The 72,089-nt window shown below is 42.2% G+C and overlaps 3 protein-coding genes across 7 annotated transcripts; all 3 read right to left on the bottom strand.

The window, feature by feature from the left end:
* Positions 1–20,533: 20,533 nt before the first annotated feature.
* On the bottom strand, positions 20,534–24,518 carry hopx (HOP homeobox). 3 transcript variants are annotated; one of them, XM_076988539.1, is made up of 3 exons: positions 24,206–24,330; positions 23,871–24,103; positions 20,534–20,974 (listed from the first exon to the last, which is right to left on the bottom strand). In XM_076988539.1, exons 2-3 carry the CDS (start codon positions 24,033–24,035, stop codon positions 20,897–20,899), a joined length of 243 nt encoding a protein of 80 aa, XP_076844654.1. In that variant the 5' UTR covers positions 24,036–24,103; positions 24,206–24,330; the 3' UTR covers positions 20,534–20,896. The 3 variants fall into 3 exon arrangements, with proteins under 3 accessions (XP_076844654.1, XP_076844646.1, XP_076844638.1); XM_076988531.1 differs by lacking the exon at positions 24,206–24,330 and adding an exon at positions 24,410–24,518 and having other exon boundaries at positions 20,535–20,974; XM_076988523.1 differs by lacking the exon at positions 24,206–24,330 and adding an exon at positions 24,410–24,479 and having other exon boundaries at positions 20,537–20,974; positions 23,871–24,165.
* A 13,136-nt stretch (positions 24,519–37,654) lies between these two features.
* sec24b (SEC24 homolog B, COPII coat complex component) lies at positions 37,655–65,943 on the bottom strand. 3 transcript variants are annotated; one of them, XM_076988496.1, is made up of 25 exons: positions 65,668–65,943; positions 61,415–61,530; positions 59,925–60,569; positions 59,545–59,691; positions 58,168–58,287; positions 55,330–55,413; positions 54,973–55,187; positions 52,419–52,603; positions 52,234–52,336; positions 51,727–51,853; positions 49,456–49,565; positions 48,237–48,349; positions 47,973–48,091; positions 47,545–47,600; positions 47,098–47,304; positions 43,201–43,324; positions 42,903–43,061; positions 41,735–41,908; positions 41,340–41,450; positions 40,670–40,845; positions 40,255–40,392; positions 39,799–39,903; positions 39,494–39,586; positions 38,772–38,875; positions 37,655–38,597 (listed from the first exon to the last, which is right to left on the bottom strand). In XM_076988496.1, the coding sequence occupies exons 3-25, from the start codon at positions 60,544–60,546 to the stop codon at positions 38,483–38,485; spliced, it is 3,507 nt and encodes a 1,168-aa protein (XP_076844611.1). In that variant the 5' UTR covers positions 60,547–60,569; positions 61,415–61,530; positions 65,668–65,943; the 3' UTR covers positions 37,655–38,482. The 3 variants fall into 3 exon arrangements, with proteins under 3 accessions (XP_076844611.1, XP_076844596.1, XP_076844603.1); XM_076988481.1 differs by lacking the exon at positions 61,415–61,530; XM_076988488.1 differs by lacking the exons at positions 58,168–58,287; positions 61,415–61,530 and having other exon boundaries at positions 65,668–65,942.
* Positions 65,944–66,255: 312 nt separating this feature from the next.
* LOC143489456 (LRRN4 C-terminal-like protein) lies at positions 66,256–69,962 on the bottom strand. The gene is made up of 2 exons (XM_076988509.1): positions 69,819–69,962; positions 66,256–68,337 (listed from the first exon to the last, which is right to left on the bottom strand). Exon 2 carries the CDS (start codon positions 68,328–68,330, stop codon positions 67,578–67,580), a length of 753 nt encoding a protein of 250 aa, XP_076844624.1. The 5' UTR covers positions 68,331–68,337; positions 69,819–69,962; the 3' UTR covers positions 66,256–67,577.
* Positions 69,963–72,089: the final 2,127 nt, after the last annotated feature.

The following is a 72,089-nucleotide window of genomic DNA, read 5'->3' as shown; positions in this document are numbered from 1 at the left end:
TCACATTCATCAATTGTTTGTAAATAGCTCTTTAAGAACTATTCCTAGGAATTTGATCCAATGATGGCAAAAATGGCATAGGCATAATCTGTAGACACTGTAGTTAACTACATATGGAAAAAATGTTGCATTTTTATTTGTCTGATTGGTCAATTTTTCCATTATATCCTTCTGGCCATGCCATAAATGACCTTTATTGCTATAACTCATAAACCATGTAAGTGATCAACTCCCAATTTGAAAGGCTTTTATACACTGAGGTCCCTGTGAGGTATGCCAAGTTTGGTTCAAATTGGCCTGTCGGAGGCGCTACAGTACCCAAAAACCTGAGAAATCATAAAAACTCACGCAGCAATCTTGTTATGCAGAATACAGACAAGTAATGGGGCTTGTATGATTCAGATCAATGAGGTCTATAACATTGCAATTACATCTCATAACAAAAAGTGCACTGCCTGACCAGAAATGAACCTTTTAATTCACCAAAATGTCATTGCATTACTGAGATTAATGAGATATCAGTATGATAGTACTTGGGCTCCATCTAATGGCCAAACACCGGAACTGACTGAAAACTATTTCTCACATGAAACACCACACAAACACACACAAAGCTGATCTCAGCATTGTGATTTAGTTCTGTGATCTGAATAATTTTGCCAATACATATTATTTTGATCCTTTTGGGCCTTTAGTGCCCCAATTGAACCTTTTTTTGCACATTGATTTATTTGTGCATTTTTTCCACTCAAACAGCTTCTTTTCACATTTTGGGGTCTAAAGGACCTTTTGGGCCTCTGCCTATTGAGGCCAAGAAGCCTATTCGTGTGTGAACCCGCCAATTGCCGCTTGCGGCTATATTTCTTATTATTATTCTTCTTCCCATTTTGCTGTCTATAAATGATACTGCAGCCTAAACCGTAAGGCCTAGACACACCAAACTTGCCAAACTTGTTCTCTAGGTCAAAAGGACCACACACACTTATAGGGACCCACATCGGCCTGATGGTGGCGCTATAGCACACTATGTGACTTTTTGGGCCATATCTCCCATACCATAAGTCATAGAAACAAAATTCCACTTCCTATGCATTCCTTGGCTCAATTCAATAGGACATTTCATATACAACTATGAAGCTCCGCCTACTTAGATTTTTTGCTAATTTGCATAATATGCAAAACCTACTTTTGCCTACTACTCCTTGGTTTTTCATCTGATCACCACAATCTTGGTATCAAACTACTCAGAAGAATCTCATTATCAAAACTTATCGCCAACATTGTGACATTTCCATACAGCCTGGCTGTCACATGTCAATCAATAGCTCTGAGGTGTGGCCAAATTTACTTCAGCAGCTATATCTCAACAATGCTTTCACCAATCTTCATGAAAATTTATCAGTTGTTAGGGCACATGACTCGGAGGTCACAGGTCAAAGCTGGCCACGATTGTCCAATAGGGGGCGCTATAACATGGGAAAAACTGTTTCTCAGAAACCATTAGTCACATCAAGCCAAAACTTTACAGGCATCATCATGGGGTCAAGTGGTATCAAGACACACAATGATGACCTCATCACTCAAAAAACATGGCCGCCATAAGCCAATTAATTTTAATTTGAATTAATTGGCCATTTGACAGACTTACCATAGGTACATACACATGAAACTGACATGGTATGTTCATGTACACACCCTCTAAGACATACTCATGTTAGAAGGGAATTGCACTACTAGGTGGCGCTATACTAGAAAATCCAGAATTTCTCCTACATATTTTCACTTATCAAAAAATGCTTGGACTCATATGATTGTATGCAGAATTCCTAGCAACTTTGTAATTACATGTGCTTTGCAAAAATGTACCACTTTTTCACTATTATCTAATATATATAACTAGTCATTTTCATACTAGTCCTAGCATTTTAACTCCATCACCTTAAATCACACCTTGTAATACTCAGCAGACTCTGAAATGCTAAGATTAGCGAGAAAATCCTAAGTTTTTGACAAATTAATATTTTTCATATGCATCACAATGCTACCATCATAACACATCAAATTCCCAGTTCAATAACTACGCCATAGTATGTCTGATTGTTATGGAAATTGAAATCCACATTCACATGACCATTGTGGTGCGATGTGCCAATTTTGAGCCAAATCCGTCCACAAACAGCTCTACAGTGAATATTTTCATTTTCCATACTCAGCAGTGGAGGGAGGATTAGAGACACACGCAGGTGCCTTTCTCACACACTCTGCCCCCCCCTCCTCCACTCCCCTCACACTCCCCCAGGCTTCCAACAGTTTACAACCCATGGGCTCTACCTCCTCCCCCTCTCTTTCACATGCACTTACAAAAACACAGGCCTCTGTAGCTTTCACACTGCCCTTGCCATACCTACCCATTTCTCTATGAGTAACCCAGATACAAACACACAAACTGACGTTTAGCTTCTGTTTTTGAAAACACACACACTCTCTCTCTCTCTCACACACACACACACACACACACCTACTTATAGGTTTAACATACACACTGCCCTAGCCATGTATACCCATTACTCTTTGACTAAAACACACACACACACACACACACACACACACACACACACACACACACACACACACACACACACAGATATTTAACTTTTTTCTCTATACACATTCACACACATGACTACAATTATGCTTCATATGCACAGTTCTCTAGCCATTTCCAACACACTAACTGATGTTTAGCTTATTTTTGCCATCCAAAGACACACTAAGATAATCTCAGCAAGTGATTTAGATCTATTATCTGAATTGTTTTGCCATTACAATGTTTTGTGACCTTTTGGGCCTTGGTGACTCATAAGCCAGTTAAATGGACACTGATACTTCAGAGCATGCTACATGTATTCAAATCCTAGGTTAATTATTTACTCTAAACAATGCTCATATCCTATATGGCCCATGGGCCCCTGCATATCTTCTTGAGATTCAAGACATTTGACATTGGGTAACTTTGTTTGCTTAATCTGATTAATGTCAGAACATACACTACCACAAACACACACACACACACACACACACACACACACACACACACACACACACACACACACACACTTCTACCTAAATGTATGTATAGTTTGTATGCATATTTATAATATATGTATAGTATATGTCAGTCATGCCAGCAATGTCAGTCGTATCAGTCATATCAGGCATGCCATGCCAGTCATTTCAGTCCAGTCATATCAGTCATATCAGTCATGTCAGTCATATAAGTCAAATAATCAAATCATTACAGTCATGCCAGTTATGTCAGTCATATCAGTCATGTTAGTCCACATTCATACTTTGAATACATGGACAGTCATGTTAGGCATGCAAGGTGTGCAAGGAGTGAATTAACAAAGCATAGTCTCTGGCTCCCTCAATCTCTCTCTGTCGGTAATATACAGGCCCAATTATGTATAGACACATGCAGGCCTTCCTATACTGTTCACATAGATGCAGCCCTAGCCAGATGTGCTATTTCTGTGTCTCCTTTTCTGACACAAGCAGATGTCAGTCATGTCAGTCCAGTCATGTCAGACATAAGTCGTGTCAGTCATATCAGTCATGTCATGCCAGTCATGTCACTCATATCAGTCATGTCATTACAGTCATGCTAGTCATGTCACTCATTCCAGTCATGCCAGTTGTCAGTCATATCAGTCATGTTATTTTTGTTCGTCATGCCAGTGAAGTCATTCCAGTCATATCAGTTATGTCAGTCATGTCAGTCATGTTATGGCAGGCTTTGCAGACTACGTTCATACTTTGAATACACGGACAGTCATGTTAGGCGTGCAAGGTGTGCAAGGAGAGAATTAACAAAGCAAAGTCTCTGGCTCCCTGAATCTCTCTCTGTCGGTAATATACAGTCCCAATCATGTATAGACACATGCAGGCCTTCCTATATTGTTCACATAGATGCAGCCCTAGCCAGATGTGCTATTTCTGTGTCTCCCTTTCTGACACACGCAGATGTCATCACACACTTTCTGTAGAGCACACACTGGCCAAACCCAAACAGCTTCTTTTCACTTTTATTTTCCAATATCTTTCACACTGTAGGGCCTAGAAACAAAATTCTACTTCTGTTGCATTCCTTGGATCAAGCCAAGATGTACTGCTTAAATCAAAAAACACACATACACACAAAGCTAATCACAGCATGTGATTTACTTCTGATCTGAATCATTTTGCCAATTTTTTGGGCTTTTTTGCCTTTTTCGTGTGTGAACCCGCAATTGCCGCTTGCGGCTATATTTAGGATTTTTCTTTTTAGGGTTCACACACACATAGTGTGGGAACCCTATTGTAATTGTTAGCGTTTTTCTTATTATTATTATTCTTTTGCCCATTTTGCTGTCTATAAATGATACTGCAGCCTAAACCGTAAGGCCTAGACACACCAAACTTGCCAAACTTGTTCTCTAGGTCAAAAGGACCACACACACTTATAGGGACCCACATCGGCCTGATGGTGGCGCTATAGCACACTATGTGACTTTTTGGCCCATATCTCCCATACCATAAGTCATAGAAACAAAATTCCACTTCCTATGCATTCCTTGGCTCAATTCAATAGGACATTTCATATACAACTATGAAGCTCCGCCTACTTAGATTTTTTGCTAATTTGCATAATATGCAAAACCTACTTTTGCCTACTACTCCTTGGTTTTTCATCTGATCACCACAATCTTGGTATCAAACTACTCAGAAGAATCTCATTATCAAAACCCATCGCCAACATTGTGACATTTCCATACAGCCTGGCTGTCACATGTCAATCAATAGCTCTGAGGCGTGGCCAAATTTACTTCAGCAGCTATATCTCAACAATGCTTTGACCAATCTTCATGCAAATTTATCAGTTGTTAGGGCACATGACTCGGAGGTCACAGGTCAAAGCTGGCCACGATTGTCCAATAGGGGGCGCTATAACATGGGAAAAACTGTTTCTCAGAAACCATTAGTCACATCAAACCAAAACTTTACAGGCATCATCATGGGGTCAAGTGGTATCAAGACACACAATGATGACCTCATCACTCAAAAAACATGGCCGCCATAAGCCAATTAATTTTAATTTTAATTAATTGGCCATTTGACCTACTTACCATAGGTACATACACATGAAACTGACATGGTATGTTCATGTACACACCCTCTAAGACATACCCATGTTGGAAGGGAATTGCACCACTAGGTGGCGCTATACTAGAAAATCCTGAATTTCTCCTACATAATTTCACTTATCAAGTAATGCTTGCACTCATATGATTGTATGCAGAATTCCTAGCAACTTTGTAATTACATGTGCTTTGCAAAAATGTACCACTTTTTCACTATTATCAAATATATATAACTTGCCATTTTCATACTAGTCCTAGCATTTTAACTCCATCACCTTAAATCACACCTTGTAATACTCAGCAGACTCTGAAATGCTAAGATTAGCGAAAAAATCCTAAGTTTTTGACAAATTAATATTTTTCATATGCATCACAATGCTACCATCATAACACATCAAATTCCCAGTTCAATAACTACGCCATAGTATGTCTGATTGTTATGCAAATTGAAATCCACATTCACATGACCATTGTAGTGCGATGTGCCAATTTTGAGCCAAATCCGTCCACAAACAGCTCTACAGTGAATATTTTCATTTTCCATACAAAGCAGTGGAGGGAGGCATACACAGCTGCTAAGCCACACACGCACGTGCCTTTCTCACACACTCTGCCCCCCCCTCCTCCACTCCCCTCACACTCCCCCTTGCTTCCAACACTTTACAACCCATGGGCTCTACCTCCCCCCCCTCTCTTTCACATGCACTTACAAAAACACAGGCCTCTGTAGCTTTCACACTGCCCTTGCCATACCTACCCATTTCGCTATGAGTAACCCAGATACAAACACACAAACTGACGTTTAGCTTCTGTTTTTGAAAACACACTCTCTCTCTCTCTCTCACACACACACACACACACACCTACTTATAGGTTTAACATACACACTGCCCTAGCCATGTATACCCATGACTCTTTGACTAAAACACACACACACACACACACACACACACACACACACACACACACACACACACACACACTTCTACCTAAATGTATGTATAGTTTGTATGCATATTTATAGTATATGTATAGTATATGTCATTCATGCCAGCAATGTCAGTCGTATCAGTCATATCAGGCATGCCATGCCAGTCATTTCAGTCCAGTCATATCAGTCATATCAGTCATGTCAGTCATATAAGTCAAATAATCAAATCATTACAGTCATGCCAGTTATGTCAGTCATATCAGTCATGTTAGTCCACATTCATACTTTGAATACACGGACAGTCATGTTAGGCATGCAAGGTGTGCAAGGAGTGAATTAACAAAGCATAGTCTCTGGCTCCCTCAATCTCTCTCTGTCGGTAATATACAGGCCCAATTATGTATAGACACATGCAGGCCTTCCTATATTGTTCACATAGATGCAGCCCTAGCCAGATGTGCTATTTCTGTGTCTCCTTTTCTGACACAAGCAGATGTCAGTCATGTCAGTCCAGTCATGTCAGACATAAGTCGTGTCAGTCATATCAGTCATGTCATGCCAGTCATGTCACTCATATCAGTCATGTCATTACAGTCATGCTAGTCATGTCACTCATTCCAGTCATGCCAGTTGTCAGTCATATCAGTCATGTTATTTTTGTTCATCATGCCAGTGTAGTCATTCCAGTCATATCAGTTATGTCAGTCATGCCAGTCATGTCAGTCATGTTATGGCAGGCTTTGCAGACTACGTTCATACTTTGAATACACGGACAGTCATGTTAGGCGTGCAAGGTGTGCAAGGAGTGAATTAACAAAGCATAGTCTCTGGCTCCCTGAATCTCTCTCTGTCGGTAATATACAGGCCCAATCATGTATAGACACATGCAGGCCTTCCTATATTGTTCACATAAATGCAGCCCTAGCCAGATGTGCTATTTCTGTGTCTCCCTTTCTGACACACGCAGATGTCATCACAAACTATCTGTAGAGTACACACTGGCCAAACCCAAACAGCTTCTTTTCACTTTTATTTTCCAATATCTTTCACACTGTAGGGCCTAGAAACAAAATACTACTTCTGTTGGCATTCCTTGGCTCAAGCCAAGATGTACTGCTTAAATCAAAAAACACACAAACACACATACACACAAAGCTACTCACAGCATGTGATTTACTTCTGATCTGAATCATTTTGCCAATTTTTTGGGCTTTTTTGCCTTTTTCGTGTGTGAACCCGCAATTGCCGCTTGCGGCTATATTTCTTATTATTATTATTCTTTTGCCCATTTTTTGACCTAAAACGCATTGTGCAGCCTAGACCGTAAGGCCTAGAAACACCAAACTTGGCAAATTGATAATGTATGGTCCAAGGACCAGACTCAAGTACAGAGACCCACATTGGCCTGATGGTGGCGCTATAGCACACCATTTTGTCGTTTGGTCCATATCTCCCAATCCGTAAGTCATAGAAACAAAATTCCACTTTTTATGGATTCCTTGGCAAAATTCAATAGGACTATTCATATACAACCATTAAGCTCCGCCTACTTCGATTTTTTGCTAATTTGCATAATATGCAAAACCTATTTTTTTATACTAGTCCCTGGTTTTTTATCTGATCACCACAACCTTGGTGTCAAAATATTCACAAGAATCTCATTGTCAATGAATATCAACAAAACTGTGACATTGGTATACAGTCTGACTGTCACATGTCAATCAATAGCTCTGAGGCGTGGCTAAATTGACTTCAGCAGCTATATCTCAGCAATGCTTTGACCAATCTTCATGAAAATTTATCAGTTGTTAGGGCACATGACTCAGAGGTCACAGGTCAAAGCTGGCCATGATTGTTCAATAGGGGGCGCTATAACATGGGAAAAACGGTTTCTCAGAAACCATTAGTCACATCAAGCCAAAACTTTACAGCCATCATCAGGGGCCCAAGTGGTATCAAGGCACACAATGATGACATCATCACTCAAAAAACATGGCCGCCATATGCCAATTAATTTTAATTTGAATTAATTGGCCATTTGACAGACTTACCATAGGTACATACACATGAAACTGACATGGTATGTTCATGTACACACCCTCTAAGACATACTCATGTTAGAAGGGAATTGCACCACTAGGTGGCGCTATACTAGAAAATCCAGAATTTCTCCTACATATTTTCACTTATCAAGAAATGCTTGCACTCATATGATTGTATGCAGAATTCCTAGCAACTTTGTAATTACATGTGCTTTGCAAAAATGTACCACTTTTTCACTATTATCAAATATATATAACTTGTCATTTTCATACTAGTCCTAGCATTTTAACTCCATCACCTTTAAATCACACCTTGTAATACTCAGCAGACTCTGAAATGCTAAGATTAGGGAGAAAATCCTAAGGTTTTCACAAATTAATATTTTTCATATGCATCACAATGCTACCATCGTAACACATCAAATTCACAGTTCAATAACTACGCCATAGTATGTCTGATTGTTATGAAAATTGACATCCACATTCACATGACCATTGTGGTGTGATGTGCCAATTTTGAGCCAAATCCGTCCACAAACAGCTCTACAGTGAATATTTTCATTTTCCATACTGAGCTGTGCAGGGAGAAGACGAGAGCTGCTCAGCCCACACGCACGTGCCATTCTCGCACACGCTGCCCCCCTCCTCCACTCCCCCACCCTTCTAACACTTTACAACCCTTGGGCTCTCCCTCCTCCCTCTCTTTCACATGCACTCACAAAAACAAAGGCCTCTCTGGCCTATAGGTTTTACAAACACACTAATTCTAGCCATTACTACCAATTACCCAGTGACTAATATACAGATATTTAGCTTCTTTTTTTCCACACACCCTCACACAGGACTTCCTATATGCTTCATATATACATTTCTCTAGCCATTTCCAACACACTAACTGATATTTAGCTTCACTTTTCCATCCACACTCTCAACTCATGCCCTCTATACATCCTGAAATGACATAAGAGAGGACAGAGATATGTAATTCACATTTCACACACAACCTCTATATAACTGCATGCTTTACTTATCATCAAAGTCTTGTTATATACACATTCCTAGTGGCCTCCCTACTATGGGCACAACAGTGAGAACATGTCAGAGTAGGGATGAGAACATCATGAACAGGCAAAGATAAGAATATTTGTGTTATTTTATTGTATAGTAAGCCATCACTCTTTGGTTTGTTTGAGGTTCACATGTGACAGATTTTGTCAGCTAAATGAAAAGGGTTAAAGAGTGGGGTTTACATGTGGGGCATTAACAAGAGCTCTCCGGCTGCTATGTTCACAACTTCTGACAAATTCAGCCAAAGGTATATTTATTTGAGTAGGCCCCTGGGTCAGTGTGTCAGTGCTTTTAACCTAATCTCAGCATTTGATTTAGTTGTATGGTCTGAATCATTTTGCTAATATCTTCCACACTGTATGGCCTAGAAACAAAATTCTACTTCAGCTGTATTCCTTTGCTCAAGCTAACCAAAAAAGCCTCAAGAAGCCCTTACTGCATACATGAAAAAACACACAAACACACACATACAAAGCTAATCACAGCATTTGATTAACTTCTATGATCTGAATCATTTTGCCAATACATTTTATTTTGATCTTTTGGGCCTTTATTGCCTCAGTTGAATAAGACACGCACGTTTGCCATTCTCACACACGCTGTCCCCCTCCTCCACTCCCCCATGCTTCTAACATTTTAAAACCCTTGGGCTCTCCCTCCTCCCTCTCTCTCTTTCACATGCACTCACAAAAACAAAGGCCTCTCTGGCCTATAGGTTTCACATACACACTAATTCTAGCCATTACTACCAATTACCCAGTGACTAATATACAGATATTTAACTTCTTTTTTTCCACACACCCTCACACAGGACTTCCTATATGCTACATATATACATTTCTCTAGCCATTTCCAACACACTATCTGATATTTAGCTTCATTTTTCCATCCACACTCTCAACACATGCCCTCTATACATCCTGAAATGACATAAGAGAGGACAGAGACATGTAATTCACATTTCACACACAACCTCTAAATAACTGCATGCTTTACTTATCATCAAAGTCTTGTTAGATACACATTCCTAGTGGCCTCCCTACTAAGGGCACAACAGTGAGAACATGTCAGAGTAGGGATGAGAACATCATGAACAGGCAAAGATAAGAATATTTTTGTTATTTTATTGTATACTAAGCCATCACTCTTTGGTTTGTTTGAGATTCACATGTGACAGATTTTGTCAGCTAAATGAAAAGGGTTAAAGAGTGGGGTTTACATGTGGGGCATTAAGAAGAGCTCTCCTGCTGCTATGATCACAACTTCAGTCAAATTCAGCCAAAGGTATATTTATTTGACTAGGCCCCTGGGTCAGTGCTTTTAACCTAATCTCAGCATTTGATTTAGTTGTATGGTCTGAATTATTTTGCATATATCTTCCACACTGTATGGCCTAGAAACAAAATTCTACTTCAGCTGTATTCATTGGCTCAAGCCAACCAACAAAGCCCTTAATGCATACATGAAAAAACACACAAACACACACATACAAAGCTAATCACAGCATTTGATTAACTTCTATGATCTGAATCATTTTGCCAATACATTTTGTTTTGATCTTTTGGGCCTTTATTGCCCCAGTTGAATAATTTTTTGCAAATTACATTATCTGTCCATTTTTTGGACTGAAGTAGCTTCATATCACTTGTTGGTCTAAAAGACCCTTTGGGCTTTTTTGCCTTTTTTTGTGTGAACCCGCCAATCGCCGCTTGCGGCTATATTTCTTATTATTATTATTTTTCAGGCTGTAAAACGCATACTGCAGCCTAGACCGTAAGGCCCAGAAACACCAAACTTGGCAGACAGGTGCACCAGAGGTGCAATGAGGGAAACCCAGACAATGACCCACATTGGCCTGATGGTGGCGCTATAGCGCAGCATTTTGTGTTTTGGTCCATATCTCCTACACCGTAGGTCATAGAAACGAAATTCCACTTCTGATGGATTCCTTGGCTCAAACCAAACAAAAAAGCCTCAAGGACCCTTTAGCTCCGCCCACTTAGATTTCGAGTTAATTTGCATAATGTGCAAAATCGCACACATCTTTGAGCCCAAACTTGTCCCTGGATTTTTCACATACATGCACATATGTGGTATCAAAACGTTCAGAAGAGTCTGAACTTTAAAATCTATCCAGCAAAAATGCAAATTTCATCACTACCTAGTCAGTATAAGCCAATCAAATGAGAGGGTGTAAACTCAATAGTAAATTTTGCGCATATGAAGCTCTAACTGCAGAAAACTTGCATGCAATGAGATGACACTTCACAGACAGCTTCCCTCTGAGGGTCTGGGGCAGCTCGCAGAGGTTGCCATACCTCACCTGCTAGGGGGCGCTATAACATGCAAAAATTTGCCCCATGCACTCAGATTGGCCGATCCACATGAAACTTGGCAGACATCATCTATGGGCCTCTGGGAACCAGGTCCTAAAGCAGACATGCCATACTTCCAAAATGGCTGACGTAATCGGCCAATCAGTGATCGGCACACGTTTGACAGGCTTACCATTGGTCGATCTGCACGAAACCTCTTGGGTGTGGACAAGTGCACACCCCCTATGACATAATCCAGCCGGGTGTCGATTGGCCACTGGGGGGCACTATTGCAAATAAAGCAAGTATATCCCCTACATAATTCCACTTGGGAACATGCAATTAGACTCTTTTGATTCCTTGCAGTAGTGCGAACAACTTTCCCATTACATGTCCTATTAAAAAATGCACAGTTTATTTACAGTTATTAATAGTTTGAAATCATCACTTTTCATACTCCTCCTAGGATTTTCATACTATCATGTCAAGCAAAGTCTTATAATACTCTACAGAGTGTGAAATCAAAAAACAATCCAAAGATTTTGGATTTTAGGACACTTATACCTGCTAAATATTTTTTTACGGACAGCATCGATACATATAATATTCATATTCTTGAAGCTCTTTCATATTTTATCCAATTCTGACCAAAATGCACAAGCCCATTCAGAATCCCATCCTGAACAAACTTGTCAAGTTTCATCTAAATCGGTTATCGTATGGATTTACAATGCAGTATTATATACAATGCATAAAAATGCATGTAAAGTCCCTCTGTCACCTTCTCCTTCTCACACGCACGTAAGCTGAAACTCACACACTCAGTCTCTCTCTCACTCTCACCCACATTCCCCCCCCCCATCTCTGTGCCCTAAGTAAACATTGCTCTGGCTACCTAGATCTCTCTGTGTCTATTAACCAGGCACACACACATACAGGCGCAAGCAGGCCTTCCTATAGCATTCACAATGACACTTCCCTAGCCATACCCACCCATATCTCAGTGACTAACACATGCTCATACAAACTGATATTTGGCTTCTTTTTTGTCTCTCTCTCACACAAACACACAGACACACACACCTTTATACCTATATGTATGTATAGATTCTATGTATACTTATGTATGTATGTATTAGTATATGTTGTCATAGTTTGAATACATATACTACCACACACACACACACACACACACACACACACACATACACTTCTACCTAAATGTATGTATAGTTTGTATGCATATCTATAGTATATGTATAGTATATGTCAGTCATACCAGTGATGTCAGTCATATCAGACATGCCAGTCCAGTCATGTCAGTTATATCAGTCATGTCAGTGATGCCAGTCATGCCAGTCATGTTCTGCCAGTCATGTAAGTCATGTCATGCCAATCATTTCAGTCCAGTCATATCAGTCCTATCAGTCATGTCAGTCCAGTCATGTCAGTCAAATCTTCAAATCATTACAGTCATGCCAGTTATGTCAGTCATATTAGTCATGTTAATTTTGTTCGTCATGCCAGTGATGTCATTCCAGTCATATCAGTTATGTCAGTAATGCCAGTCATGTCAGTCATGCCAGGCTTTGCAGACTACATTCATACTTTGAATACACAGGCAGTCATGTTAGGCGTGCTACGTGTACAAGGAGTGAAATAACAAAGCATAGTCTCTGGCTCCCTCAATCTCTCTCTGTCAGTAATATAGAGGCCCAATCATGTATAGACAAGTGCAGGCCTTCCTATACTGTTCACATAGATGCAGCTCTAGCCAGATGTGCTATTTTTGTGTCTCCCTTTCTGACACACGCAGATGTCATCACACTCTACATCTGTAGAGCACACACTGGCCAAACCCAAACAGCTTTTTTTCACTTTTAGGTCTAAAGGACCTTTTGGGCTTCCTTTTGCCTATTGAGGCCAAAATGCCTATTGGTGTGTGAACCCGCCAATTGCCGCTTGCGGCTATATTTAGGGTTCACACACACATAGTGTGGGAACCCTATTGTAATTGTTAGGATTTTTAGGGTTCACACACACATAGTGTGGGAACCCTATTGTAATTGTTAGAATTTTTTTCTTTCTTATTATTCTTTGTCCCATTTTTTGACCTAAAACGTATTGTGCAGCCTAGACCGTAATGCCTAGAAACCCCAAACTTGGCAAAAAGGTTCAGTTAACTCCAAGGACCAGATTCCCATACAGGGACCCAAATTGGCCTGATGGTGGCGCTATAGCAGACCATATTGACGTTTTGTCCATATCTCCTACACCGTAAGTCCTAGAACCAAAATTCCAGTTCCTATACATTCCTTGACTAAATTCAATAGGACAATTAATATACAACCATTAAGCTCCGCCCACTTAGATTTCGAGTTAATTTGCATAATGTGCAAAATCACACACATATTTGAGCGCGAACTAGTCCCTGGATTTTTCACATACATGCACATATGTGGTATCAAAACGTTCAGAAGAGTCTGAACTTTAAAATGTATCCAACAAAAATGCTAATTTCTTTACTACCTAGTCAGTATAAGCCAATCAAATGAGGGGGCGTAAATTCAATAGTAAATTTTGCGCATATGGAGCTCTAACTTAAGAAAACTTGCATGTAATGAGATGGCACTTCACAGACAGCTTCCCTGTGAGGGTCTGGGGCAGCTCGCAGAGGTTGCCATACCTCACCTGCTAGGGGGCGCTATAACATGCAAAAATTTGCCCCATGCACTCAGATTGGCCGATCCACATGAAACTTGACAGACATCATCTATGGGCTTCTGGAAACCAGGTCCTAAAGCAGACATGCCATACTTCCAAAATGGCTGACGTAATCGGCCAATCAGTGATCGGCACGCGTTTGACAGGCTTACAATTTGTCGATCTGCACGAAACCTCTTGGGTGTGGACAAGTGCACGCCCCCTATGACATAATCCAGCCGGGTGTCGATTGGCCACTGGGGGGCGCTATTGCAAAAAAAGCAAGTGTATCCCCTACATAATTCCACTTGGGAACATGCAATTGGACTCTTTTGATTCCTTGCAGTAGTGCGAACAACTTTCCCATTACATGTCCTATTAAAAAATGCACAGTTTATTTACAGTTAATAATAGTTTGAAATCATCACTTTTCATACTCCTCCTAGGATTTTCATACTATCATGTCAAGCAAAGTCTTATAATACTCTACAGAGTGTGAAATCAAAAAACAATCCAAAGATTTTGGATTTGAGGACACTTATACCTGCTAAATATTTTTTTTATGGACAGCATCGATACATATAATATTCATATTCTTAAAGCTCTTTCATATTTTACCCAATTCTGACCAAAATGCACAAGCCCATTCAGAATCCCATCCTGAACAAATTTGTCAAGTTTAATCTAAATCGGTTATCGTATGGCTCTACAGTGCAGTATTATATACAATGCATAAGAATGCATGTAAAGTCCCTCTGTCACCTTCTCCTTCTCACACGCACGCAGCCTGAAACTCACACTCTCAGTCTCTCTCACACTCTCACCCACATTCCCCCTCCCATCTCTGTGCCCTAAGTAAACATTGCTCTGGCTACCTAGATCTCTCTGTGTCTATGAACCAGGCACACACACATACAGGCGCAAGCAGGCCTTCCTATAGCATTCACAATGACACTTCCCTAGCCATACCCACCCATATCTCAGTGACTAACACATGCTCATACAAACTGATATTTGGCTTCTTTTTTGTCTCTCTCTCTCACACAAACACACAGACACACACACCTTTATACCTATATGTATGTATAGTTTCTATGTATATTTATGTATGTATGTATTAGTATATGTTGTCATAGTTTGAATACATATACTACCACACACACACACACACACACACACACACACACTTCTACCTAAATGTATGTATAGTTTGTATGCATATCTATAGTATATGTATAGTATATGTCAGTCATACCAGTGATGTCAGTCATATCAGACATGCCAGTCCAGTCATGTCAGTTATATCAGTCATGTTCTGCCAGTCATGTAAGTCATGTCATGCCAATCATTTCAGTCCAGTCATATCAGTCCTATCAGTCATGTCAGTCAAATCTTCAAATCATTAGTCATGCCAGTTATGTCAGTCATATCAGTCATGTTAATTTTGTTCGTCATGCCAGAGATGTCATTCCAGTCATGCCAGTCATATCAGTTATGTCAGTAATGCCAGTCATGTCAGTCATGCCAGGCTTTGCAGACTACATTCATACTTTGAATACACAGGCAGTCATGTTAGGCGTGCTACGTGTGCAAGGAGTGAAATAACAAAGCATAGTCTCTGGCTCCCTCAATCTCTCTCTGTCAGTAATATAGAGGCCCAATCATGTATAGACAAGTGCAGGCCTTCCTATACTGTTCACATAGATGCAGCTCTAGCCAGATGTGCTATTTTTGTGTCTCCCTTTCTGACACACGCAGATGTCATCACACTCTACATCTGTAGAGCACACACTGGCCAAACCCAAACAGCTTTTTTTTCACTTTTAGGTCTAAAGGACCTTTTGGGCTTCCTTTTGCCTATTGAGGCCAAAATGCCTATTGGTGTGTGAACCCGCCAATCGCCGCTTGCGGCTATATTTCTTTCTTATTCTTTGTCCCATTTTTTGACCTAAAACGTATTGTGCAGCCTAGACCGTAATGCCTAGAAACCCCAAACTTGGCAAAAAGGTTCAGTTAACTCCAAGGACCAGATTCCCATACAGGGACCCAAATTGGCCTGATGGTGGCGCTATAGCAGACCATATTGACTTTTTGTCCATATCTCCTACACCGTAAGTCCTAGAACCAAAATTCCAGTTCCTATACATTCCTTGACTAAATTCAATAGGACAATTAATATACAACCATTAAGCTCCGCCCACTTAGATTTCGAGTTAATTTGCATAATGTGCAAAATCACACACATCTTTGAGCGCGAACTAGTCCCTGGATTTTTCACATACATGCACATATGTGGTATCAAAACGTTCAGAAGAGTCTGAACTTTAAAATGTATCCAACAAAAATGCTAATTTCTTCACTACCTAGTCAGTATAAGCCAATCAAATGAGGGGGCGTAAATTCAATAGTAAATTTTGCGCATATGGAGCTCTAACTTAAGAAAACTTGCATGTAATGAGATGGCACTTCACAGACAGCTTCCCTGTGAGGGTCTGGGGCAGCTCGCAGAGGTTGCCATACCTCACCTGCTAGGGGGCGCTATAACATGCAAAAATTTGCCCCATGCACTCAGATTGGCCGATCCACATGAAACTTGGCAGACATCATCTATGGGCCTCTGGGAACCAGGTCCTAAAGCAGACACTCCATACTTCCAAAATGGCTGACGTAATCGGCCAATCAGTGATCGGCACGCGTTTGACAGGCTTACCATTGGTCGATCTGCACGAAACCTCTTGGGTGTGGACAAGTACACGCCCCCTATGACATAATCCAGCCGGGTGTCGATTGGCCACTGGGGGGCGCTATTGCAAAAAAAGCAAGTGTATCCCCTACATAATTCCACTTGGGAACATGCAATTGGACTCTTTTGATTCCTTGCAGTAGTGCGAACAACTTTCCCATTACATGTCCTATTAAAAAATGCACAGTTTATTTACAGTTAATAATAGTTTGAAATCATCACTTTTCATACTGCTCCTAGGATTTTCATACTATCATGTCAAGCAAAGTCTTATAATACTCTACAGAGTGTGAAATCAAAAAACAATCCAAAGATTTTGGATTTGAGGACACTTATACCTGCTAAAAAATTTTTTAATGGACAGCATCAATACATATAATATTCATATTCTTAAAGCTCTTTCATATTTTATCCAATTCTGACCAAAATGCACAAGCCCATTCAGAATCCCATCCTGAACAAATTTGTCAAGTTTCATCTAAATTGGTTATTGTATGGCTCTACAGTGCAGTATTATATACAATGCATAAAAATGCATGTAAAGTCCCTCTGTCACCTTCTCCTTCTCACACGCACGCAAGCTGAAACTCACACTCTCAGTCTCTCTCACACTCTCACCCACATTCCCCCTCCCATCTCTGTGCCCTAAGTAAACATTGCTCTGGCTACCTAGATCTCTCTGTGTCTATTAACCAGGCACACACACATACAGGAGCAAGCAGGCCTTCCTATAGCATTCACAATGACACTTCTCTAGCCATACCCACCCATATCCCAGTGACTAACAGATGCTCATACAAACTGACATTTGGCTTCTTTTTTGTCTCTCTCTCACACAAACACACAGACACACACACCTTTATACCTATATGTATGTATAGTTTCTATGTATACTTATGTATGTATGTATTAGTATATGTTGTCATAGTTTGAATACATATACTACCACACACACACACACACACACTTCTACCTAAATGTATGTATAGTTTGTATGCATATCTATAGTATATGTATAGTATATGTCAGTCATACCAGTGATGTCAGTCATATCAGACATGCCAGTCCAGTCATGTCAGTTATATCAGTCATGTCAGTCATGCCAGTCATGTTCTGCCAGTCATGTAAGTCATGTCATGCCAATCATTTCAGTCCAGTCATATCAGTCCTGTCAGTCAAATCTTCAAATCATTACAGTCATGCCAGTTATGTCAGTCATATCAGTCATGTTAATTTTGTTCGTCATGCCAGTGATGTCATTCCAGTCATGCCAGTCATATCAGTTATGTCAGTAATGCCAGTCATGTCAGTCATGCCAGGCTTTGCAGACTACATTCATACTTTGAATACACAGGCAGTCATGTTAGGCGTGCTACGTGTACAAGGAGTGAAATAACAAAGCATAGTCTCTGGCTCCCTCAATCTCTCTCTGTCAGTAATATAGAGGCCCAATCATGTATAGACAAGTGCAGGCCTTCCTATACTGTTCACATAGATGCAGCTCTAGCCAGATGTGCTATTTTTGTGTCTCCCTTTCTGACACACGCTGATGTCATCACACTCTACATCTGTAGAGCACACACTGGCCAAACCCAAACAGCTTTTTTTCACTTTTAGGTCTAAAGGACCTTTTGGGCTTCCTTTTGCCTATTGAGGCCAAAATGCCTATTGGTGTGTGAACCCGCCAATCGCCGCTTGCGGCTATATTTTTTCCATGTAGTTGCTATGGACGTAACCATAAAAATGTGTCTGTGTGTATGTGAGTGTTGGGAGGGTGGGGGTGTGTGGGGGTTTCTCTCTCTTTCTGTCTCTCTTTTTTTCTGTTTAGTATCTTTATTTGTGTATCTGACTCTGTCTTTTTCTGTTTTTGTGTTTTCCTGTCTCTCTATCTGTCATTTTTGCTGTTTTTGTGTCTTTCTGTGTATGTCCCTCTCTCTCTCCTCTCTCTGTTTGTCTCTCTTGAGCTCAATCTCCAGACATGGCTTATAGCTTATTGAGTTTATGCACTCTGAAGATGTGTTAGATGGCAGAGTTAAAATGTGAAATGTTGAGTCTCTCTATGAGCAGGATGGAAGAGCACTGGTGTAGGGGAGATGATTGTAGTCTAAGAGGAACACTGGTGTAGGGGAGATGATTGTAGTCTAAGAGGAACACTGGTGTAGGGGAGATGATTGTAGTCTAAGAGGAACACTGGTGTAGGGGAGATGATTGTAGTCTAAGAGGAACACTGGTGTAGGGGAGATGATTGTAGTCTAAGAGGAACACTGGTGTAGGGGAGATGATTGTAGTCTAAGAGGAACACTGGTGTGGGGGAGATGATTGTAGTCTAAGAGGAACACTGGTGTAGGGGAGATGATTGTAGTCTAAGAGGAACACTGGTGTGGGGGAGATGACTCTAGTATAAGAGGAACACTGCACACAAATCAAATATCATGAAATAAACGTTTTATAGAATTTCATGGTACAACTGTGTACACACCTGTGTATAGTTTAGTTACAAGTAGCCTAATTGTGATCTTTTATGATGTGTTCATGTTACAACTCTGACTGGTGGAGGTTTACTAACCTCAGTTTGATTTTAAACACAAGCTGATTTCCAATTATGAGCAGCTACAAGTGTGAGAGCTTCATCCTTTTGTGAGAATGACTGAACTGTCCCAGTTAATCATACATTAACTTGGCAGAGATAGAAGAACCATATTCAAGCAAAAATACCTTAATTTATGAAATACGGCACATACCTGTTGATTGCTGAATATTTGACCATCCTGTAACACTACTGGCATAACAATTAGTCAGATTTTAGTGGTAGTGATGTTACTGATGGCAGAATATTAATGACGCTACAGCTGTTCTTGTAGATACTAAAATGTGCAAATTAGCTTTGAGATGACAAGAAACAGGTGAAGATTGATCTGTGTTTTGACATTGACATTATTTTTCACTCTTTCCTTCCTGTCTTCTAATATTCAGATTATTTCCCTCTATCTTCCTTAGCTCCCTCTCTCTCTCATTCCTCCCCCAGTGATAGATTCTACATGTGTCTGGTGAGTCGTCATAGCAACAGACAATGCCACAGCAGACCCAGTGTGTCGTGGTGCCAGGACTCCGCCCCCGAGTCCTTGTGCACTTTCCCACTGCACATCAGACATTATTATTCATGAAGAGAAACGAGGCTCAGTACATTTAGTGGTTTGAGGAGTTTGGGCTTGAGTTAAGTTGAAGTCATAGAACTTTTACCATTAAAAAAAAGCATAATTTCATAAGTTTGTGCAGATGTTTTGATGTTTTTGTTTGTTGTTTCTGATATGAAGACTACAGGCCTTCCTAGTTTTCAGATGGGGTCATTTAGGAAGCATAATCTTTACACATAATCTTTGGCTTGTTTCTTCAGACTATAGACTGAATATCCATCAATATGTTTTAAATATCGATGTCTATGCCCATATGTCCTGATTATTCTATTAACATCAGAGGAACAACAGAAATTTCAAATTTTCTACAGCAAGATATCAGACTAAACTGCTTTTTTAATATAAAAAGCAACTTGGTATTGCTTGACACATTAGCAGACTATACCAGACATGCAGAAATGATGGAAAACACTGTTCAGTGGAGCGTTTTATATACACACATATATACAGTTTATTTATTTAAACATGATTGTTATGCTTGCAATAAAATGAGCCATATAGTTCACATTTAATCCATGAACACCTAGGACCAAAATAAAGAATAAAAACAGGAAATAAAATATGTAACAATCATCAAATATCTGTAGAGTGACAGAGCAAGGGAGAGAATACAAAGAATCCTTTCAGCATCTCTGTAACACTAGAAGGACGCAAAGAAACCATGTGAGGATGAGAAAGCAGGATGAAAGACTGGTAGAGATGAGTGGGGCGAGGAGCCGGTCAGTCCTTCACTGACCCCAGCTCAGCAGGAAGTCCCTCTGATTGCCTCCACTTAGCATTACGTAGTCTAAACCATTCCTGCAGAGAACACACATCATGAAAACATTTAGTGTCATGCAGAGGATTTCATCAGTTGATTTGCAATTCCTGAACACAGAGAGCAAAATTCCTAGAGATTGCAAAACCACTGAAATGACCACAGAAATGCGTATTGTACCCCAGCTGCTGTCAGCAGTGTGCTCATGCTCTCTGTTTCCTGGTGACATGTATGACATCAGGATTTCTTCAGCCCTGGTCAGCTTATTCTTAAGAAGTCGACCATTACACAGTGTGTGAGTCTGTGATCAGGCAGACACAGCCCAAACTAGAAGTTACAAAATCACTTTAACTCCAACGCCCCTTTTTGGAGAATGAATACTTTTATGCAAGTGTTTATGGTTTTAAAAGTTCAAGAAAAAATACTCATGTATGTCAATGCTAACCTCACTGTGTGTGTGAGAGAAAAAGAGAGAGAGTGAGAGAGAGAGAAAGAATATCTCCTCTTTGCTAGACGGAGATGTGACTACAGTGTCTATTTAAATGCCTACAGACTGTGTTTGCATTGTGTTGTAACTGTGGACAACAACAGCAGACACTGTTCTTGGACACTGATCTAAGTGCAGTGTTGTGGTTCCAGTCAAGGTGGCAGAGAGAAAGGGTGACTGATGCAAGATCAGAGCTGGTTTGAGTGCAAATGCTTATGTAAATGTTTGCCTTTTCACAACCAAATGAGTATTATTTTATGTCTTCCACAATGTAATAGTATATAGATATGAACTGCTACACTTCATTTAATAAATATGTTCAGAATCCTGTTACACCTGTGAGGTTGGTGTCTCATGACCGAGTTCTGTTCATGATGCAATCACAAATCCTTCTGAAAACAACCATTAACTGCCTAGATAGCAGCTAGAAGGGGCTTTTATCGTTTATAAATCAGCAATTAACACATACATAGTAAGCATAAAACAAAAATACATAATAAACATAAAATATAGTTAAAAAATCCTAATTATTCTATCACTTGTGGACCGTTTTGAATTCCATAGAAAAAACATTTTTGAACAGAAATGCTGAGCACCCATCATCCTGCCTGTAAGACCTGGATGACTTCACCAATCCTGTTAACATGCGCTCTCAAACGTCCATGTACAACTCGGACATGCACACAAGTACTGAACAAGTGTCCACTTATAAACAGCTTTGTCAACCACTGTTGTCCTTGTTGAAACTGAAGCTGCATCAGATCGCTGCTTTCTGGGGACGTTGTGCTCCTACAAGGGCCCATCAAGGACCTAACACACTTCAGTTAATGCAGTAATGGCCCTTAATGAGGCGGGGAGGTGTCCAGCTGAAGCGGGTGAGGGGATGTTAAATCTGGTTTTGAAACAGGGCCCAAATATAACAGCATATCAGCTCTGGACATACAAATATCAGAAATCCAGTTGTTTATTCCTCATCAGTGAGATGAACCCAGATCAGATCACATGAACCTATGACTGATCACATGTCACTGCTCCCGGCTCTTGAGGGGGTCCAGTACGTACCCACAAAGTGACCTTCACTTGTTAAAATGATTGAAATAGACTCACACTAAAAACAGGGTGGGTTCATATGTTTGATTTTGTTAGTTTCTTTTTGTTGTTTATTAAATAGACTCACACTAGAAATAGATTGAAGCCAGTTTTACCCTTGGCCAAACGCTCATTCCCCACCCTCTCACACCTTAACATGTGTGCATTACTGAGAGCTGCTAGCAGGCGAAACCTGTTTGAGAGGAACATAAATGGGAGGTGCTGTAAAAGTCATGTCATGTGCAGGGTCTACTTCTGGCTAACTTAAAACTTTTTAATATTCAAATAAAATTTAAGGAAGGCAAGGAAGTACTTGTTATTCATACTCTATTCACCTTGGTCAAATTTGCTTTGTAAATTCACTGGACATACACTTGACAAAGCTTCAAATAACAGAATACTCTCTGGACGAAGTATAGACATTACAATCGCAGAGGTGTCAATTCCAGGTTCAGAAAGTAAAAGTCCTCTCCAGGATTTTGCTCAAGCTTGCTAGATTTTCTAATTAGTGCAATCCAGGTAAAATTTGTGGAATCATCACAATCCAGGAAGCCTGAGCAAAATCTTGGTGAGGACTTTTACACTCTGAACCTGGAATTGACACCTCTGTCGTGACCAACTCCACCACACAACGCGCTAGCTACAGTAATTCATTCTTTTTATTCTGTTTAATTTCTGGGAAATTACAAATTTGCCAGAAAATTGGAAGATGCGGTCGCCTCGACTAAAGACTTGAAACCGCATCCGCATCTTCACTGCGTGTGACACTTATTCACCGTCGGTGTCAAAATCACTGTTCAAAAACGAAATGACATCCCGGTAGGCTTTAAATCGTCGCCTAATAAAACACCGTGTAAGTGATGAGGGGATCGGAACGATGTTCGTAAGAGGGCGCGTGACGCGCACCTGTCCTTCACCGGGAGCGCGCGCTCCTGTACCGGGAGCGCGAGAGTGAATGAACGTGAGTGATATTGTGGTTGTTGTTAACAGAAACACACCCTAACACTAACACACACGATTCCGCGGTGTTTCTTGGTACGTTTCCATTGACCTCATTCAAACGGCCACTGAGCCCACATAACCTACAACTTCAAAGAAAGTAATGCACACTAAATCTCGTATGATGTACGAATAACGTGTTTACATTTTAATCACAGGTTTCGAAGTTATATATGAATCAACAGGTGAATATTTGATCGTTTAGTCCATTTGTAAAACAATTAGCAGAAATCAAATACTTTCTCCTAATGTAAAGCGACGTGCGCCTACGTGAGACACGGTGGCGCTGCTCACAGGAGGATCATCGGGGTGAGCTGCACTTCAGTGCGGGATAGAGGTTAACTCTGACCCGCTTTACTCACCGCCGTGTCTTCTTCCGACAGTCCACATTCCGCGGCTATCAACATCAGTGTCGTTTCGTCCGGGTGCTTGCTAACTTTCGTGAAATGTTCCTCCAGAATTTTGATTTGGTCGTCATCCGCTAGCTTCTTCCTCTCGCCTGCCGTGCTGGTCCCATCTGAAGCCATGTTCCTCCTCAAGCTCTCTGTGTTTCTCCTCAAGCTCTCTGTGTTTCTCCTCAAGCTCTCTGTTTCTCCTGAAACACACAAACTGTGGTCACACCACTCCACAGACAACCCGCGTTTCCACAGTCCGGACCTTTAGAAAACAACAGAGAGCAAATGTGGCACGAACGTACAATCAGAATCGCAGTTGTTTTGCTCCCGCCCTTAAGGAGTTAAGAGGCAGAAATATTCTCTAATGAAGCGCAAACAGGGCACATCACCGCCCCTTTGACAGCCAATTCAACTTAACTTCGCAAATAATCACACTTGAACATTTTAAAGGCACATTCAAGAGAAATACACTCACGAAGAGACAAAAACGACGAGACGTACTGTACCTGCTGTGATCCCCGCACCTCAGACGCTCGTCTGGGTCATTCGTCCCGTAAGCGCAACGTTGAACTTTTGTACTTTGAGCCTTTTAGAAGTTGTTGCACCTGTAAAACAAGATGTCAGCCAATCTTTTCAGTCTAGCGTGTTTACTATATTATTATACCTCCTGTCCACTGGCATCAAGTGTTCCAAAAGTGTACAGTTACTTTTAGGTAAAAGTAAAAGTTATGTGAACGCTCATGTCATGTCAACCTTTATTCTCCAATTGTCCAGTATTTTCTTAAGTTCTTAACAACAGAGTATAAATGTACCGTAGATGACGGCATACATCACTTCACCCTCGCATCCCAAGTTTAACACCAACACCACCAACAACAGCTCAACAATAATAATAATATTTTAGCAGGCTTTGCTTCACCAATTAGAAGCTCATTGACCACCATCTCAAAATTAGTGAAAAAGTCGACATTTCAAACTTCTTCTGGATGTTCATGCACTAGATTTTAGAACGCGCAAAAATATTAATTGGTCAAGATTAAGTCAGCTGAAACGATGCCCTTGTGTTAGGACTTCTGTTAAGAAGCAGATAGATGGTGGACTTGTGAATAAAACAGCTCTACATACTCAGATCTGCTCATGGCTGGAGTGGGCCACTTTTTCAGCCCGGGAGGTTCATGCGCAAATCCGGCCCAAAATTATTTTTCCATCCCAATCGGCCCAAACTAGAGATTGACAAGAGCCGGCCCATCGGGAATCCTCCCGAATCTCCCGATTAGCCACTCCGGCTCTGGATCTGTTCTTGAACACCCTACCAAAAAACCTGGTGCAGCTGTCACTGTGCTCAATGAGGTCCAGTTAAGATAATGTGGTTTTTTTTAGTGTTGTTTTTTTAGGTGACATTGTGAGTTAGGGTCAAGGTTTAGGGTTGGGGTCAGCAACCCTGATCATGAAAGGTTTGGAGCAAGGGAACCTGACCCTTCGATCTCAAGAAGGGGAACTGAAAAATGTCATCTCAGATAGGACTGCACAGGTGGACACACACACACACACACACGCACGCACGCACGCACTCACACACACACACACACACACACACACACACACACACACACACACAAAGCCTCTTTCAGGTGTATTTTACATGCATCATTTAATTTCACATATTGGTTGAACTTTAATATGCAGGTCAAACAGATCATCAGAAGCTCAGTGAAATACCTAGTTCTCATCACACATTTAAAAAAAATCAGCTTAAAAAAATTCTACATTTTTTTTTCAAACTGAGATTCATTGGTCCTTGGCTCATTTTCCGTGAGCAACATAAATCAGAAAATATTTTCAAATATTTCAAAATATTTTCAATGACAATATTTTTCAATGACCACCACCACTCCCCCCCCCTTCACATTTGTATTACATACAGGGGCCAGGGTCCACTGGGCCCTGGGCTAGTCAAGGTGGGCAATCAACATTGGGTTGGGTAGTTGATAGTCGTCTGTATGACTTTAAAGGATATACAAACAAAGGACAGAGGTGTTTTGCATGCAAAGGTGGGCAACCATCAACACTTTTGAAGGTTGCCACATCAGGGGTTGATTGCATATTGTCAGACAGCAGAGGAAGAATCTCTATAGAGACAAAGGTGTGAGATCTGAAAGAAGCATCTTTTCTCTCAGCCCTCATTATCCCTCCCTCCTCTCTGGACCTGTGTGTGAGTGTGTGTGTGTGTGAGTGTGTGAGTGTGTGAGTGTGTGTGTGTGTGTGTGTTTCACCCAATCATGGGGACATGATGCTATAAATGCTAAAAATGCTATAAAAGATGGCAAAGCTATTCTCAGTTCAGACTGCCTTACAGCTGATATTGGAAGAGACAGAGGATTTTGATGGTGATTCAGAAGAAGAAATTTCAGGATCACATTTCTGAAATATCAGAGTCTGATAGTGATAATGAAAAGGAGGATGAGCAGCAGCCAGCTCCGTTAGCACCAGCCCGTGAGCAGCTAGCCATAGGACCAGCCTGTCAGCCAGCATGATTTATGATTCATTTCCTTATTGTGTTACATTTTAATAAAAAAGTAACTAATAAATAAATAAGAGAGCAAACTAATTTAACATATGTATTGTTTATTTTACTTGCAATTGGGCTAAATCTGCTGATTATTTTAACAAAAATTGCAATGGGTCCACCACCCAGCCAGACCCCAAGGGTGACGAAAAGGCCTGGATCCTACCATTAAATACCTAGTTCTCATCACACGTTTAGTGTTTAAATACCTAGTTCTCATCACACGTTTAGTGTTTAAATACCTAGTTCTCATCACACATTTAACGTTTAAATACCTAGTTCTCATCATATGTTTAATGTTTATATGTGTAACTATTAAGATATCTTAGAATAAAATTTACAGTATGGGCAGTTTTTAGCACTGATGTGAGCTCATTCGTTGAATTATTGTTGGGGTACTGGACCTCATTTGGTTGTGAATACTGAGAGAGCATTGCATGGAAAGTATTATAAGAAGGTTCCTTGAGCTACTTTTAGTTAGTTAACCCTAACCCTAACCCCAACCATGTCTTTAGTTAACTTTAAAGAAGGTTTAAGTGTTATTGAGCTATCTTTAGTAAATTATAAAGACGGTTCTGATGTACCAAACTGCAGTTTCAGAGACATTTAGGAGTGAATGATATTTAGTTTAATTGTGTAGTATATGAATAACCGTCAATGTTTGTTGTATTTTGCATGTTGTGTTGTTGCATGCAAGTGAGTGTTCACTACCAGAGGCTCTATATGGTCAGGATAGGGGTTATTGTGCCTGTATGGACTGAGCCAAAATGTGTTTGTGATCTTTATCCAGAGTTCCAGATCCTTTATCCTGAGTTTATCCATTATCCAAAATGCTCTCCTATCTGATCTCTAATTGGACATGAACATGTGTGTAATGGGGTTGGGGAGGCAGCACAGAAAGGGTGAACACCGGAAATCTTTAGTGTCTGTGAACCATATAAAAATGAAAATAATATGTCCTTATGCCTTATTGTAAACAGCTGCCATGAAAGGATGAACTTGGTCATCCACAATGCTTAGTGTCCACAATCCACAATACTATGTCCAAATGCTGACCTAGGGTTAGCTTTAGGGTTAGGATTAGGTTAGTGTTAGGTTGGGGTTAGGTTGGGGTTAGGTTAGTGTTAGGTTAGGGTTAGGTTAGTGTTAGGTTAATGTTAGGTTAGGGTTAGGGTTAGTGTTAGGGTTATTTGGGTCTTGCTACATGTTAGACTCTAGAGAAATGCTATGATGAAAACACTACACAGTAAACACTATAGAGCCCGAATGTCACGTTCTTCTTCTCTCCCTCTACTTTCTATTACTTCATTCCAATTTTTTAAAAATGGGGAATAATAAATTGTGAATGTATCTTTATTTAAACAACAGCTCTGCAGGTTTACATGCTGACCATTGGGAAGACTACATTGCATAATCAGTTACAATGGGTACATTGAAACTAGCATACTGCATATTCCCATAATGACTGTGCCCTAAAGCAGTTTGCAGGGTTTCATTTCAAATGCACCAATGAATTCACCATATTGGGCTCAGAGCATTCAGAGAGTGTGTCTGTGTCAGGACCAACATCTTCACAGCAAAGTTGAGATCACTGTTGGCCTCAGCCTGTGAGTACACTTATAATGGAAACCATATTTACTCATGAGTTTCAGCCTCATTAAATGGCATCATACTAATCTCACTGCTGCTAGGAACGTCTCCACCCAAAAAGCATTAAACAAAACTCAGAGAACTGAACAGACTCCTGCACCACAGATTGGGAAGGTTTCAGGAGGAAGGCAGTTAGGCTGAGTGGCACATGATCCTCACATAATGGTTGTCCCTCCCACAACACACACTCACCATCTAGTGGTAAATAACAGTGCAATCTAATGGAAGCAGGGCACTCTATAGATAGTCTGTGTGTGTGTGTGTGTGTGTGTGTGTGTGTGTGTGTGTGTGTGTGTGTGTGTGTGTGTGTGTGAAAGAGAGAGATGACCAAGATAGCAAGTCTTTGTGATATATCAAGAGCCACGGTATCCAGGGTAATGTCAGCAAACCACCAAGAAGGATGAACCACATCAAACAGGATTAACTGTGGACGCAAGAGGAAGCTGTCTGAAAGGGATGTTTGGGTGCTAACCCGGATTGTATCCAAAAAACATAAAACCACGGCTGCCCAAGCGAGTCAGGAAACATTTTCCTCCACCAGGATCATGTAGTGACCTGGACACTAACCTGCAAGAAGAATGTCTTAAAATCCCTCTGACCACTGTGCAGGACTTGTATATGTCATTCCCAAGACAAACTGACGCTGTATTGACCACAAAAGGAGGCCCTACACCATACTAATAAATTATTGTGATCTAAAACCAGGTGTTTCAATTTCATTGTCGAACCTCTGTAAATATATATATAGCCTATGTGTCAAAGTCCAAGGAGAACATCAGGAGAACGCTGTAGTGTGACATTACACTGAAAATACATTGACACTGAAAAAACATCCAATAAGTAATATTTTTAACTGGTATATTTTATTAATTGAGATCTAGGATGTGTTACTTTAGTGTTTCCTTTATTTTTGGAGCAGTATATATATAGTCACACTCACACTCACTGTCATTACACCGAGGCATACAGAAGAGCATCTCTGAAAGCACAACACATCGAACCTTGAGGTGGATGGGCTACAGCAGCAGAAGACCACACCGGGTGTCACTCCTGTCAGCTAAGAACAGGAAACTGAGGCTACAATTCACACAGCCTCACCAAAATTCTATTTTCCAATAGAAAATTGGAAAAAAAGTTGCCTGGTCTAATGAGTCTTGATTTCTGCCACGACATTTTGATGGTAGGGTCAGAATTTGTCAACATGTAAGCATGGATCCATCCTGCCTGTATCAACGGTTCAGACTGTTGGTGGTGGTGCAATGGTGTGGGGGGATATGTATGTATATGAGAGCACATAGAGGCGTGTGTGTGTGTGGGTGTGTGTCTCCTTCTGTCTCTGAACTCATTTATTTTCCAGGTGCTGAAGGATAGATACAGTAAACATTCCTGTTTTCTCTCCCATTCTGGATGACAAGGTAAATTTGACATGGTATTACACTAGATGTTCTAAGGGAGGGGCAGAAACTTTCCATCTGACCACATGACATTTGATTGAGTCTCTCTCAGTCACATCAGCAAAATGTAAATTCTGAAAGTAAATATTGATATATGGAAATATTGCATGGGGCAGGAGCACGGACGTAGTTTTGGGGGGGGACGGGGGGGACATGTCCCCCCCACTTTTTCAAAAGCCGGTTTTGGTCCCCCCCAGTTTTTACAGTTAAAACCAAATATTTAAGTAGCGACGAAGTCATGTCCCCCCCACTTTTTAACGGTTAAAAAAACAATATCCAAATAGCGACAAATCTAGCACTAGGATCATGCAGCTCCGAGCTCCCCCCCGCTCAACAATTTTTGTTCACAGCGCTCAACAATTTTCATTCAACCCCCCCCCCCCCCCCCCCCGCTCAACAGTTCGCCACCCCAGGTTGTGTCCCCCCCACTTATGAAATCAAAACTACGTCCATGGGCAGGAGTATGAATAATGTGCACATGGGAACATTTCCATTAGTTCCAAACCCAACATACGTCATATTTATACCACTAGTGTAGACTGTAGATGTCCAGACTACTTAGTAATTCTTGACTTGTACTGCTGACATAACTAACCCCAACCCTAAATAACCCTAACCCCTGACCCTGACCCCTAAACCTAACCAACCCTAGCTAACCCTAAGCCTAACCCCTAACCCTGATAGGTCAGGCATTCCTGTGAATGATTCAATAGGCATTTACAAATGTCTGGTCAGTACATAACATCCAATAATCTGCAGTGTCTTCATTCATCTCAGTACTTAAAGAGTTTTCATGTGCAGACTGAAGGAAATGTAAGCAAAGATCTGTTGGTATGACTGAGGTCATGCTGATTATGGTGGTGTCAGCTAAAGCAGCTTTGGCTACATCCTACAATCCCTGAAGAGACAGATCTCCCTTCTGGTCCTTGCTTCTCTGTTCCCAACCCAGAGACAGTCCACTAACCACTTGAACCTGAATGTAGTAGATGGTTGAAGTTCCTTGTGAGGGCAGTATGATCTACAATAACTCCAAGATGGTGGTCTTCTAGGGAATTCTCTATTGCCCACAAAACTGCCACACATTCCTTTTCTGAAACCAAATAATTTCTCTCATGCTTGAGGTGTGACATTAGAAATAAAATTTAATAGAATACAAGCAGTAGAGATAATCACAATAGTGATAATCACATTAGAAATAACCACAATAGAGATAACCACAATAGATAATCACAATAGAGATAACCACAATAGATATAACCACAATAGAGATTACCACAATAGAGATAACCACAATAGAGGTAAACACAATAGAGATAATCACAATAGAGATAACCACAATAGAGGTAATCACAATAGAGATAATCACAATAGAGATAATCAAAGTCAAAGTCACATTTATTTATATAGCGCTTTTCACAACACATGTTGTCACAAAGCAGCTTTACAATTGTGTGGGTCCAGATACCTAATGAGCAAGCCAAAGGTGACAGTGGCAATCATAATAGAGATAACCACAATAGAGATAATCACAATAGAGATAATCATAATAGAGATAATAACAATAGTGATAATCACACCTGGAGAGGATTAGGACTCAAAACCCATTAAATATGTGGGTGAGATTCACAAAGACTGGACTGCAGCTGGAGTCAGTGCTTCAAGAACCACCACACACAGACATATGCAATTCAGCTGACGCATTCCTTGTGTCCAGTCTGTCTCTACTCGTGAACAAGAGACAGAAGTGTCTCGCCTGGGCTAAAGAAAAAAGGACTGGACTGTTGCTGAGTGTCCAAAGTTATGTTCTCTGATGAAAGTAAATTTTGCATTTACTTTGGAAATCAAAGTCACAGAGGCCTTGAGACCCATGTAGCTTGAGGTCAAGTTTCCACAGTCAGTGATGGTTTGGGGTGTCATGTCATCTGCTGGTGTTGGTCCACTGTGTTTTCTGAGGTCGAAGGTCAATGCAGCCATTTACCAGGAAGTTTTAGAGCACTTCATGTTTCTTGCTGCTGACCAACTTTATGGGGATGTAGATTTCATTTTCCAAAAGGACTTGGTATCTGCACACAGTGCCAAAGCTACCAGTACCTGGTTTAAGGACCATGGTGTCCCTGTTCTTAATTGGCCAGCAAACTCACCTGACCTTAAACCCATAGAAAATCTGTGGTGTATTGTGAAAATGAAGATGCAATATATCAGATCCAACAATGCAGAAGAGCTGAAGGCCACAATCAGAGCAACCTGGGCTCTCAGAACTCCTGAGCAGTGCCACAGACTGATGGACACCATGTCACACTGCTGCAGTATATATATATATATATATATATATATATATATATATATATATATATATATATATATATATATATATATATATATATATATATATATGTTCCACAGACTGATGAACTCCATGTCCACACCGCATTGCTGCAGTGATTCAGGTAATGGAGTCCCAACTAAGTACTGAATGCTGTACGTGCTCATACTTTTCATGTTTATATTTTTCAGTTGTCCAGCATTTCTAAAAATAAATTTTTTGTATTGGTAAGTAATAATCTAATTTTCTGAGATACTGAATTTGGGGTTTTGATTAGTTGTCAGTTATAATCATCAAATTAAAAGAAACATTTGAAATATCAGTCTGTGTGTATTGAATGAGTATAATATACAAGTTTCACTTTTTGATTGGAATTACTGAAATAAACTTTTTCATGATATTCTAATTTTATGACCTGCACCTGTAGTTTAGTGGAGTCCCTTCTGTCGGTTAGACATGGAATTAGCCTCCCAAAAATATCAGCTTTACAGACTAGCTATTCATATAGCCTCAAAAGAACAGTTTAATGGTAACAAGATTACCCCATGTTGGGAACATCTTGTATACTCCCAAGCAAATAATAGATGTTACCAGAATTTAGAAATGGTTATTCAATGTAGTGTGCCAAAACTGCTTCACTTTAATGTCAATGCAAACCACCAATAATGTGATTTATAGGCACCCCCAGATTTACCCAGTACAATGGGTGCAATGTCCCCAAAGTAGATTGGGTCTGTTACAACTTGAAGGTTCATGTAAGGACCTAGGGCAGAGGTCATCAGAGGTCACCGCAGTATTGATGAAAAGGTCCAAGAGGTACTAGCTTCATAGGCATCCTAGGGTTAGTTAACTCTAACCCTAACCCCAACCCTAGGGTTCAGTACACAGCTTAGCAAGGAGTGTTTTCTACAGTTTAAGGCCCCAAACAGCAATCTAACATTAATCTTAATACCACTAATCAAAGAGGGACACCTTCAAACGAACTTCAATAAAATAGACTTTGACTTTGTTCGTTTTGGCGTATTCCAACCAGGCCCTTCCTGATTTCTTATTCTTACACCTTGCATTTGTTAACTCCATTATGGCCCTAGAGGGTATCCATAGCAAAGGATTGATTTGCTTTCCTCACAAATTATTGACAACCTTCAAATTACTGTTTGCTGTAACATCTGAAGGTATATGAAAAACAGTAGGGTGACCAAATGTCCGTATTTCCCAGGACATGTCCGTATTTCACGCCCGGTACAGAACGTGAACATGTCCCAGGAAATACGGACGTTGGTCACCCTAAAAAACAGACCTCCACAAAATCTGTTCGATATGTTCATTGTGCGAACATAGCTATTTGTGAGTAGATACCTGTGATGTTTTGAAGAGGAAAGGGGGTCTGTTTTGTTTCATAATGGTGGAAAGTTGTTAACTGAGCTGCGTGTGAGTTTGCTTGTGTGAGGAGCAGAGCTATCTTAGCTCACTTCCTGTTGAACAATGCTTATTGTGTTCAGACAGGAAATGCACACACCTTTAGGCCCAGGGTAGGGATAACATATCTGCTGTGTCTAATCCACCTCTGTGTGGGCAAAATATAAAAAGAAAATTCCTTAAGCCACTTTGCAGGTGAACCAGTCATCAATCTGCTTACAAATAGCCCAACCACCTGCGTTTTTTTTTGTACATATGTGTAGGTGAAATGCAAGCAAATAAGGTATTTTTTCCTTCTTGGTTCTTTTTCATATGGCAGTATAAAAGAAAGCATTTAAGCCCTGCGGGCCCAACAAGTTTTGTTATCCATTGTGTTTGTGGGCTTTCTGTCACAATCCCACTGTAATCAGGTTTAACATTTGAACATGTGCTCCGTCAAGAGTTTGGTTGAATGAAAGAGAACCGAATATATGGGGAAAGGAAACGAGGATCTTCAAAGCGTTCCTGTACAACTGTGACACACTTAGCAGGAGACATAACATCCTCCACATCAACAAGAAGTATGAAAGACGGGGAGAGAGAGAGAATAGAGAGAGAGAGAGAGAGAGAGAGAGAGAGAGAGAGAGAGAGAGAGAGAGAGAGAGAGAGAGAGAGAGAGAGAGAGAGAGAGAGAGAGAGAGAGAGAATGGCCGTCAGAAACGGTTGTGTTTCTGGAGGGACAATCTCATATGACTGGGCAAGATGAAACCTGTGACATCATCATCATGAAAATATCAACAGGACTCTGCTGTGGAAACATGGCTAGGCCAATGGAACAGTGTGAATTAGAGAGAGAAAAAGACGAACACTGAACAGCTGTTTAGAAACAGGCTGCCAACGTTTGTCACAGTTTGCTGGTAGCTACATGCCCAAAGTGGTTTTCTATTGTAAGCAACAAAAACAGCAGGGAAGTGAGACCCCTACAAAACAAACAGTGTATGTAGCCAAGTTTACAGAGGGGAATGTTTCATCACAGCCTCCATCTACACCTCCGCAACAGAAATGTTTCCTTACATTTTGGATTTTAATTAGATTTCTGCAAAAGTGATATCACTCAATCTCTAAAATCCGATTTAAAAACACATTAAAGCAAAGCAAGAGTAACAGCAGTCTACTGTGGTAAAAAAGTAAACTAAACATTGCAGGTACGCAAGGTTTACAGATAAACAGGACATTTGACAGGACAGTTGACAGAGGTTCTTTGTCGACGGTGCAAAGTGCTTCTGAAATTCTAGACGGGGCAAACTGTTTATGTTTATCATTCTATGAGGTTGTTCTATTGGGTTCTAGAGTTTATCATTCTATGGGGTTGTTCTATTGGGTTCTAAAGTTCTGAGAGTTCTTTTCTTGAAGCTTCCAGACATTATGGTCTAAAAGGTGTTCCAACAAAACAATCAGTAAGCATTATTTTGGTTTGTTCAAAGTTGACTATACCTCTTGCATGAGCTAGACTAGATAACTCCAGCAATGGTGCATGAGGAGGAATGGCTGCTCCTTTGGGCTGTTTATTTTAGTGGCTTTGTTAATAGAATTGACCTGTGAAGGACTTCACATGGACTCCACAATATCCTTGAAGATCTGTGGTGTCTGGCACCATGATATTAGAAGCAGATCGTTTAAGTCCTGTAAGTTGTGAAGTGGGGATTCCGTGAATAGGATCTTTTATCCTAGAATATTCCATTGATATTTCAATATATCAGGGCCGGCGCCAGAACATATACAGTGAGGGGGCGTCAGAAAATTTCGGGGGGGGGGGGGGGGGGGGGGGGGGGGGGGGCGAACGTAAGTTGTTGAGTGGGGGGGGGGGGTGTGTGTAACGATTGCCGAGCGGCCGAGGGGGCACCATGTAGCGATTGTTGTAAAATAAATGGGTCTTATTTTTTACATTGAGGGGGCGACGCCCCCATTCGCCCCCCCGTGGCGCCGGCCCTGCAATATATTATTCTAATATATTGAGATGTGGGGGATTTGGAGGCACAGTCAAGTTGACTGGCTGATTCGACATTTACATTAATGAGCAGGTGGACAGGTGTACCTTAAAGTGGCCGGTGAGTGTAGATGGTACACATGTGAAATGAACATCCACATGAATGCCAGGAGAACATCAGACCACCACAATGCCTCTGTATTCTTCCCATAGTGCATACTGGTGCTAACAGGTAAGCAAAGCACGCACACCCAGGCATGTACATGATGTGAAATGTGGTTCTTCACAGGGTCAGTGTTCTCCACTGCTCTAGGGTCCAGTCCTGATGCTCACATACAGGCACTCTTGGTAATGGACAGGGTTCACCCTCAGCTGTGAAGTACTGTGTTTTGAAACCTTTCTGCAATAGTCAGGATTTGTAGCAACCTGTGACGCGTTTTCCTCCGCATGTGCATCAAAGCCGGGACCCTGCTGCCAGTTCAGCGCCCTTGAGCCACTTTGGTAGGAACTAACCACTGCATACCAGCACACCCCATGACACCTGCTATTTTAGAGATGCTCCGAGCCAGTTGTCTAGACATCACAATTTGGCACTTGTCAAAGTCCCTTGCTCTTTGGGCTTGGCCACTCTTCAGTTTGGGGAAGCTAGCCGTTCTGCCAAATTTTCCTGTAATCCAAAGCATTAACTGACTTTTCAGTGAAGCAGATCACCAGTACCAGCAGCTGAGAAGGTTCCCCACACACCACCTGTTGATCCACCTCGTTCTGTGTGCTTACTGGTGCAAACATGCAGAGAGTCAAAGAGCGACACCTTCAAATGAACTTCAATAAAACCCTTAACAGTACAGTCTTGTTCGTTGGTAATGATAAGATAGCAACAGGTATCATTGATCACACAGAGTGTTGTCATATTCATACCAGGCCTTAACCCTAACACTACCAGGCCCCAACACTGACCCTAACAATAATCCTAACCCTGATTTCCCATTCTTACACCAATAATGAATAACGGGTTTGTTTTAGTTCTTTCTAATTGTTTGAGCGATTACTTAGTTTTAGGATCATTACAAATGTTTTGACTAGTGGTGGGCCGTTAACGGTGATAACACAGATAACGGCCCACCATTAATATATATATATATATATATATATATATATATATATATATATATATATATATATATATATATCTCGGTCACTAGTTCTGACCCATATAATGCATGTGAAATATATACATTATACAAGTTATTACACAGATTAACAAATACATTTAGCTATTTTAAGAAATACCTGTAGTTTTTAAGTAGTTTTATCATGGGCTTATGAAGTATTAAGTTTTTGTTTTTTTTTTTACTGAAAGCAGCACAGTGAGAGGTCTGGAAGAGACAGTGGGGAGGAGAGAACTATGTCATGTGACCAGTCATATCATGTGACTGGTGTTCAAGAGGCATTAACAGTACAAATCACCTCATTCGCATTTTTTGCTTTGTTCCCCTACTGAAAAATGCAGTTTCTTTCAAGTACTTGACAGGCTGTGAGAAAGACTTACACTGTTAAAATGTCTAAACTTCCTGAGTCATTTATCATCCTGTTTCCCCAAAACATGAAGAGGAGCTGGAACCAAACCCAGTTCTCCGGCCACTGGACTGCCAAAAGACATTAATATACATTTAAAAAAGAATTGCAGAATAAATAAGTGGTGGTTCTTGGGAAGAACCCAAATCAAGTTCTGATGTAATGTGTCGCTAACCTTTGTGACGAAGACACTTAATGGTGGGTGTGTTATGTACACAACACTTTCTGCTGGGTAACTGGTATTAAAACAATGCCAGGCTGTTGTTCGTTTGTTTTTTAAAAAGGAAATCCCAGTAACAACCCAGAGTCCTTTCAGATCAGGTTAGCTGAGGAGACAATTTCCACTGGCCACATTCCTACAAGGACAAATACCACAAATTAAAGGCTAAATTTACACATTTTCATGTCTTTCAACTGCATCTTAATATTTAACATCTTAATTTTATGGAATCATTAAATAAAATTAAAAAATTAATCAATTAATCAATTTCAATTAAATTGCAGACACTTCATTTTTGCATCTACGTTTTCTTCCATGTTATTCAAGATAAGTGGGTATGTGCTTCTTTCGCAGAATGCTTGTCAGCTGGTGTGTCAAGGCATAGTTGCAGTTGTAGCTCAGACTACCACCACACATGTTCTCCATAACCACAGCTTAATACTATATGAAAGGCAATATCTGCCGCTACAAGAGGCATTTGGTTAAGTGCTTACCAAGGTGAGTGCTGATATTACAAGCCCGTGCTCTGAACATGCCACGTCTGATCAACTCTCAGTGGAAATACCACAAACATAATGGTACATACAGCCTTTCATTTTATTCAATAAGCTCATCATAAATTATCAGACATAAAATATTCTTTCCCCAGTTACAAAGTGGACGGTGACATCCTTGTCGTCTGGGGTCCTCACAAAAACCAGGAGTGCAGGAGGAGAATTATCCTAGCGTCACACGGAGCACGGATCCTAGCAGCTCAAGAGCGACACAGAGGTGCGTGTGTGTGTGTGTTACGGTCGTAACACAGATGGACCTCAGAACACCACAACCACACACCCTGCCCGCAATGTTACAAGAAAAAGATCAGACGAAGTATGAGAGAAGAGGGAAGAGGGGACAACAGAAATGGAATGACCAGGATGTCTGCGGGTGCTACAGAATGGGCCATGGCAGCGTCACAAAAGACAAAACCAAACATACATGTTGTTAACGTAGGCTATGTGGGAGGTGCAAGAACCTAAATCACAACTTTGTGTCAGTGCACGTACAGGTAGTGCAGCAGCAGTGGGAAGGGGACTAGGTGAGGCATTAAACAAACGTTTGGATTAAGCTGCTCTGGTACAATAGTGGCTGTGAAGGGCTAGGCGGAGGCGGGACCAGAACACCAGTCTGTATGGCTGTCCAATCAGCGTCCGTAGAGCTCCAACACCATTTGTCTGCGCGTGTTAGATAACAGATTCATTCAATGCTTTGCTTCAGTTTTCTTCTGTTGTCCTTTAAGCCCCTCCCCTCCAGAGGTGTGGCCAGTAGGACATGGGGGGGTGAGTCTCACTCTGCACAGCCTGCTGCTGAAATGGGTCCACGGTGGCAGAACCGGTGGTGGAGGACCGGAGTGGTTCTGTAGGCGTTTATTTGGACATCTGCTGCTGGATGTGCAGCAGGAACTCGTAGTAGGAGAAGGCGGACTGGGACCGATCCTCAATCAGGTGCTGGAAAAAGGTGCTCTTAGCAGAGGACTCATCTCTAACAAACAAACAAACAGAGAGAGAGAGAGGGAGAGAGAAATATGGTTAATCAGTAGGACAATGTGCTCGTAGCAGTTCAGATGACAGAGAAACGGAGAAAAAAGTAGAGGAAAAGAATAATGAAGGAAAAGTCAGACAGAAAGTAGAGAGATGAAGAGAGACAGCACCGTACTTCACCACACAGAAGGCAGCTGAAAACGCTCTGGTATCCTGCAGCCAGGAGACAAACGCTCGGGTTCTCTCGGATGCCCTCGTCTCCAACACTGGGAACTCCGTCTGTGCACGCGCGCACACACACACACACGCACGCAAATTAGTTTTTGAGCTTCTTTTCCCTTTTCAAATCTAGCCTAGTCTAGTCTAGCGTAGCAGTGTGCGTATGCATGTGAGCACTGCTGGAATCCTCATGGTGCCACATTGGGGTTTGACCAGACGTTTGGTTTGGTGGTTTAGTGTTCATTTCAACTAAGGGTAGTTTTCACTCCCTGTGTGTATAAATAGCGTTGAGAACAATGGGCTGTAGGACCCAGCAGGAAGAACAGGACATGCGAGACCAATGAGATCAGCGCACCGCAGTGTTAATACACGCCAGCGCACCGCAGTGTTAATATACGCCAGCGCACCGCAGTGTTAATACACGCCAGCGCACCGCAGTGTTAATACACGCCAGCGCACCGCAGTGTTAATACACGCCAGCGCACCGCAGTGTTAACACACGCCAGACCCGAGGTTTAAACAGTACTCATCTGCTTCTGTATGTCAGATACCATCATCTGCACTCTTAAAATTGGGCAAGGATTCTCTATTTAAGAGGTTTTATGGCCTCCTGGGCAACTGCATGTTATGTGCATTAATCCCCCCCCCATCCAACACACAGGCACACCCCTCACCCACCATGTTAGGAGGTATGGAGGAGTAGTCTGGGTAGCCCAGAACGTCTCGTATGAACATCTCATCACAGCACTTTCCCAACCACAGATACATCACCTGTAGGACAAAGTTCAAAAGTTAAATGAAGAGAAAAATCACAGTCTTGATTCCAACATCTTTGTTCAAAGAGTTGAGAGTAGAGTATAGAGTTTGTTCATAGAGTTCATATAGAGTTGAGAGTATAGAGTTTGTTCATAGAGTTAATATAGAGTTGAGAGTATAGAGTTTGTTCATAGAGTTCATATAGAGTTGAGGTGTATTGCACGTACACTGCCACAGTCCATCAGGAAGGCCCCCTCTCTGCTCAGCCTCTCAGCCGAGAGCTGCAGTAGTGGAGGCTGGGGAATTACACGCTCATTCAGGTGCAGCGCCCCCTACAGGTCAAAGACAGGCACACAAATGAAACAGCAACCTTCAGTAAACACCACCATAATAGTGACAAAAAGGTCATGAGAAGATTTGTTAAACCAGTTAAACCAGTGTGTGTGTAACACACACACACACACACACACACACACACGTGTGTATTGGTTGTGTATTTACACAAGTAATTATTAAATAAATGTATTTATTCATCACTTACCCACCCCTGACATCATGTTAACAGAGGTGTGCATGAATGTGCTTGCACACACCTGTATGTGCATGTGTGTGTCTGCATGCACATGTACATCCTCTTTTGGGTGGGTAGGGGTGTGTGTGTGTGTATGTGTGTATATAATTACCTGTTCTGTCAGATTGTCGATGCGGTAAAGGTCGGGGTGGGTCAAGCGTATGATCTGTTTGAGCGGCTGGCTCTTAAACTCACACATGGCAAACACTCGATCATCCAGCCGAGTGCTGGTGCCGGTCCGCAGGGCTTTCTGCAGCGCAACATCACACAACACAGACAGGATCTCACTACACCTGGGCCTCTCACACAGTAACTACTCTTGGACCGCAGTTGGCAGAGGAGACAATTAGACAGACGCAGTCCCACCAGAAGACAAAACACTGCCTCTTTTCCAGCAACTCTGCATGTTTCCAGCACACACAAACGTTACAGACTGTGACTCAGTCCGCTGGGTGTTGGTGTTGGGTAGTGTGTGGCTGTGTATTTTGGGCGGTGGTGTGGCACTTGTGTGCGTGTGGCGCCCTCACCTGTTTGAGCAGTGCCAGCACATATAAAGGGAGGAGCCTGAGCGCGGCGGGGGCCACGAGGCCCGGCGGCTGCAGGTTGGATCCGTTGGCTCGGTACGACTCCAGGGAGTCCACCACCGCGTTGACCAACGCGTCCCGCGCATCCAACAGACTGGAAGAGACCGAACGATCTACGGCTGCAGAGAGAGAGAGAGAGAGAGAGTGAGAGAGAGTGAGAGAGTGAGTGAGAGAGTGAGAGAGTGAGAGAGTGAGAGAGAGAGAGAGAGAGAGAGAGAGAGAGAGAGAGAGAGAGAGAGAGAGAGAGAGTGAGAGTGAGAGTGAGAGTGAGACAGAGAGAGAGAGAGAGAGAGAGAGAGAGAGAGAGAGAGAGTGAGAGTGAGAGTGAGAGAGAGAGAGAGAGAGAGAGAGAGAGAGAGAGAGAGAGAGAGGGGGGACGGGGACGGAAGAGGAGGAGGAAGGTGGAGCATGCAAGAGAGAGAAAGAAAAACAGCATGAGAGAGGGAGGAGAAATCTGGATTTCTGTTTGGAAAAAATGTCGTCATTTAACTGGGCAAAAGGAAACCTGTCACATCACTGTTATTAAGAGGCTGAGAGAGGTTAGTGTGTGTGTGTGTGTGTGTGTGTGTGTGTGTGTGTGTGTGTGGGAGTACACATGTAAAAACAGACGCACCCATGTTGGCGAGTAGACAGGTAATTGCTTCAACATCAGCTCCCGCAAACACATCGCTGAGCTGGTTTACTACTGGCAGACACAATGTGTGAACTCTGATCCTCCGCTTGCCTGTAAATTACACACGAACACCAATCAGAAGGTAAAAGAACACAAGGCTGAACTCAGTTATAGTTCAGATGAGACAGCTGTTAAATACAAAGCAGTGTGTACATTAAGAACAAATTTATCAATTGTATACACATCCAGCACAAACACCAATGCTGCATGTGTATAGGAGCGCACACACACACACACACACACACACACACACACACACACACACACACACACACACACACACACACACACACACACACACACACACACACACACACACACACACACACACACACCTTTGCTGGATGTGTACAGAAGTGCAGCTTGGAAGCACGCTAGTGATGTGTCGGCCAAGCTCTCATCTATGGACATCTGTACGGCGAAGCCAGAGTCCGGGTTCACATTGGCCAGAGACAGTAAATCAGTGGACCTCACAAAGAAGTTGCCATGGAACGTGTGTATTGACAGTCCTGTCAGCCAATCAAATAAAGTAATATAACATTAGCATATTTTAATTAAAATACTAACATTAGTAACAATTCAGATATGAATAAAACAATAGCATTACTGAAAGTAACATTAGCAAGAATCACTCCAGTCACAGGTCATGTTCTTCATCCGTCAGTCTCATCCACTAACATCTGTTTACCGTTAAAAAATCTGACTTTAAAAAAAAGTCAGATTAGGAAATGTATGTCAAGACTAAATGAACTGAATAATACAACACTTTCTACAAGGAGGGTTCACGCCCCCCAGACAGGCGTGTCCCCCTGGAGTAAGAGCCCAGCACAGACTGGGTGGTTAACAGGCTGTGCGCTTTACTTTATCCACTGCTACTCTAAAGTTGTTACTACTGGAACATAAATTATCTTCAGCAAAAACCATACACGGTGAAACCCTAGAGGAAAAGCCCATTTATAATGTTTCATTCTTGTTAACTTCATGTTAGTTAGCTAAGCTAGAGAGACAATCGAACTAGCTGAGACGTCTGACAACATACAACATCACATCAGAGAGAAAACGAACACGCTTTCTTGAAACTGATTTAACATACAATTTCAGCACTAACCTATTTCAACTCTCCCTCCTCTAGAAAGGGCCAGAAATATAGAAAAACTAAATGTGACTGGACTTCAGTGTTCAGCTTTCTATGCAAAAATCCACGTGGCTAAGGTAGTCAACACTGCCATCTACACATCTACAATAGTAATTCAACGATATATTTTTTCCTCCCAATTATATATTTATTTTAACAAGTTTGTGTTTAATTCTAGTCTGATATGTATCCCTTATAGTTGGGGCTTGGGAGCTTCTGGGTTTGTTGATGTAACCCAGCCCACCACACAACAGCTTTCTGACATATTCACAATTTTAGGTTAAAACCAATAAAGGCAAGTGCACAATCACTGTAGAGTGCAGGGGCGTGTCCCCCAGCACAGTCCCCGCCCCCACCTCGCTGCCCACCTTTGGTGCATCTGATCCTCATGACTGCCTCGAAGCCGATCTTCCTGGTGAGGTAGCGCTGCAGGTCCCTTTGGAGCTTGAGGTTCTGCGCGGGGCTGTGGAGGTGGTGGAACCCGGGGTAGTAGAAGATGCTGCCGGCCGAGTACTTGGACACACACGCTAGTGGAGAAGGAACACACAACTGTGTCTGATCTTTTCATTCGTTATATTACAGATGATACCAAGTCAGAGTGAGACCTCTGTAAAACCTGTGTGTATGTGTGTGTGTACACGTGTGTGTGTGTGTGTGTGTGTGTACCTAAAGATGCCAGGTCAGAGTACTGAGAGCTCAGCAGGAACAGATCCACCCCGATCTGCTGCCCAGAGCAGTCCAGAGCAAACTTCTTATAGAAGTCTGTAGCAGGACCCAGGTGCTGCACACCCTATAAATACACACACACGCACGCACGCACGCACACACACACGTACACAGGCTCACAAAGTTGGTCAATGTGAGCGCTCCACTCCAAGCTAACGATACACCAATTTTCTATTTCCATTTCATTTATTGTTGAAGTACCTGTAAGGGGCGATTCATTGGCAAAAAAGTTACAAAAACCTTCAACAACAATTCAAAAAGAACAAACAAAAAAACAGAAACAAATACAAACATCACACAAGTCAGTTATCAATTCTGTAGTCAAATAACTGATGTGATGAACATTTATACCCGTCTTCATTAAGGTTATTGCATAGCGAGAACCAGATGTAAGAGAAAAAAAAAAAAAAAAAACACAGTGGATGCTGGCAGTACAGTCATGGCCAAAAGTTTTGAGAATGACACAAATATACATTTTTACTGAAGTCTACTGCTTCAGTTTTTATAATGGCAATTTGCATATAATCCAGAATGTTATAAAGAGTGATCAGCAGAGGTGGGACCAAGTCAGTGTTTTGCAAGTCTCAAGTCCAAGTCTTTATCCTCAAGTCCCAAGTCAAATCTCAAGTAAAGACAGTCAACTCAAGTCAAGTCTCGAGTCAAGACAGGCAACCGTCAAGTCAAGTCCCAAGTCTGAAACTTGGAATTTCAAGTCCTTTCGAGTCTTTTTTTTTTTACAGGCACCAACGCTTTATGAATGCTACGCTGATGCGTTTCTTTACTCGTTTTGTTGGTGTCCGCCAGCCAAAAGATGACAGATCATTTACATTTTATCTTCTCTTAATTACATAATTACATTAATTACTTAATTACATACTTAAACAAGAATGTTTCGTTTTCATTTTACACGAAAATAGCAAGCTTCATCGTAAGCAAGATGCTGTCATTACGAATGGTTATTCTAAACATTTGGATAAAATGTTTAAATATAGACTAATAAAAGGTTAGGGATATTTTTTCATTGTTTTCTGTTATTGTGGGGTCACGGTGTAGGCTACTATTGTTACCTGGAGATTCAGTGGGGTCACATATTCTGATGGCAGAATTGGTGACCCCAGTTAAAAAGGCTCACCTGTACATCCCATTCATGATTTCTTTGTTGGCTGCAATGGTGAGGGGATGGTAAATCTTGTTTAAGTACATTTATGTAATTAGGAGACGATAAATGTAAATATAAACATCTGTCATATTTTGGCTCGTGGACACCAACAAAACGAGTAAAGAAAGTGCATCAGCATAGTTTACGTAGCATTCGTAAAGCGTTTGTGCCTCTGAACAGAAACTGTGAAATAGTGTCCCCTGTGGTCACAAAACTCGACGGTCACAGAATCTGGTGTAACGCCGGTCTGCGTCAGAAGGACGGAAATGAAATTAATGGGGCGCACTTTATAAATATTAATATGCGTTTTAAAATTTAGATTTGGGGTAAAAAAAAAATCAAGTCTTTGCAAGTAAACAGGTTCAAGTCCAATTCAAGTCCCAAGTTATTGGTGTAAAAGTCCAAGTCAAGTCTAAGTCTCTGAATATTTTTTCAAGTTAAGTCAAAAGTCTTAATATTAATGACTCGAGTCTGACTCGAGTCCAAGTCATGTGACTCGAGTCCCCACCTCTGGTGATCAGCTTAACAACAATTAATTGCAAAGTCAATATTTGCCTAGAAAATGAACTTTATCCCCCAAAACACATTTCAACTTCATTGCAGCCCTGCCTTAAAAGGACCAGCTAACATCGTTTCAGTGATTGCTCCATTAACACAGGTGTGGGTGTTGGACAGAGGACAGGGCTGGAGATCAATCTGTCATGATTAAGTAAGAATGACACCACTGGACACTTTAAAAGGAGGCTGATGCTTGGCATCATTGTTTCTCTTCTGATAACCATGGTTATCTATAGAAACACGTGCAGTCATCATTGCACTGCACAAAAATGGCCTAACAGGGAAGAGTATCGCAGCTAGAAAGATTGCACCTCAGTCAACAATCTATCGCATCAAGAACTTCAAGGAGAGAGGTTTCATTGTTGCCAAAAAAGCTCCAGGGTGCCCAAGAAAGACCAGTAAGCGCCAGAACCGTCTCTTAAAATTGTTTCAGCTGCGAGATCGGGCTACCAGCAGTGCAGAGCTTGCTCAGGAATGGCAGCAGGCAGTTGTGAGTGCATCTGCATGCACTGTGAGGCAGAGACTCTTGGAGCAAGACCTAGTCTCAAGGAGGGCAGCAAAGAAGCCACTTCTCTCCAGAAAAAACATCAGGGACAGACTGATATTCTGCAAGAGGTACAGGGAGTGGACTGCTGAGGACTGGGGTAAAGTCATTTTCTCTGATGAATCCCCTTTCCGATTGTTTGGGACATCTGGAAAACAGCTTGTTCGGAGAAGACGAGGTGAGCGCTACCACCAGTCTTGTCTCATGCCAACTGTAAAGCATCCTGAAACCATTCATGTGTGTGGTGGCTTCTCAGCCAAGGGAATCGGCTCTCTCACAGTCTTGCCTAAAAACACAGCCATGAATAAAGAATGGTACCAGAATGTCCTCCGAGAGCAACTTCTCCCAACCATCCAAGAGCAGTTTAGTGATCAACAATGCCTTTTCCAGCATGACGGAGCACCTTGCCATAAAGCAAAGGTGATAACTTAATGGCTCAGGGAACAAAACAGAGATTTTGGGTCCATGGCCTGGAAACTCCCCAGATCTTAATCCCATTGAGAACTTGTGGTCAATCATCAAGAGACGGACAAACAAAAACCTACACATTCTGACAAAATGCAAGCATTGATTGTGCAAGAATGGACTGCTATCAGTCAGGATTTGGTCCAGAAGTTGATTGAGAGCATGCCACAGAGAATTGCAGAGGTCCTGATGAAGAAGGGTCAACACTGCAAATATTGACTTGCTGCATTAACTCATTCTAACTGTCAATAAAAGCTTGTTACTCATAATATGATTGCAATTATATTTCTGTATGTGATAAAAAAACATCTGACAAACACACATAAAAACCAGAGGGCAGCAGATCATGTGAAAATATAATATTTGTGTCATTCTCAAAACTTTTGGCCATGACTGTACATCACACACCATCTTCATCACAGTCCTATATCACCCCAGGTCTTCATCACAGTCCTATATCACACACCATCTTCATCACAGTCATCTATCACCCCGGGTCTTCATCACAGTTCCACACCCACTCTGACATTTTTTTCAATAATTCATAAGTCAACTTTTCAGGATGCTTCATAACTAAAAAATGTTACAAGAGTTACAAGCCAACAATTATTCAGTGTAATTAGCTTTGCTTTGTTCTTTTGATTTTAAATGAAAGTGACACGTTTTAACGTAGCGCTGACATTACTGAAAGACGTCAGACCAGCGCTGCTGTTCGCACATGTACGATGGACCGACCGCTATAGTGAATCCAGAGAAGTGTTCCCACCTGCCGTGAAGAACCGTCAGTCATGGCCTGGTGGTTAGGTCCGTCTTGTGACCGGAGGGTCATGGGTTCGATTCCCAGACCTGAGGCCATGACTGAGGTGCCCCTGAGCAAGGCTCTTAACCCTCAATTGCTCACTTGTATAAAAATGAGAAAAAATGTAAGTCGCTCTGGATAAGGGTGTCTGCCAAATGCCATAAATGTAAATGTAAGAACCGGAAGATGCAATGAAGCTCGAGAGATGGACACAGGGGCCTGGAGGTGAGGGACCGACACAAGTGTGAGTGTATATGTGTGTATGTGTGAGTGTATATGTGTGTGTGTGTGTGTGTGTGCATGTGTGTGTACCTTGGTGCTGGATCTCATGTTTGGATCCTCTCGGGGGTGGAGTAGTCCTGCACCCAGGGAGGGCAGCTGGGTCTGGAACACGGACACGCGCCCCCCGGTGGCCGACATCAGCTTGTACGCAGCCTGGAGGGCCGGCCCAAGGGCACTGTGGGTCTCCCGAGTGTGTGAGAACATTGCTGGCAGTGCATTTAGCAGATCCTTCACCAGCTACAAAACACACAAACACGCACATGAGCACACGCTAAAGACAGAAAATGCACGAGCACACGCTAAAGACAGAAAAGTTACAGAAATCTGTAGTGGAACTAAATAGTGAAACTAGAAATTTACAAACAGGATGTAATTCAGTCTCACACGCGCGCGCACACACAGACACACACAACCACACACACACACAGACACACACACACACACAGACACACACACACAGACACACACACACACTACCTCCTGGCTCTCTTTCAGGTTTACCAGCAGACTGTCAGGAGTTGGAATGAACACATCTGCAAAGAGCAAAGCACATTTTAGTCACACAGACATTGACCCATTAACACACACACTAGACACTAACTCATTAACAAACCACATGCACACACAATCCAAATTACAAACCACACACAGACACCAACTCATTAACCACACACACCAGACACTAAATTAATTACAAATCATGTACACATACATACATGCAGTATGAACCACATACAAGAACACACACACCTGACACTACCTCAATTGTAAACCACACACCCACTCCACTGACTCAATTAGAAACCACACACACACACACACCACACAAACTTCTGACACTAACTCAATTAGAAACCACAAGCAACATTTAATGAACCCAAACAGGAAAACAGGAGGAGCGTCACCGTCGATGTCGGACACCACCAGCATGTGTGGCTGGGACTGGCCCTCCTGCAGGTTGTAGAAGTGGATAGTGCTGTCAAATGTCAGAAACCCAATACGAGTCCGTGAATCACCAGGCAACCTGACAGAGTGAGAGACAGACAGCAAGAGACAGACAGGAAATCAAGGACAAAGCACAATCTGCACTGACCAAACACAGCAGGAAGTTCATGCATAGCTGATCATATCTGAGCCAAACAAAATCATGAAGGTAATAACTCCCTCACTTTTCCAGGTTTTCCAGTAGAGACTGGCACAACACGTTCAGGTATCCCGACTCCACTGCATTATGGGATACGTCCAACACAAACAGGTAGGCCGCAGGTTGAGGAGGACGCAGCTACAGAGAGAGTGGGGAGAGAGACACAGAGACAGCAGGGGGAAAGAGAGACAGGGGAGAGACACAGAGACAGAGAGAGAGGGGGGAGAGAGACACAGAGACACCAGGGGGAGAGAGAGACAGGGGAGAGACACAGAGACAGAGAGAGAGACACAGAGACAGCAGGGGGAGAGAGAGACAGGGGAGAGACACAGAGACAGAGAGAGAGGGGGGAGAGAGACACAGAGACAGCAGGGGGAGAGAGAGACAGGGGAGAGACACAGAGACAGAGAGAGAGGGGGGAGAGACAGACAGAGACAGAGAGAGTGGGGGGAGAGACAGACAGAGAGAGTGGGGGAGAGAGACACAGAGACAGCAGGGGGAGAGAGAGACAGGGGAGAGACACAGAGACAGAGAGAGAGGGGGGAGAGACAGACAGACACAGAGAGACAGGGGAGAGACAGACAGAGACAGAGAGACAGGGGAGAGACACAGAGACAGCAGGGGGAGAGACAGACAGACACAGAGAGACAGGGGAGAGACACAGAGACAGAGAGAGTGGGGGAGAGAGACACAGAGACAGAGAGACACAGAGAGACGGGGAGAGAGACAGAGAGCGGGAGGGAGAGTTTTTATAATAATGTTTTCAGAATTATTGTTATTAATATTATAATTTTGTTATTGCTATTACCGGTAGCAGTTATACTATAGTTGTTTATTATATTTATTATATATGTGATTCACTAATGTGAATTGTGATGGCAATACAAATGTGCATATTTGTTATGACAGTAAAGCACCATTGAAATAAACTGAAACAGACAGATATATATATATATATATATATATATATATATATATATATATATATATATATATATATATATATATATATATATATATATATATATATATATATAGTATAAGATATAGAGAGGTAGACAGAGAGATAGCTATGTAGAGATAGATAGATAGATAGATAGATAGAGATAGATAGCTATAGGCTATAGGGGAAGTGATATAAAGAGATATAGAGAGAGCCATTATTAACCTCTGACCTCTAGGAGAAAGGTAGAGGTACATGTGTACACACCATCACAGTTTCATACACATACGCACACACTCACCATGTAATCTGAGGAGGCAATGAACTCCACAGTGGAGTTCTGCACCTCTGGTCTCTTATGGGGTTCACCATAGGACCGTGTGACCGGGTTATACATGAACTCATCAGGAACTGACAGAGACAAGGAGGAGAGACAGGGAGAGAGAGACGGGGTGGGGGAGTTTATAAGAGAGTGGGAGAGAGTGGAGAGGGGAAATGAATCAGATCAGATTTATATGTTGAAAATCTCCAAACTCGCATTGTGAAACTGACAGTGTGTGTGTCTCTAGATAACTGATAAACAGTTTAATGCCCCTCACACTGGTTGGGAGAGCCACGGAAACTGTAGGGCAAAAACACACAGCACACAATCGGGACGTCTGGTGAGGAAGTGAGGGTTGCACAGGCCTACAGCGCCACAGACCCACGTGTGTCTTACTGTACTACAGCGTCACAGACCCACGTGTGTCTTACTGTACTACAGCGTCACAGACCCACGTGTGTCTTACTGTACTACAGCGTCACAGACCCACGTGTGTCTTACTGTACTACAGTGTCACAGACCCACGTGTGTCTTACTGTACTACAGTGTCACAGACCCACATGTGTCTTACTGTACTACAGTGTCACAGACCCACATGTGTCTTACTGTACTACAGCGTAGTGCTGGGCAGTATGACCAAAATTCTATATCACGGTTCTTTTCAAAATTATATCGGTTTCACGGTATTTGACGGTTTTTCCCCCCATGCATGATGTGTTAACCGCATTGATTACAAAAAGAATTACTGCAGTCGAGTGGTTAAGAGTACCCTATTCCACTGTTAGAAAAATGTCTCCACCTAAGTATTACATGTAATACAGATTTGCATGGCCCCACATGATCAGTTTTCAAATGGTAGCACTAAAGTAGTGAATGAATCATATAGCATGACAGTTGCAGTAAAAATACCTTTTATTTTTTAATCTCTTTTAATGTGATAAAAAGCAAATTATTTCGAATCATTTTGACCATATGAGTATTTGTATAACTTAATTAAGCTGAAGGTGCTGGAAAATGGACCATGAAAATGCTGTACATGTGCTTGAATTCCACCTTGTAAAGGTGGATGAACCCTACAAACATAACAGCGCAAAAAACAGCGCTGAAAAGCGGAACGCGACCTCGACAAGCCACAGCGGAGCCCCCGCAATTGCTACCCGTATTTTCCAGATTATAAACCACTACTTATTCTCTCACGCTTTGAAACATGCGACTTAATGAGGTGTGGCTTTTTTGTAGATGTTTCTTCACCCATCAGGAATGGAGCAGAAAGTTGTAAATCAAAGAAGAAAGTGCTCATTTTCATTTAGCACATGTAAGCAGCAGACACGATGGAGAAGTTTTTTCAAACTAACGTGTTGTGCCAAATTCAGACTCCCCTCGTTTGCACATGCATAAAGACGCTACAGATGATATTCGGGAGTTACAGTGATTATAACTTAGTTCATTGAGCACTCTAGTTTTGTCCTAACTAGATATTTAGACATAATACTGCTGTAATACTGCGAAGTCATGTGGTCAGAGGTGAACTTCAGTATAGCCAGTGTGTTTTATTTAAAATAATTAACACTCTTGAGCCAGTGTATCTTTGGACATAGATAATGTCGTGCTGTTTGCTGTGATGGATAATTAAAGTCTAGCTCTTATTTATGCATAGAAATGTAAATCGACAATATAATCTGTATCGTCTTTATGCGGATAAACGAGGGGAGTCGGAATTCGCCACAACACCAGCTGAAAGCTAAAACTGTCACACGTGAAATGCTACAGGCACCGTTCAGAAACTGATCAGTTCAGTTAAATGTATTCAGTTCAGTAGATATATGCGGCTTTTAGCCCGGTGCGGCTTATACATCTTCCGTTTAAAAAAAAAACTTTGTAGGTGCGGCTCTATAGTAGAGAAAATACGGTACTTCCTGACAATGGACATGGCTCCTTTCTTTGGCAAAAGTTCCTTTGGGGCATCATCTTTTACTTCAATGTTTTGTAGAATTTGTGGTTCAGAACGTCCCTCATTTTCAGCAAGCTAGATTTGCGCTCTGTTGCATGTGTGCTTAGCGGCACAGCAATAAAAATCATCCCTTGAGAATTAACGACCGTACTGAGTTCCAGAAACGTGAAGGCTATTTAAACCGGTGTGGCCGGTTTATGAAAAATTCTTATGATAACAAAAATAACACCGGTTTTCGGTGCGCACCGGTATACCGCCGAGCACTACTACAGCGTCACTGACCAACTCGTGCATCTTACCATCGTTGACGCGGTAGCACAGGTTGCACTTCCAGCGCCGCTGGTCCAGGAAAGACACAAACGGGTTGATGTATGTCCTGCACGAGCGGCAGCGCACGATGGTGTTGGAGGTGATGACCGGCAGCTGCTACAAGGGGCGGCAGGTGAGAACTTACATTTAGGTTCAAATTAGTGATAGTTAAATTCTCATTTGTAAGTGTGACCCTATCTTATCTAAACAGGTGTGATCCTATTTTATCTAAACTAGTGTGATTCTAACTCTTCTAAACTGGTGTGATCCAAGCTATTCTAAAACAGGTGTGATCCTAGCTTATGTAAACAGGTGTGATTGAATTAATTAATACTTTATTGATCCCGAAGGAAATGAGGTCCTAAGTGATTCTATGTTATCTAAAGCACATCTGGTGACACTGATGCTAGGGCTAGTGCTAGGGCTAGGGTTAGGGCTAGAGTTAGAGTTAGGGCTAGGGCTAGGTGTGCAGGTGTGCAGGTGTGAAGCAGGCGCACCGTCAGATCTCTGAAAGGGTGCAGTAAGAGGCCCAGAGGCAGACGGGCTTTATTCAACAGTGCTTGAGTCTGAGGAACACTCCTGAGAGTGCAGCGGAACGTACTGAGAGAGAGGGAGAGAGAGAGAGATTATAGCTCACACACTCACACCCACACCCACACACACCCACACTTTGTTTGCTTACTCTGGGCTGCAGTTCATCTTGCGAAGGTCACTGCTGAGGTTTGGCTCGGCCGGAGCGTCGTGCTTGGGCGGGAGGAGGTTCCTCTCCTGCAGCAGGTTCACAGGTCGCAGCCCCTCCACCTCCTGCTCTGAAACTCCGCTCAGACCCCCCAGCGCCGTCGACAGCTGAGACAGACTGGGGAACGACTGCACACATCCAAACCACAGAGAAAGGAGCGGACTTCATAACCAGTGGGGTCACAGCTACAGATGGATAAAGGGCCAACTACATCACCTCCTGTCACTCAATTCATTTGTCATGCCCCCAACCCCATTTCTGTGGTAACAGCTGCAGTGGAATTAGCTACACGAGCTAACTGCTGCAGTGGAATTAGCTACACGAGCTGGGAGTTAATGTTGATAAAAACAGGGTTTCTATTCTTATACTTTTGGATTTGAGTGCAGCATTTGATATAGTGGATCATGACATTCCTTTAAATCATCTGAAAACCTGGGTAGCAGTTTGGAAATGTTTTACAGTGGTTTAATTCCTATCTTAAGGGTCAAAAATACTTAGCATAGCTGACCACCGCTCCAAGGAATATGATTTACTATATGGTGTTCCACAGGGTTCTGTGTTAGGCCCACTTCTGTTTTCCTTGTACATGCTTCCATTAGGACATGTAATTAAAAAGCATGGAGTCAGGTATCACAGCTAAGCTGACAATACACAATTATATATTTTTGTAGAGCCAAATGATGCAAGTGCCTTAAATTAACAACCTGTTTATCAAGTATAATTAATGGGATGAATGATAATTTTTTAAAATTAAAGATAAAACTGAAATTCTTATAATTGGCAATGAAGCAGAGAGAACAATTTTTAAATAAATTGGGAAGTTTGGCTCCAAAATCGAAAGATCAAATTAGAAATCTTAACTTTTAAATCTCACATTGATAATGTCACCAAAACAGCCTTCTTCCACTTAAGAAATGTAGCGCGAGTGAGACCCTTTCTCAATCTGCAAGATGCTGAAAAACTGATCCATGCTTTTGTTTTTTCACGATTAGACTACTGTAATGCATTATTTACTGGACTGCCTAAAACCACAATTGACAGACTACAGCTTGTTCAGAACGCTGCAGCCAGAGTCTTAACATGCACAAAAAAGAGAGAACATATAACGCCTGCTTTAGCTTCACTTAATTGGTTACCTGTATCATTCAGGATTGATTTTAAAATTCTCTTAATGGGTTAGCACCTACATACATCTCGGAATGTCTGACAGATTATGTTCCAAATCGTGCACCAAGATCATCAGTAGCTGGTTTACTTAACATTGCCAGGATGAAGCACAAAAAGACTGGTGAAGCAACTTTCTGTTTTTACACTCCAAAAATCTGAACTATTTACCAGTTAATATTAGTCAGGCACAGAGTCTCACTAGTTTTAAAAAGCAGCTAAAACCTTTCTTTTTAACCTAGCTTTTTATTAGATCATTTTTAATTAAAAAAAAAAAAATTTTTTAATTTTAATTGATTGACTGGTATTCTTATTTTCATTCTTATGTTTATTTTATTCTATATTTTATTTTTACATTTTAATGATTTGATATTTCATTAAATATTTACTTTTTAATTGTTTTATTTGTTTTAAATTACTTATTGTTGTATATCTTTGTTTTATTAAATTTTATTTTGAAGCACTTTGAGCTGCATTTTATGTATGAAAGGTGCTATACAAATAAAGTTATTATTATTAATTATATTATTAAATATAATTAAATATATTAATTATTATTATTATTATTATTAATAACTGCTGCCTGCCCATCATAGTCAAGCAAAACAAACTAACAGAGGCTCAGCTGTTTACTCTCATTTCCATAGTTACACTGTCCTGCTAGCCCTCACACACACAGACGGGTTAATTGTGTTACTGGTTAATGGTGTTACTGGTTACCGGTTAATGGTGTTACTGGTAACATTGCTGCTATACAGAACCTGACTTTGCTGCTCCAGTGGTCAACTGGTACATACAGCTAAAGTCAACAAACACCCAGTAGGAAATGCAACCATATTAATTCAGTGTTTGCTATACGTGTGTTACAAAATTAAACATAATAATTACATAATTCGATTCTGGTTCTGGAAAGAAAGAGGAGGAGTTATTAATTTTGTCACTACCCTCTTACAATCAACAATGTGTGATTTTTACTATAATCATTACTATAACAAACAACCCTTGTGACAAACAACAGTGAACTGAGGAAAAATAATAAATAAATAAATAAACAAAACATGTTATGGTTACATTAGGGCTCAGGCAAAGGGTAAAGGTCAAAGAGTTTTAACCATAGAGTTAACCCTAACACTACTCTACTGCTTCACCTGTGATGGAACAGAGATGTTCTGTATCTATAGCAACTATGTGCACCAAATTCGTTTTGAGTTTGGTGCGTCTGAAATTAAATTAGTATAGAAAATAATTGTGATAAAAGTGCAAATCATCGCAGTTGGCTTATAGAATCACGCTCATGCGATCGTGTAATGATCACGACAGGCCTAGATGTTACCTGTGAATACGGCTGATATCCAGGACCACTGTACCCTCCATGTGATGGGGAGGAGTCTGCTCTGGGTGTGGGGTGTGATGGGGAGGAGTCTGCTCTGAGGGTGGGGCTTTGTTGATAACCTGGCTGCATGGCTGGATAGTTGTAGCCAAAGGGCGGGGCTTGTTTGGAGGGGTCAGCAGTAGGAGGCACAGAGGAGGAGAGAGGTGGAAGGGAACCTGGAAGAGAGAAGAATATTACTGAAGCTCTGTGGGTTTCTCTTCCCATTATGTAAATTAGTATGGTTGATCTTCCAATAGGAACGTGCAGAATTCCTAGATGGCTGTGCAAAAGCACTAATCGGGAGAAATCCGATGGTACCTGGGTAGGTGCCTCCCTCCAAGGACTCGTAGCTGTTGGGAACAGGGGACGCACTACCTGTGGTGGTGGATGAACTGTCTCCACCTGTGAACACACATACAGATACACACAGTTAGACACTCTACATTTTCTCAAGCTTTCAGTTAGTTTTCCACATATTAAGGTGCAGAACATGTGGTCCCTGGTCGTAGAGTTTTGTGGTGATCTGAGGCGTTGATGCTGTCGTCCAGTCTCTTCAGATGTTCACTCGGGTTTGTGGTGATGATGTGGGTGGAATGCAGAGTCTCGGAGCCCCTCTGGACTGTAGAGCCCCCTGGTGCTTTCAGTTCTTCATGTAGATGATCCTGCTCCCTGGCACGTCTGCTGCGCATGTTCATGTGGTCTCCATCTTTTCAGATCTAACCTACATCTCTGTTTTACTTGAACGGTATTGTAGAGCTGATTCAAACACTGGACTAGACCTGCTCATCGGTGACAAAGCATCTCAGAACATGTTGTGGTCCTGCAGACAAACTGATGCTGCCAGATGATGATCCAGTAGATGATATGAGGGTGCCATATCAGAACCAGAACCAGCCCACCCACATCAAACACAGCGGAGTAACTGAGGCTGCACAACAACACTGAAGTGGCGACTTGAACTACACTACAGCACACTGGTTACTAGCTGGGCCGCCCAGTGGAGGATGGGATCCTTCTGGAAGTCTGGCTCCTCCTGAGGGATCTTCCTAAATCCCACACAGGGAGGTTCTCTTTGCCACTGTTACCTTCGGCTTGATCATCAGGGATCTGGACTTGTACATTTGCAAAGCTGTTGTGTGACGTGTGTTGTAAAAAGCAACATATTAATAATGAACACAGCACTCCGTCTGCTCTCATCATCACTGCTCGCTCTCTCTCTCTCTCTCTCTCACACACACACACACACACACACACACACACACATAGGAAACTGCAGGAAGGCAGCATGTCAAGAGGAGAATATGTTCCTCTTCAATATCTTCATCTTCAATATATGCATGTGTGTGAAAGTGCCCCACACAACCCAGAACTGGAAGTGTTCTCCCACGCTCACTGGCCTCTAATCATCGTTAGTACAGTGTGTTAGTACAGTGTGTTAGTACAGTGTGTTCTTGCCATGTGCTCAAAGTCTTCTGTTAGTCTTCTGTGTTAGTTTTGTTCAGCATCACTTAGACAGTACTAGTCTTTTGAAAAGCATGGCAAACCACACTGGAGTGTGTGAGCGAGGAGTTTCCCGCCTGCTTCCGTCAGTGTGGAAGGCATCACACCTCATTCTACTGGCTCCAGTGTTCACCACCTGCCAGTCCTCATCTCCAGATTAAAACCCATCTGTTGTAATCTACATTAGTCCATTAGTTCACATCTCTCAACCACATCTCACAAACCAACCATCTGAGCTTAAGAAGCCCGCAGGAGCCCACTAGCAAAGGTTAGACCTCTCTGGTTCAAAATGGCACGGAGGGGTGAGTCTAAATGCAAGATGCGAAACTGCACTCTCAAACTCTTTTGGATTGAGTACAATGAGAGTGAAAGAGAGAGAGCGAGATCCAATTGGCTAAGCTCTAGTTACACCAGTCTAAATCTGTGTCTTCAGTGCATTAGAGACTTCATTAAAGAGTAGAAACCGAAAGAGGAGAACTGTGTCAGCACACTGACACCTGGTCCAAGACTTAACACAGATTCCCTACTGAACACACCCTGGGCCTCAGCACGGGCCCTCAAGCTGGATCAGCTGGAGATTAAAGGCAGGATTATACTACAGCCCTGGCCTGACAAGTCAGACAGTCCCCTTAGGGCTCAGCTCAATATAGCAGGGAACCGAACCCAAGAGAGACACACAAGTGAGAATTTAAACAGGCAACACCTTCAAAGACTTACACCATCCACCAATAACATGTGACAGCAGTTCTGCTCCAGGGTCCCTCAGAAGGCCAACCCTGTTCGTTCTCTCACACACTCACACTCACTTACTCACTCACTCACTCACTCACTCGTCCATATTATAGGCAGTTCAAAACTCAGCTGGGTGTTAAGAAACTGAACTAGCCAAGAACTGTGTATGTGAAGATTGAGACTATGGTCTGGGCTAGGGTTAGTGGTTAGGGTGGGCTTGCCTCCCTCTAGAGTTACACTCCCAGCATGAACACACACTCATTACTGAGTTCAATATAAATCTAAGATAATCCCTTCACACAACCAAATACTTCATTTGGATTAACATAAGATAAAATGCTCAAAACTCACACACAAACAGGCAATAGAGGTTACGCAGATATCAGGACTGATAGTAAAACATCCCCCACTCCTGATTGCACTTACTGAGGTTTGTGAGAACATTCACGCCGTTAAGAGACATTTTCATGTAAAGACTTGTTTACAAAAACCTGCTCAGTAGGAATTCAAGTTTCCGTGCTTGGTCTTAATAAGACTTTACACGCGCACGCACGCACCTTGACAGTCCTAAGCATATGAGCAGATGAGAAGACGGAGAACATAGCATGTCTGTTAATGCACAGGGCCACAGTCTGCAAGCTGTTACAGAGAGAACTGGTATTCACTGAAGGCTACACACAAAAACGTGTGTGTGTGTGTGCGTGTGTGTGAGAGTGCGTGTGTAATGTCAGGCTGTTGCTTTTGAGAAACGGATGTTTATTGAGCTAATAGGATTAAGGAACAGAAAACAAAGATAACCTTTAACCTATCCAGTCCTCCTGAGGACTCGGGGTCACAGTGAGTGGGGTCATGGTTCCTGGGGTCATGGGGTCATGGTTCCTGGGATTGGGGATGCGAAAGGGGGCAAAAAAAGCAAGAGCAGACCTGCTTCCTCATCCTCCTCATCCTCGTCTTCGTGGTCAGAGCTGGATGAGGAGTGGTCACCTGGCAACCCTGCAGATGAACTAGGAGCGCTAGTCTCCTCATATCCACCATACAGGAGTCCTGAAATACAGCACAGCCAACCATCAGACCAGGGAGACAGACAGGAGAGAGACAGACAGGAGAGGGGGAGAGGGCAAAGAGAGAGAGAGAGAGAGGCAGAGAGAGGCAGAGAGAGAGAGAGAGAGAGAGAGAGAGAGAGAGAGAGAGAGAGAGAGAGAGGGGTGAGAGGAGAGAGACAGCAGGACAGAGGGAAAGCGAGTTAGAGACAGTGGGAGAGACACAGTAGAAGAGAAAAGAAGAGAGTGAATTAATGAGAGGGAGAGTGTGTGAGAAAAAGGAAGTTAGTACTGTGAGAGCAAAGAAATAAGTCCTAAACCTGCAGTCCCTTTATAACTCATCAGGGTTACTATTACCACTGTGGTTGTATGTATTAGTGTAGGACCAGTACTGTGGGAGTGGGAACTTTAGGATGAGAGATGAAGAGGAGGATCAGGACTGAGACACATGGAGCAGGTAGAGATGGGACTACAACAACAAGACCACACACACACACACACACACACACACAGAGACACACACAGACAGAGAGACACACACAGACACACACACAGACAGGCTCTAGATTTGGGGGGTTGGGGGGGGGTTCTCAAAGGGTTGGACAAGCCAGCATGTAGACTCACACGTGGGAGGTCAGGGAGAAAATGAATGAATCATAACAGTGTAATCCAGGACTGGCATTATGCCCACTGTTCTAGATAAATACAGAAAAATAAAACAGACACTCTAGACATGTGTGGACAAATGAGACAAAAACACGTCCATCTAACAGTCAAACTTTGCATGTGTGTGAGCTGGAGGAGGATGAGGAAAGCAGCGATGATGAAGGGCAAACAGGAGGGTGTCGGAGTGCCGTAGACGCAAACACAAAGACGTCATGGAGCCCAGTGGAGGCCAGAATGAAGCTTTAGTCACCGGTTCTGCTGAGACTACACCAACAGAACCAACAACTTAATCAATGATGGTACTCAAACACAGTCACACAAAGTCACACCAAGCAATGGGCAAAAACGATGCAGACACAGGACCACCGTGTGAAGGACGTGGGGGCCGGAGCTTCTGCGGGGGCAGATCTCAGAGCAGTGGGCTCGGCCCGCGGCCGCCTTGGGCCCCTGCGCTGCAGACCTGTCAGTCTCACCCGCTAGCTGGGACAGGAGGAATAGTAATAGGTGTGCAGCGCAGTGGCCACCAGGGGGCGAGCGTGAGGAAAAGCTAAACCATGGACATGGGGGCTGAAGCTCTTTCTGGGGGCGCACTCACCTTGCTGGCGGCCTGGTGAGGAGTGCACGGAGGTGGAGGGTGTTGACGAGGGGGGGCCATCCCCAACACGGCCCTCCAAACTGGGGTTGGTGCCACTGTGATGAGGCCCTGCGGGGGCTGGGGGGGTTTGGTCATAGCACTGTTGAACTGAAGAGAGACAATAAGATATGACTGACTGTTAAAATCAACAGAGAGCAGAGTATAAAATAAACAGTATTTTAGTTTAACATTTCCATCCATAACAATTGCTGTAAAAAATTAAATATAATCAATTATAAAATCTATTTAGAAGCACGTAAAATGAAGATTATATCAGAGTAAAACTGATATATTTTGACTGTAGAAGATTTTCGTTCCAGTTGGATCCAAGTCCCGCCCACCTGCACTTGACTGGCCATTGACAGTGGCCATTTGGTTGAGGGGCGGGGCTCCGTACCCCTGCTGCGCTGGTGTGGATGTGGCCTCATTGCCCTGAGGATACTGTTGCTGCCGCAAAGCACTATGGGTTGATGGTGGAATCATAGCAGGTATGGGCGTCTGCCCTACAGCCCCCTGGGATGACCTTAGCGTTCCATACTGGCTGCTCCCAGGGCCTGATGGGTAGGACACAATGGGGAAGGCAGGATTCCCGCCGCTGGACGCAGGCACCAGTGTGGGCTGCTGGCCCTGCTGGGAGGCACTGTAATGGGGTCCGTAGTAGCTAGCAGGAGCATAACCGGCAGGCTGCTGGAACGATGCTGACAGGTACTGTGGAGCTCCAGAGTCAGGCTGAGCAGCGGTGGAAGGAGGCTGGGCCGGAGGCTGGGGGCCTGGGCGAGGTGGGTAAGGGGTGGGTCCTACACCCGGCCCCGTCCCGGGATGCGAGTGACTGTTGTGGTAGTAGTTGGCGCTGTAGTCAGTGTTCATCGGTGAGGCTTTGATGGGCGGTGGGGGTAACTGACCCGGTATGGCAGGGTAACCCTGCTGGGGAAGTCCAGTGTAGTAGTTTGTAGCAGGATACATGGCTGGGAGTGTCTGGCCTGGACCTGCCAAATGGAAAATAAAGTTTTATATCTACAGTATAATGACAATGATAACAAAAAAAAACCCAGATCTGATTTTCACTGGCATGCAAAGGCCAAAAAGGAAAAATGTCTAGCGGTCAAAATGAGTCGAGATGCCATCAACTTTTATATCATTTTGACTGGCAGGACAAGTGAGCTACCAGTGTTGCAACATCCGATCAAAGTGCAACGTCTGCTCGGACCTTTGGGTTTAAATGGGCCAAACTTTGTATGCATTAGCACTAGAGGCCAAAGTATCCTGGTAATCATCGAGGAAGATACCTTGGAGGAATTTGTCGGTCATTATAAATACATTATCCGTACACCATTAGAAATTAGCAATCAGAATATTAATAGGAACATAGAACACAGCTACGTAATCCTTACTGGATTAAATCCTCTGTCTCTCCGGACAGTGAAGATTTATTAGGATGCAGGACATCAATTGCATAATATTGAAAATTTTCTGGGGCAGGTAAAATGTAAATGTGCCATACTTTGTCAATTGTGATTTTTTTCACCGCAATTGAAATTTGTCCCCTGCTTTTTACCCATCTGTGCAATTACACACACACACACACACACACACACACACACACACACACCCAGTCACCCAACACACACAGTAATTACTAGGGGGCTGTGGATCACACGTGCCCAGAGCGGTTGGCAGCCCTAGCCCTAGCCCTCAGTCATGGCCTCAGGTCTGGGAATCGAACCCACGACCCTCCGGTCACAAGACCAGTTCCCTACCACCAGGCCATGACTGCCCCAAATCCAGAGGTAAATCCAGAGACAAATATCTGAGTAGCGTGTTTGGCAAATACCTAAACAATCCTAGCAGAGCAAACTGCAAGTTTGACTACGGCGTTGTAACGAGAGGAGAGTATCTGACCGTCGAGCTCAAACGAAGATCAGCCTCAAAACAGCTGGCTGCTGATGCCTGTGCAAAACAAGCAAATTTTGTATGGATGGGATGTTTAAAAATTATTAAGAAAACAGGTTATCTAGTTGTATTAACATAAATTTGACTCAGAGACTGGAGGCGACCTCGTGTCATAAAACACTCAATAAATACAGCACAAGTGAGTAACCCAATGAGCTAATGAGGTTAAGACACGTGTGATATCGCAACTGCAGAGCTAAGATGCGTGTGCTACTACAAAGATAAGAGAGCTACGTCTGCTATCACAACCACAGACATAACATACATCTGCTATTGCAACTACATAGTTATCCTAAGATACATCTGCTAAGTAGATTATAATTGCAATCTTCTTACTAGGGCTGCACGATTAATCGTATTTTTATCGTTATCGCGATGTGAAGTTTCACGATAAACACATCGAAAGAGCCACGATAACTCCTTGAATAACAGCAAACTCAAATTGCATTATCCTCGTCCAGCAATAGAGGGAGCTATTCGCGCTGCAGACTATGATCACGTGACGTAAGTAGGCAAGAGGCAGAGTGAGGCAGAGTTGCCAGGTTCGCGGTTTTCACGCCAAATTGGGCTTGTTTGAAAATCCAGCCGTGGGTAAAAATTCTGGGGCCGCGAGGTGCGGTTTTTTGGGCTACTTTTGAGTTGGGCTACTGCGGAAGTTACAAGTCAACACTAAGAATCGATCGCGATATAATACTTAATTTGTCTCCATTTCACACTCGCCACCTATCTCTATTTCACACTCGCCACCTATCTGTCAGTCAGACAGATATTTGTTGTGAAACGAAGTAGTTACAATTTCAAGCATTTTCAAGTACTTTAGCCTAAATTCCAGCACTTTTCAAACCTGAAACACAAAGCAACATTAAAATTGGTCAGGTAAAAGTTCATTCCCCTGTATTTGAGGGGTGTTTTTTTATACTACTAGGCCTACATATCGTTTCGGACAACACTGCAAAGAATGTGACACGGCAAGATTAAACACTTCCGCCGTTCGCGGAGGTTAACGAGGTGTGCGGAGTCGCTCACTCGTGAAAGTATAAACCTAGATTGAATCTATTGTTGAATAAACCTGCAAAATATTTGGAATTATTCTGGATTCATTACACAGTAAAAAACAAAACAAATTAACGTGTTGCTGTTCAGAGAGACACTACATTTCTGTATTTTAATCTTAATTTATCGTGGTTCACATCGATATCGGGATATCCAACAATGTTATCGCACATCGCAATTCTAGTCCATATCGCGCACCCCTACTTCTTACATTTACGTGCCGCAGCTGGATGTTGCCAACTAACTATCCAGTAGGGGTGCACGATATGGACTAGAATTGCAATGTGCGATAACATTGTTGGATATCCCGATATCGAGGTGAATCACGATAAATTAAGATTAAAATACAGAAATGTAGTGTCTCTCAGAACAGCAGCACGTTAATTTGTTTTGTTTTTTACTGTGTAATGTTTTTACTCATACTTTCATGAGTGACCATAGCGCGCAACTCTACGGTACGATAATGCAATTTGAACCTCCGCGAACGGCGGAAGCGTTTAATCTTGCCGTGTCACATTCTTTGCAGTGTTGTCCGAAACGATATGTAGGCCTAGTAGTATACTCAACACCCCTCAACAACAGGGGAATGAACATTTATGACGAATTGTAATGTTGCTTTGTGTTTCAGGTTTGAAAGTGCTGGAATTTAGGCTAAAGTACTTGAAAATGCTTGAAATTGTAACTACTTCGTTTCACAACAAATATCTGTCTGATTGAACAGTTCTCTTGTATTACGTTAACAAATACGAGCCTCTTGTAATTCCAGGACGAAACATGAGAGAACGTGAAAACGTTAAGATTGGGCGTTTTGAAAATAAACAACCATTAAATCATGTGATAAAAAAGCGAATTATTTCGAATCATTTGGAGTATATGTATAAATATTTAACTCAATTAAGTTTAACGTGCTGGGAATTATTGAAATGGACCTTGAAAGTGACGTACAAGTGCTTGAATTCCACCTTGTATAGGTGTATGAACCCTGCAAACATGACTGTACTCATTGCGCTGAGACACGGCGTGCGCGAACATACAAAATTCGAGAGGTGCACGACCTCGTGAATCGATAGTGCTTGAGGCCATCGTGCACGGGCGAAGCCACCGTGATTACGTTATTTTCGCCTCGCGGACCCTCACGCCGCATCAAGTGTAAACCAGGCTTAAACCAAATCGCATGTCTGATGAGCGTTTTCACCTCACTCTGCCTCTTGCCTACTTATGTCACGTGATCATAGTCTGCAGCGCGAATAGCTCCCTCTATTGCTGGACAAGGATAATGCAATTTGAGTTTGCTGTTCAAGGAGTTATCGTGGCTCTGTCGATGTGTTTATCGTGAAACTTCACATCGCGATAACGATAAAAATACGATTAATCGTGCAGCCCTACTATCCAGGTAGCAAGTGCAGTGCAAGAAAGCAGTTATCACCGAGCTAGCCGGTGTTATAGCTGAGCATTTATCAGTCACACACACATATCTACAGCAGCACCAATATATCAACTGGCCAGCTAGCTAGATAGTTATCATTATTTAAAAGATTACAAATGAATGAAACATTCTAATAAAGGTACCTAGCTAGCTAACCGTAACAAACTAAAGTGGACATCACCAGCCTGGGGAGCTAGCTAGATGGCTAGCTACAGTATCTGAGGACATTATTCAGCTAACATCAGTATTTAGGTGTACCTTACTCCGCTATCGCCGGTATTAGGAGGACATTACTCCGCTAACGCCGATATTTAGGAGGACATTACTCTGCTAACGCCGGTATTTAGGAGGACATTACTCCATAACGCCGATATTTAGGAGGACATTACTCTGCTAACGCCGGTATTTAGGAGGACATTACTCCGCCAACGCCGGTATTTAGGAGGACGTTACTCCGCTAACGCCAATATTAAGGAAGACATTACTCTGCTAACGCCAGTATTATGAGGACATTATTCCACTAACGTCGGTATTAGGACATTACTTCACTAACGCCAGGGTTCTCAAGTTTTGGATTCATGTCAGAGTGTGAGAGTTGTTGACGGGGGGTGGCGAACGTTAATTGCTGAGGGGGGGGGGGGGGGGGGGGACGTGAGTTGTTGAGCGTTGGGGTGGCGAACGTAAGTTGTTGAGCGGGGTGGGGATTTGTATATCGCTGTTATTAGGAGGACATTACTACGCTAACGCCGTTATTAGGAGGACATTACTACGCTAACGCCGGTATTTAGGAGGACATTACTCCACCAACGCTGGTATTTAGGTGGACATTACTCCACTAAAGGCAGTATTAAGAAGACATTACTCCGCTAACGGTAGTATTTAGGAGGACATTACTCCACTAGCGGTAGTATTTAGGAGGACATTACTCCACTAATGCTGGTATTAGGAGGACATTACTCCGCTAGCGATGGTATTAGGAGGATATTACTCCGCTAGCGATGGTATTAGGAGGATATTACTCCGCTAGCGATGGTATTTAGTAGGACATTACTCCGCTAACGGTAGTATTAGGAGGACATTACTCCGCTAACTGTAGTATTTAGGAGGACATTACTCCGCTAACTGTAGTATTTAGGAGGACATTACTCCGCTAACGCTGGTATTAGGAGGACATTACTCCGCTAGCTGTAGTATTAGGAGGACATTACTCCGCTAACTGTAGTATTAGGAGGACATTACTCCGCTAACGGTAGTATTTAGGAGGACATTACTCTGCTAACGGCAGTATTTAGGAGGACATTACTCCGCTAATGCTGGTATTAGGAGGACATTACTCTGCTAATGGTAGTATTAGGAGGACATTACTCCGCTAACGCTGGTATTAGGAGGACATTACTCCGCTAACGCTGGTATTAGGAGGACATTACTCCGCTAACGCTGGTATTAGGAGGACATTACTCCGCTAACGGTAGTATTAGGTGGACATTACTCCGCTAACGGTAGTATTAGGTGGACATTACTCCGCTAACGGTAGTGTTAGGAGAACATTACTCCGCTAACGTTGGTATCAGGAGGACATTACTCCGCTAACGGTAGTATTAGGAGGACATTACTCCGCTGGTATATCGATAGCTGCTAGCAGGCTAAGCTCGTACCGTTTTGATAAGGGGCTGTAGCTCCGCCGCCGTTCTGCGTTGGGTTCATGTTGTAGTTATTGACGGAGGGGTTGAGATTCGTAAAATCCGGTGCTGACATTGTACTAAAATAGTTTTATACGTCCCAGATGTAGTTACATATATACGACGACAAGAGAACAAAACCCGATGTCAGCAGTTTTGAGTTTCCATCAACCTCTTTAGCTAGAGGATCTGTGTGTAATTATTCAGCGCTGATCTGCCTAGCACAACGCAGTGAAGCGGGCAGCAGCAAGAGTGTAATCCCTGCTTTCAAAATAAAAGACATACAACGGAAAGCACATCTCTTTAACTGAGACGCAACTGTAAAACTGCGGTTTACTGTAAGGTAAATAACACATAAATCTAAAACTGCTTTTATTCTTTCAAGATAACGAGCAGTACGAATCGTGCCAAGACGACCTTGTGTACGAAGCATACATTATGAACATTATGAACAGGCAGACCGCCTGTTCAATTTTATTCATGCGAAGGCTGGTGTTTAACAAACAGAAATAACAGTTCTACATTGCATAAGCGTATTTAAACGCGTTTAAAGTTTTATATAAATATTATGGTTCACGAATACAAATATGTATACATATCTTACATACAGTAATATGTTTTAGTACTGCTAGCTGTACTGAAATAACTCAAACACCAAAGCATCCCTGTAAAACTGAAACAGGAACAATAGCGCCATCTTTGATCAGCCATCAGGATACAAGTTAGCCTACATGTTGTAACGTTGAGGCTGGAGTTACAGATATGCTGAAGTGTAGTTAAATTCTTAAGTAAAAATTGGTTAACTGGTGAGTATTTTTAAGCATTACTTCATTTTCATTACATACTGTAATGTATTCTTATTTTATTCTTATTTTGTGTTATTTCAGGGACAACTGGAAACAAACCAGACAAAATTACATGGCAATGATGCACATAGAGATTAGATAAGACCACATGGAGATATATACATGTAACCTACTGCTACAAGCAGAAATTAAGACATACATGTATTGCTGGATACATAAAACAACATCTGCTGCTGCATGCGCTGTTTAATAAATGATCTCATAGTCCCATATGGGTCATAATGGGTCATTTGTTTTCTGTGAAAACTCTGATCATCATCATTCTGGTCCTTTCATTTGTATTTTATGTTTGCTGGTTAAATACATGTACAATGTGTTTTAATACATTGTTCAATGTATTTTAACACACTGTTTTCATCTTTTTGACTTTTATTTTGTAAAAATATGGTACCCACCTGTACCAGTGTGCCCTACCTGTACAAGTTTGCACCAGCTGTACCAGTGCACTCCACCTGAACCAGTGTGTCCCACCTGTACCAGTTCAGCACACCTGCACCAGTGCACCCACTTGTTCTAGTGCACCCCACCTGTACCACTTCAAATACAACCCAACCAACAACACAAGAACCAATTTCCCTTAAGTTCACACTTTATTAAGTTCTGTTAAAATATTTTTTTCAGATCAACTCAAATCATTTGGTTCAACAAATGCAATGAAATTTATTTTGTTAAAATATTAGTTGTGCAAAAACAGTCCAAAAGACGTTATGTAAACATTTCATGTACATGACTTCTAAACCAGCAGTGTCTGTACAACTAAGAACAATACGGCTTCATAGAAACAAGTGGAGACTTTCCTTGTGCTACAGCTCCATAAATTAAACTCTAAGAACAACAAGAATTGACAATAAAACTACTTGAACTTGAACTTGAACTTGAACAAGCTTAAAAACTTATTATTTTGGAAATCTATGTAACCAATAAGGCTTTTTCTATAGTTTCTTACTCTACTGCCTCCTTCACTGTCCTGTTACTGTGTTACTGTGTCCAGCCACAGCATGTCGGTGTTTCTCGTTCCTATCACAGGGTTTCGTTGGTGGTGTATGAAGGGTTTCCGAGTCCATCCCCGTTCAAGGACCGACCCTTCCGACAAGACCTCCGTCGCCACAACAGCAGTGTGACCAGTGACAACAGCGCCAGGAGTCCGATGCAGCCAGCGATCACCCCAGCCCTGATGGCTCCCTGCTTCAGCTCCTGTGGCATGAACCGGATGCAAGATGTTTCTGTCTCCACACTGAAGCCGGCATCGTTTACTGCTACCACACACAGCCGGGACCCCACCTTCAGGCCCCGCACCGTTCCGTTACGAGAAAACTGCCCGAATACAGGAGGGAGGCTCTCTCCTCCTTCAACCTTCAGTCTGTATTGTGTTACTGTGGACAGAGGAGCACACCAGTGCACATGCACCTCCCCAGATGTTTCCTGTTTGACCTCACGCAACTGTGGAGGTAGTGGGAGCTCCTGTGGGCCTGTAAGCCCTGGGCAGTAACACTTGGTCCGGGTGGAGATCTCAGAGCATGGGACCTCATGAACTACGCAGGGGTCATAATCACACTCCTGAGGGATGAAAAGGGTTGTAGTTTCCCCAGGCAGCCGGGGATGATTCGGAGGTTCTGATGTTTCTTCATGGTAGTCATCATCAATGTCAGGGATGTAGAAGATGCGTGTTTTCGTTACAGGAATGTCTGGCGTTAAGGGGCTCACGGAGGCAGCCCACATGAAGTCAACCACAAAGACCAGCAGGAAGAGTGTAAAGTTTGACATCCCAAACATCTTGATTCTGTAAAATTTATAAAAGTGAAAGTTAGTTATTGAGTCTCTCTCCCTCTGTGAACTCAAAAATTTTAATTGATGAATTTTGTATGGTTTCAGTCTATTTGGCAAGTTGATTCCCTCAAAATTACACAAAAGAATTATGGAAAATAGCTCAAATGATATTTTGACGGGTAGGGTGAGCGAAAATAAATGGAAGCGATCACGCCAAGTCTCAGGGAAAAAGGATGGTTTAATAGAAAGTGTGCAAACCAAAACCCGTGCAATAGATCCAAATTAAGGATATAATGACCAGCGGTCAACTGGTACAAAGACAAGACATATATAGGCAAACAAACGACCCTCAGGTGAGACGGATCATGGGCTCCGCCCACCTGAGGGACGCACACGACATCACAAAACAACAACAACAACAGCCGCTGTGGACGGAGGCGACCGGTAGGGGGCCGCCTCACCGTGACAGATATTAACTACCTTAGATGAGTCAATCACACTGGGTTTCAGAGGCCATAACTAGGTGGTCAGAACCCTTACCATAACAACCTGCAACAAATAGCTGAAACATAAATCAGTGCCTTAAAAACTACTGTATGAGACCAAATGTCTAGAACCAGTAGGTTAAGCCTCCAAAGGAACTAAAATCACATGATTATTGTGAGTAATTTTATCTTTATTCATCTTGTTGAGCCATTCATGCCTTTGAACACGAGCCACTCTTAATGTGGTTTGAGTGGTTTGTGTGCTTTTGTAATTCTCGAAGAGCTCTATATTTTTCTGACAGAAGTGTTACCATCAGAGCTAGTTGTGCTAGTTCTAACCAGCTGATCCCATAAAGAAGGAATGTGTGTGTGGACAGGTGGAAGAGCAATGAACCGACCCAACATCAGGTCAGTGTTGGACTACTCATCCACCATGAACAACTGAAGGTGCAGATCTAATCAAACCTCTTTCAACTTCAACCCATGTGAGTTCAAATCAAAAGCAACACCGAAAACTCAAATAGAGTTGTCTGGATGGTAATATTTCCTTAAGTGCTGGCTGTTTTTAATGGACTCTGTGTCTCTTCCCATAGATGGGCTTATGTAACTTGTGCAAACAGGCAGAGCAGTAAACATTGAAGTCTATTCTTGCTCTAGCTTTCCCCACAGCCCCCCGCCACATACCCCACACTTTATCCTCAACCCCCCCCTGGCCCAGAGCCAGGTTGTTTCCGTGGGAACCTGGCTACATATCACAAAGGATAGAGAGTCCCCATTATCTGGGTATAAAAGTTTCAAAATTTGAATAATTTTCTTAGGTTCATCAAACATTTACTAAAAAAGAGTATGGATGCAGTTTAGGATTATTTCCACAACAAAGGCAACACACATCAACTAGTAGATGGACATTCTGACAAACCCTAACTGAGATTTATTTTTGTCATGATGGTTGTCATAGCTACCTGTCACAGCGGTGGTTATGATAGGCCGTAAAAGAAAGTGTTCATACCTGTAGAAAACGAGCCTCTCTCCGCTGTGGGTGCAGTCCACCTTCTCCAGACCTCTAGTCAACTCTGTCTGCTTGTGCGTCTGTTTTTTACCTTCCCCTCTTCTTCCCACCACAGCACCGCCCTCGTCACACGTCTGTCCCCCATGCCAGGATTCCTCCCACTAGACCATTACTTCCTCAGCCTTACTCACTCTCTCCCTCCCTCCCTCTCTCTTTCTTTCTTTCTCTCGCTTTCTTTTTGTCATTCAAATTTGAATTAAAATAACTTTATTGGCATGAAGTACAATTAAGAACTTTTGCCAAAGCAATTAACAAAATTCTTAATATTAATATTTATACAAAACACACACACATACACACACAAACAATATTACACATATATAATTTTACACATATATAATATTACACATATGTAATGAGTATTACACACACACGTGATTATACACACAACTGAATACACAACATAGGATTTGTTACAGGAAGATATAAAGATACAGATAGGAAGATATTGTTCAAATATTTTGCTTAAAGGTGGCAGTTATGAACACATTGTGCTGAGATTTTAACAAATTCATGTATAAACAGGAGACATGTCTTCTTATCATTTTATATTCAAAAGATGAAATGCTTTTATGAGTTTAAGGAATTTAAACTCACCCCTTCTCTCACCCTCCTTTCCTCTAGCATTGATAACTGGGGCAGGTAGTGTGAACAGCTGTGGGTACATGTTCAAACACATCACAAATTATGTTTTTGAGTGTGTGAGCAAAAACTGTTATGACAGTCACAGTCAGAACGTTGATCACACAATTACTTGTTCCATTGCTATAGTGAAGATTATTTGTCTGTTTAGTGTTTGTGTGCTTAGTGTGTTTGTGTACTTTGTATGTGTTTATTTTCTATAAAAACCCCATGGTGACATTCCTGTACAGGGTTAGGAGGAACCAGAGTCATGTGCCTCTACTGCACAAGTGCAACATCTGAGTATAGAGAACCGCAGGGTAGAGATAATATCTGTGCCAGCACCTTCTAGCCTGTTTGTCTTCGTATGAGTATGAAGATAAAAGCCCACCTATGAATCTGTAGGCACTCTGCATTAAACAGACGGTCTCACTTTAATTTCCAGTCAGCAACACCCCAAACAAACTACAGCCAACCCTTTTAAGAGGGATCACAGCAAGCCTTTTGTGCTAAAGAAACAGAATACTGTGTTAGGAGGGCGGCCTCTGCTGCTTTCTTTTGTTGTGCAACCAATCAGACCCAGTTGTAGTGTTTAACAGTACAGGATCCAGATGTGGTCATGGTCAGCATTTGCTGGCTAATTGCCACCTTGTGGGGCCTCACTACTGGTTAGGAAGCAGAGGCAACGTTTTAGTTATGAGGTGATGGTGATTTTTTGACAACCAACTCAGCTCTGTTTCTCACCATACATTTTCCCCCTTTATGAAAAAACAAATTTTCACACTTGCTTATTTTGTTCAGTAAGAGGGCCGTGGGCTCTTTGTAGGGCTAGTCATGTCTATAACTGCTCATCAGAATGGACTCAAACACTCCAGCGTGTGGGGGCATGCTATCAGGTACATCTATGCCCTGTGGAGGCATGTAGGTTGACATCACTTGGGTGAGGTTGGCGGTGTCTGAGTGAGGAGCAGCAGACAAAACACACATTCTCGTTTTCTGAACAAAGACATGAACCTGTGAGTGAATCACACAGGGGGGCGTGTTTGTGGGTCGCTGCACACACACACACACACACACACACACACACACACACACACATTTTGTGTTACAAAATACCATCAATGTGATTCTTTTTGATTCACAATAATACATCTTATTTCCATGACAGACTTGAAGAACTTGCACAAACTCAAACGTGGACTACCTAAAGTTTGGCCAAGGTACCAAACACATACTGCTATCCTACCTGATGACATGCTGTTGTACTTACCGTATATTGTTGGTGGGTTTGGCACCTGTCTCATTTCCATGTAAGATCAGCCTAACTGGCTAAATTGTTGTTGACTGGGCCCTTGTTGCTGGGATGTGTGAATATTGTAAAATAATACTACTCCATATGAATATGCAAGACAGGTTGGTAAAGATGTTTGTAAGATGGGTGAGATGGTGTCTGTGCTCAGGGGTGCAGCTTTCCACAGTGAACTCCAGAACATCAATAAACACTGAAGGTTCCATCCGACACCAGGAGGGATCTTCTTGTTAACACAAGCACTAGACTAACCTCATGTTCTTACACACACACACACACAC

Source organism: Brachyhypopomus gauderio, chromosome 2 (genome assembly GCF_052324685.1).
Source record: "Brachyhypopomus gauderio isolate BG-103 chromosome 2, BGAUD_0.2, whole genome shotgun sequence".
NCBI lineage: Eukaryota > Metazoa > Chordata > Actinopteri > Gymnotiformes > Hypopomidae > Brachyhypopomus > Brachyhypopomus gauderio.
Note: the sequence above shows the minus strand (reverse complement) of the source record. Positions and strands in the feature narration are given on the sequence as shown.

What these genes read in the sequence shown, in the direction of transcription:
- hopx (XM_076988531.1), bottom strand. Translation starts at nt 24,035, where the DNA reads ATGGCTTCAGATGGGACCAGCACGGCAGGCGAGAGGAAGAAGCTAGCG. An exon ending in TGTCGGAAGAAGACACGGCG is followed by an intron (nt 20,975 to 23,870) that starts GTGAGTAAAGCG and finishes TGTTCTCTGCAG; the next exon opens with GAATGGTTTAGACTACGTAA.
- sec24b (XM_076988481.1), bottom strand. Translation starts at nt 65,767, where the DNA reads ATGTCAGCACCGGATTTTACGAATCTCAACCCCTCCGTCAATAACTAC. An exon ending in CAATGGCCAGTCAAGTGCAG is followed by an intron (nt 59,692 to 59,924) that starts GTGGGCGGGACT and finishes GTCTCTCTTCAG; the next exon opens with TTCAACAGTGCTATGACCAA. An exon ending in GTGCTACCGCGTCAACGATG is followed by an intron (nt 49,566 to 51,726) that starts GTAAGATGCACG and finishes TGTCTCTGTCAG; the next exon opens with TTCCTGATGAGTTCATGTAT.
- LOC143489456 (XM_076988509.1), bottom strand. Translation starts at nt 68,330, where the DNA reads ATGTTTGGGATGTCAAACTTTACACTCTTCCTGCTGGTCTTTGTGGTT.